Genomic DNA, 72,089 nt, shown 5'->3' with positions numbered 1-72,089 from the left:
ACAAACCATCATTACAACAACAAGTTCAGAACAAGAGAAAGTCAAGTTGAACTTCTCAAACTACAAAAGATATCGGATCACTCCGGAAAGAAAAACACTGTTCCGATTATCCAACACAAGGTTAAACAAATACGAGTATAGCCAAAGAGCCTATGAGGAAGATCGATCAAAGAGCAAAAAAAAAAAAGAACTAAGGATGAGACTTACGAAGAAGAAACATAAAAGAGTGATAGACAACACCGACTAAGTCACTCAACCACCAAAGGATTAAACAGAAAGACAAGCAAAATAAATGAACAGAGAAGTTTCGTTAAACAGACAGATGACAGCAGACGAAGAGAAAAGTCTCCAGAAAATAGACACAGGTCCAATCAGAGATCTTCGTATCAGCCTTCACAGCCAAACTTAACTCGAAATTCAGTGATTTTTACCCACAAGAGTAACTCAACACGAACATTAAAACTTGAAAGAAGAGACAGTTCTGGAGAAAAAATCATATTAAACAGAAAAGCCACAATGAAGCTCCTCCACAAAATCTCAAAAGGAGACCAAATCAGAAGTGCGGACATAAATATAGTAGAATTTGCTCATAAGGGATGGTCAGACAGCATCTTCCTACATATTACGTCCCAAACTGTAAAAAAACTTGTGCTTCTGATGACAGAAGAATTGTTGAAAAGAGGTTACCTCCTACGAGAAACAACATCAGAAGAAAGAGGACAAAAGAGTACAAAAACAAACAGACCAAAAAAAGACCATAGTCACAACAATAAAGAAAGCGAAAATAGGGATCGGACAAAGAGATCCTCAAACACAAAAAACACCCTGAGAGAAAAAAGAACACACGCCCTAGAATCAGAGAAATATAAGGAAAGCGAAATAAGGGATTGGACAATGAGATCCTCAAACACAAAAAATGCCCTGAGAGAAAAAAGAACACACACACCAGAATCGGAGAAATACAAATATACGAAAGAAGCGGACAGGTCAGCAAGTCGCAAATCTAAAGGCTCAAACTCAACACAAATCGTCAGAGAAAAAGAAAGACCAAAGCTAAGAGAAAACTCTCCTATTAAAAGACATCGGAACGCCGACGATGAGGACTCATAACAAAAAATAACAACCAGAATAATAAAGGGACCAGTCAAGACGCCAGCCGATAAAGGAAAAGAGAGACATACCGTGAAAGATAAAGCCTCGACTCATAAACAACCAGATCAAACGGAAAAAACTCAAATAGATGGGCATGGTTTCCCTCGGCGTTGACACGATATACTAGAAAATAGCAGTCAATTGGTTCCCCTTCGGGTGGCGAAAGGGAACAAGCAAAGGAGGACATCGCTCTCCAGAATAACGAGCAACCAATCACTATCAGATCATGGAACACCAGAGGCCATACCCACCTTACAGAACCTGGCGAGATAAACCTAGGCCGATTTGATTTATTAAGTTCACAAGAAACCTGGCTATTACTGCTGCCTAGTATGGACGGCTACGAGGTCCAACTGTCTCCAGCGCACAAAGGTGAAAAAGGTCACCCAACATCGGGCCTTCTAACAGCTGTACGCACAGGTGGATGTTTGCGAATAATCCACAACTTGGTATCAGCCACGCTATTTCAGGTGATTCTGTTGGAATGGGAAAAAGAAGGAAATTCACAGAGCAAAACAAGCAAAGAACTCATTCTCCTACTGAACATCTATTGGAATCCTGCTATAATCAGAACGAACGATTTCTTAAATGAGATAGAAAGAATACTAACGGTCGCGACAACAACGTATAATGTGGACCACATCCTAATATGCAGTGACCTGAACTCCACCTGCCCGGTGGTAGATGATGCGAAAAACATCCTCGGAACCAAAACAAATTCCTGTTCGAAATCAACAGCAAGAGGTCTCGCGTGGGCTGAGTTGATGGAATCTCGAGATCTGTATAATCTAAACTCCTTAGAAACAGCCAGACCCAGGATTCCAACCTGGAAGAGCGAAGGAAACACAAGTACAATTGATTATATCTTCGCATCTAAGGGTTTATATCTACTAATCAAGAGCTTCGAGATAGTGGAATCAACTAGGAGTGACCATAACCTACTTAAAGCGACATGGCATGCAAAAAAACACCAGCCAGTGACAATGCCGACTAAGGTGGAAACAAACATACAAGGAAATCGGCTGTAAATGACAAAGGATACCATTGTTTCGATCACAGCAAATTATAAACAGGAAAATAGATGCAAAAGTATGGATAACAACTTAGAAAATCTGGACTACTGCCCGCTACTCATTCCTTATCTATGCCCCAGGCACATAAGAAAAGTTGAAAAAATCCATCTTCATAAATACAATGAGGAACTTCGACTAAAGAAATCTAACTTACGAAAAGCGACAAGACAGGCCCAGAAAAATCCCACACAAAAAAACATAGACCTGGCAATCAAACAAAAAAAAATCTATAAATCATGGCTCCAATCAATCCGAAGGGAATTGTACCAAGAAGACGCAGAGACTATGCTTAAAGCAGTTTGTAAAAGAAACTCGAACGACTTCTGGACCATATTAAAGAACAACCTATCAGGCGCAGTAAAGACCATTACTAACAACGTTTCCGAAGACAAATGGCTAGAACACTTTACTAACCTATTTAAAGAACCAAAATCAACGAAAAAAAACATTAGATAAAGACGAGACATGTAAATGGATGGTATGCACTGAGCAGGCAATTCTAGAGAAGATCAACAAACTGAACAATTCCTGCGCGCCAGGTCCCGACTGGATCTCAAATCTCCACCTCAAAGAGGAATTGGAAACTTGGGCACCGTTAATAACGAAAATCTTTAGAAGATGCAGGACAACGAGGTCTATTCCAGCAACATGGAAAACAGCAAACATCGTCCCAATTTATAAGAAAGGTCTGAGGGACGACCCAAGAAATTACAGACCCATCGCATTACTGGATACCCTGGGAATCGGATCCATGGTGTTGGAGAAATTCCAAGAATGGCAGAAAGAGGCAAAGACAGCAAACCCATTACAATCAGGATTTGAAAAGAACTTAGGCACTGCGGTTAACATCATGATGATCAACATCTTGAAGGCCAGAGTCTTTCAAGGCCATCCAACAATTTTCATAGCCTCGATTGACCTGGTACAAGCGTTCGACCGTGTAAACAGGGGAAAGTTATGGAGAAAACTGGAAAAACAAAAATGCCCACCATCACTCCTTGAACCAATCAAAGCCCTGTATAGTGACACCTCAATCAGAGTACGCCTGAATGAAGTAGGCCTATTGTCAAAAACCATAAAAACAGCAAGAGGCGTCAAACAAGGCTGTCCCCTGGCTCCGGCTCTTTATAAGGCATATATGGCAGACATAGTAGACACAGAAAACGACACCTGTTCCTTTCCTCCCAAAATAGGAGAATCGAAAGTGACACGACTGCTCTACGCGGATGACATTCTGCTGCTGGATCAAACAGCCATTGGACTGCAGCGCCAATTGGACAGTCTCATAATTTATCTGAAGAAGAACGACCTAGATCTAAACACAACAAAAAACAAAATTATGATCTTGGAAAAAAATCGACAAAGCCAACTAAAAGATCACAATGGTTTGCAAATTCGGAAAAATTAGACGGTGAAAAGTTTTACATATTTGGGAGTGAAAATATCTCGCAGCCAAATAGAAATATCAATGCAAGAGCATCTCATCCTCAAGACAAAAACATTAGCAGCACAAGCATTACTTTTGGAACGCAAATTTGGCAAATTCACAATCCTCCCAATAATAACATTTTTCAAAGCTAGAGCCACTCCAGCAATAACCTACGGGGCAGAAGCAATGCCACACCTTCCGTCGACACTATGGACAAAATTGGAAGGCGATTTTTGGCGCAAAGTTCTACAACTACCAAACTCTACCCCTACAGCAGTTATCCGAAGAGAATTGAGTCTTCAATCATTAGAACCTGTGGTAGTGAGAAATGGTCTTCTATTCCTGGGGAAAATCCTAAGAACTCCGCGTCCCATTATCCTGGATATCATCTATAAAGAAATAACGAGCAAAAAAAACACAATGATGACGACGTGGTATAAAAATCTACTAGATCAATCAGAAAAAATCGGATGCTCAGAATGGGACATAGAACGCATCCCAGAGAAAATAAAGAAAAAACTAAAAATCTACGATTGGATCGAGACCCTAGAAAAAGCAGAGAAGCACACATCTCAGACTCATCACACCCTGAACACACAAAGGAATGATGAAACAAGAAATTACCTAAAACAATTCCCGGATAAACGCCTACGCACAACTTTCTTGAGAGCACGTTTGAACATTCTAAAAACGAAAGAAATTCTATTCCTCAGAAAGCAGACGCAAGACGAAAACTGTCGATACTGTGATACTTTGCAGACAGAAACAGTACGACATCTACTTCTCCATTGCCCAGGTACAAATAAACTCAGAACAACCTACTTGCACCCACATAGATTAAAACATCTTACCACAAATGAAGAAGAATGGTGGAATAGGTTGATGAGTGGAGAATCCACAACATTGACTGGGGCAACAGACAAGTTTCTTGAAAGCCTAGCGTTGGAAGACAAACCAGCTGGGAACAGACTTAAAAATGATGAGTTTAAAGAAGAATGCACAGAACGAGAAGAATTTTAACGACACAAAACAAACCAGAATTACAGCATAAATCTATCCAATCCACAGCCAAAATAATTATTTTGTAAAAATCGTAATACAATTAAACACAAAAAAAAAAAAAAAAAAAATAGTAGTTAGTAGCAGGAGAACAGGTAGCACGATCACGAGTTGACTTCCAGTGCTCAGAGATGTTCACAGGTAGCACGATGACGAGCTGACTTTTAGTGGTCACAGATGTTCTCAGGTAGCACGAACACGAGTTGACTTGCAGTGTTCACAGATGTTCTCACGATAAATATAAAGGGGTTTATAAAGAATTAGAAAAGTGGGTGTGTATGTGAATGAGTGATGTGTATATGACGTGGTTTTATGTGGATAGCAGGGACACAGCCTGATTCAGGGGAGCCAGTCCGGAGACACTGGGTCTGGGGAGGCCATGTGAACAATAGCCCATGCACGTAAAATACCTTTGAATTGTACATGGTGTTTGGCACCTTGGCCGTTCCCATCGTTGGCAGCGCACATCCACAGGTGCGAACTGCCGTTGATAATGGAGGGTGGATGGAAAACCATGAGGTGTGCAGACAAGGCCCAGAACACCTCTGAAGGGAGAGACACACGTATGTGGATTGCAGGGGCATGGCCTGCTTCAGGGGAACCTGGCCGTTCCCACCCTGAGAGCCCCCTTGGGAGGGCACGGACACAGGTGCGAACTGCCATTGATAGGGTATGGGGGTGGATGGCCAAGCGGCATGCAGGAAAGGGCCAAAACACATATGTGGATTGCAGGGGCATGGTCTACTTCAGGGGAGCCTGCCTGGAGACACTGGGTCTGGGGAGGCCATGTGAGCAATGGCCCCTGCGCGAAAGATACATTTGAAGTGTACATGGTGTTTGACACCTCAGCCGTTCCCACCCAGTCAACCGTGTCACGACAAGTGAGCGTGTCCTTGATTCACTGAAAAATTGAAACAACCATTCATAAAAGTTCAGTTGTATTTTATTGTGTTGCTGATGTTGATGGCACAAATGTACTACACATTGTATACTTTGGGTTGCAGCACAATGTGGGAAAATCCCCTCTACTGACCGCCGTCACTGGGGAATGTGTCTCTAATGGCACCAACAACACAGGCGGGTATTACTCGTCAAACGCGGTGTCCAAGCCTCACATGAGCAGAATCACTTACCTGGTTTTGCATTGAAAAAATCTTTGCTAATGGGCCCATTCAAACTGCCAATAAATTGGCTTATAAGGAACACATGTGGATTTTTAACTTAAAAACAATCCACAAAGGTTTGAACACTTTGGAATCATGGGTCTTAAATGCTAGTTAGTTCCTTAAAAAACAATATTTCAATATATTCCTTCGGCTTCCCAGCCTTGTGGTATTCGCATTTAGATATCCTTCCTATTTTTCCTAATTTGTCCATTCAGTATAGGAATAAGACTGTTTATTTGCAGACATTTGGTATACCATTAGTCCTGGTTTGGTGCCGGTTTCCAATTGAGCAATCTGTGCAGGCATCTGTCACTCTTATCTTTGTTACACATTTTACTGTTTTGGTAATACTGTCTGCTATGTGGCCTTGTGCGCGCCACCCATGTCATTTCTTTATTTCCACTTCTGGTCCATTTTGCGGTCACGTGAGCGCCACACTCGCAATTAGCAGTACGTGACTTTTGGCTATTTATAGCTCATTAAGCATGCCATCCTGTTGAAATATGCCGTTTTGTTGATTTAGATGTGACTACCTGGGTAACATATTTTGCAAATTAGTAGATGCCTCACTTTCCTTTTTCCACTTTTGAACTGTCTTGGGGTGACGTGAACGCCACATAGGTTATCTTTTCATCCTTGACCTTTAAATAGCTCCACGTGAACACTACACACGCATTTTGCAGCACGTGACTTTGGGCTATTTGTAGCTCATGAAGCACGCTATTTTGCTGGAGCCCATTTTCTGCTTCATACGCATGTGTGGCGTTCGTGGCTGCCGTTTCCGAAATGCGGAAGAGCCACAGTTTTCATTCTTCCAGTTGCAGCTCCACGTCTAGATAAGGTGAGTCTCTGGGATTCTAGGGACTTGTTCGATTTTAGTATGTGCTTGCATTGTGGGCATTTAACAAATTGGAATGGCGTTTGTAACCATCCAACTATGACGAGCCTGGACAGCGGCACTAGAGACGTTTAGCAGGAATTTGTTGTTAGAATCTTGGCAGGACCTTTTGGCTTTAGTCGTGTTGCCAATTTTAGGCTTTCTTTTGTCATGGGGCAATTGTGGTAATTTATATCAGCCTCTTTGTTTGTTTGACTTTCCTGGACTTTGGGTTCTGTGTAGAATATACACTTATAATGGCAATGACTCCTAGTATAGCCTCATGTGTAATGTTCTTATTTAGGTATTAATTGCTAATTGAGCCTTCGGGCCCCTTTGTTAATTTACTGCCTATTCACCTGACTACTCCTGCAGGTTGTGTTTATTCAGCCCACATTATACAGCAGCTGTCTTACAGTTTCTAAGCAAGTCGAGACTTTCCAAGGTGAGCACCTGGTCTTCTTTCTTCTTTCTTCTATTTTTTCTCATGGTGGGTCATTGAGGGCCCGCCAGCTAAATTTCTGCAATGGCCCATACAGATTTGGGAATCAATTGGGGCACAAGCTGAAGCGCTACAGGGCGGACATCAAACTCTGCCGTTCTGGCTAACATAGCAGTTCCAGGCACATGTTGAAGCGCTACAGGGCGCTAATCCGCCGCTCTGGCTAACACAGCAGTTCCTGCATACCAGGTTAGCACGGTTAAAAACGGTTTAGTCTTCTCTGGCAATCTTGCACTCTTGGAGTCTCACCTGGGTGAGGTCGGTCCACTAGCTCTCAGCACGGCTCTTCTTTGGGTCTCACTAACCCTGTGCTCTGTGATTCAACTCTGGGGTTTAGGGATGTCATGATTATATTAATTCTATTCTGGTATATCAGGCATCTTTGAATTAATTTTTTATTATTTTCTTCTCAAAGTTGAATTAAATTTAGTATGCAGTCAGTTTTTTCTGTTTAGTATTTTTTAACTGTTATATTACATAGTTATGCTTTTGTTTTTTTCAGTTTGGTTACATCTTCCTCCTGATGAAGATGTTGTATAAATTAACAGTCCACGTCGAAACCGGTTGAGAAAAAAACCCCAAAGGGATGTGATCTGTGTATTTCTTTGTCATGATCCACCTTTACAATAGATCTTGCCTTAATGATTTCTATTGTTCTTGTATAAATTCTAAAATAATTAATGTCTTTTGGGGAGAAATCATGAATTGAGCTCCCCACATGTTTATAATCCTTTTTCCTGTTTTTTGACAATTTGAATGAATGTCACAGATTGTTGAGGTGTGTTTGAATGTCGCACTATGAATGGATAGTGTGTGTGAGTTTTTATCAGCCTTTCTTAGGCAAAATAATGTTGCTGCTCTTCTGTGTTTGTTTAATTGTATAGTGTGTAATAATTTGTGATTGATTCACATTTTTCAATTTATGTATCAATTAAAAATTAATTTTGATATACTTTTGGAAACATTTTTTTCTCTGGACAATTGTTCTGGTCTTGCAAGCCTCCCATGAAGCCACCATGTAAATGCACGATAGGCCACCAGCCTGTACCACCTGTGGAAGAGAAAGATACAAACTGTATTTAAATGAACAAGATAAGTGTATCAAACCTTAGTTGAAAATGCAATCTTGTATCCTATGGCATTGGTCCAAGTACAAATGTTACTACACGGATCAATCAACTTGGGCTTTAAAGTGTAGACACATTACAAAAGTGAACAACTATGCATTCCATTACATTTGGGACACAGAGAAATATTGTTTCTTGGTTGTACGTGAAGGACACATATGATGACCAATATGATTTCCACAAATAGGGAGTGATATATAGAATTGCAAGACTACATTCATTTGGCAGTGATAGATCTAAGTTAAGACAATATAGGAGACAAACATGAAATGTTAGTGGCCTCAGTGACATCACATCTAGAATACACGTACTCATTACTTGGATTGTGAGGGCGAGCTGTTGCGTGAATTTCGTGCATGAGCACCATCATAACCCTCAACACGGACCATGTGAGGCAGGCTGCCCTGAAGTCATGCAGCTCGGTAACGCATTGCGGCCGTGTCTCATCTTCCGATATGTAGGACAAGCATCCAGAGTTTTCTCAGCAGCAGCAGTTCTCCTCCTCGGTAGGCATTACCTGGCACTGATTGCAGATACACGAGGTGGAGACGTTGTCCATGCGACTAGGCTCACACTCTTGATCTGGTGATTCGTCCTGCTAACTGTCTTCTGAAGCCCCATCATTTCTGCATCTTTCTCTTTCGAGTAATTTTGCCTCGGAATACTCTGGCTCGTACTGGTAGGGGTGTGTTGTTGCCATTATGCAACAAAATTAAAATAGTAATGATTGTACTAGTATCTGTTCGAACGGGCTACAAGCAATGAAAATAGCTGAACAGAGCAGAAACGAGTCACAAAAAAATACAGTGAAATGATTGGAAAAGCAAATCTGATGTTGTCAGATGAGAAGCGGTCTGTTTATACATATTGAGGAAAGAGGCGTCCTGCCATTTCCATGGAGACATGTCATTAGCTGGAGCACAGAGAACGTTGACATGAGATGTGCATTGGCGTTGTGAAATGGGCCGTACGCGTCTCGTGATGTCAGCTTCAGGGGTGGGGCCTATGATTTAGTGCCGCCAGGACAGTTCACCTTAGGACGATGCAGCAACGGATAAGATTAGCACAAGATGGCCGCGCCCTGCTGCCTGATTTTGCATGTGTAAAAGTGAGGAAAACTACGGTAAGGTGCATAGGAAATGTTTGTACGATCGATCAACGTATGCTTAAAAACACGTGCCCGAACGCTCCGGACAATATTTAATAATATAATATTATATTTTTGAGCGTACTATTCCTTTAATTTCTTTCCCTTATAGGTGGCATGTAAATACGTGGTTATATGTTACTGAACACAATTCGAAAAGCTTCTGTCTTTGGGTCATGGCTTTGCCATTTTCACTTCTGTATCGTGAGTCATTCTGCACTATGTTTCAGTATTTTGTCTTGATACCGCGGGATGGACTTGCACAAATGCTGAAGGGGTGTATCCCTCATTTTGACACATTACTTTGTAATCGTCAATATTTACTTGACCTCAAATCAGGATTTCGACACTTTCAATTTACATTTATCAATTCATAGTTTACATAATTAACAAAACTTTTTTATCAAATTCTCAAAACCATAGCAATACAAAAAATTGTTTCAACATCCTCTCTGGCTCACCAACATCAACAAAAGCATGCTCCACGCACTGTCCACACTGTGTTTGCTGTCCTTAACGGCCAAAACCGCAACTTCATTCATGTGCTCCTCGAGCTACGCCCAAATGGCACAACACTTTTCTTCAATTCAAACAACAGTGCAACAGAATGAAATCCACCACCCTTTAAGCACCTCAAGTCTTATTGAACAACCTCACATGTGAAGTCACCAATTGTCCAAAGAAAAAAAAAACTGAATACTTTGATACATGTCTCTGCTTTTGACAACATAAACACAATAACATAACATAAAGCACGTCCGTCTTCCTGCCTCGCAGGGTATCTAAAATAATCATGTGGTCCTTCTTCTATACCGCCACATATAGGAATACATCTCAATGACATAAATTAAGAAACCACCTGCCGCAATCTAAGTTTGTGTCTTCTGCTAATACCTAGACACAGGTAACCATACATAATCAACAATAAACCAAGCTAAACTGTCTAATTTACAGGTGTCCTTTTTTTGTGTTTTTTAATGTTTTTGATTGATAAACCAAGTTGACGTCTCAATTATAGGTAACCTTTTTATTGTGCTTTTTTGTATTTTTCATCCATAAACTAAGCTTACCGTTTTAGCTGACTGCTTGATTTGACCGCCTAAAGAACGGGAAACCTTCACATTAAACACAAAAATACAGAAACTCAACACTAAGAGGAACTTCCCCTTCCCCTATATTTGCCATATAGTTGAGTCGATACACTCCCTGATCCACTGAAGCCCCTCGGACACCGACTCTACTACAATCTGCCACTCTGCCGTCTGGTCTGTTCGGCATCCCACGGGGAGCCAGCAGGAATTTCTCCAAGGTGGCTCATGACAGCCTCTTCAATTATTCCCACGCGTGGATTTGGGGGTTGGTGTTCACGGTCGCTGCGCAGCCCTTCAGGCATGCAGCGGGACAAGGTGGGTTTAGTGTTGAAAGGTCTTAGCGACAATTCCTCTGCTACCACTTGACAAGGAGTGGCAGGGGCACCCTTAGCAACTACCCCGATTACCAGCAAGAGGGTACTTCGGTCCCAACAAAATCCCTGCCTCAAGAATGGAAGACTCAACCATGTGGCAAAGTTTACTCTCTTTAAACAAACAAAGTGAGAGGGATCACTCTAGAACAGCATAGAAGTCCACAGGTTCTTGTTCTTTAAATGTGTGTCACACCGCTTTAACCATGAGTATATATATACATTACACAGCCACGTTAGTGGCCTTGTAGTTATGGTTAAATTGCTGTTTCCATAGGAAGAGCACTTTTTGGGTGGCTTATAACTTCGCTCCCCCTGGACGAATCCTTACAAACTTTGCAAACAAAGTATATGGCCCACTCTGATTTTTTTTGCAAAGTTTGGTGAGGTTTGGTCCAGGGGGGAAAACTTATAAGGGGAGTCCCAAAACCTCTTTTTTTCCCCATAGACTGAATGGGGGAAAAACTTTGCGCATGCCTACAGCCCAAACCGCTGGACGTATTTTCACCAAATTTGTGGCAGGAGCAGGAGCTTGGTCCCGAAAGCGTGCTTTTGTAAACTTGGTGCCAATCCGTCAAGTAGTTGTCTTTAAAATGACCAAAAAGTATGTCTCAAAAAATTAGTGATATCTATGTCCGCTCTGTGGTCACAATTCCCTGTTCGATCCACGGACAAGATACTGATTGCTTAATCCGTAGCGTTATGTCCGCAGACATGTGACGCATTCACTGATTGGATGTTGAACAGCGTGAAGTGCATCAGATTGTTTTGTTGCGCCCGTCATCTTTCATTCGTGTTTTGGTGTACGCAGACATCGCCACTAACACATATAAAACAAGACAACATTGCTCTTGTTAAACTTATGAAATGCTGTCTCGGAAGGTGAGGGTTAATGTCTGTGTTACAATGTATTTAAAATAATATTGCAGTCAGACTGGCGTCCTGGAGTTTGAAATCTGAGGCAGCCACCTGCACTGTTTGATGGAAACAGCGGGTCTGCAAGTGTATGGGAGTACCAGTCTCATGAATGCATTGAGACATGTTGTTGCAAAGTCAGGATGTATTTTCATTCTGAGTGAAGGTCAGTTGCTTTGCTTTTTTGGTTGCGAGCTCAGTAGGCCCACGCATCCGACTGAACCGATAAGGGTCAATTATTTTCTGACCTTGAGCGAAAGGGAAAGTTCAGTAAGAATGCAGGGAGTGAAAGTTTGCAAAAAATACCATTTGATAAGGTTATGTATTCAAAACGTTTGTAAGGCACATGTAATATCATTTCAAGAAGATTCTTTGGTGCAAGTACGTTGCTGTCTGAGTTTCACAAAGACAATGGAGACAATGAATTTCATGTAAGTTTAGTTTTGACGACTCTACACCGGAAAGAGATTTAGGGGGTAATTCATAGAATTAAGCGCACAAGAGGCGCATGCGGCTGGCGCACAGTGTGCGCGGGCGAATCTCTGCACCAGCCGCGTGCACTAAAATCCATTTCCGCTTTCAGCGTATTCATGGATTTTATCTACCAAAACCAGCCAGGGCGCACAGTGGCGCAGCGACCCTGCAGCAGCGCCAGTTACACCCCCAAGAGCGCCCCTTGCGCAGGGAAAAGCCATTGAAATCCCCAATCCAGCGCAAAGGGCTGCGCTAACCCTGTACCAGCACGGCAAGCAGGGAACGTGTATTACTGGGGTGCGCAGGAAGTTTCACACATGAAAGGGCCTGTGGGAGTGGGGTACCTGTATTACTGGGGTTCGTGGGAAGTTTCACACATGAAAGGGCCTGTGTGAGTGGGGTACATGTATTACTGGGGTTTGCGGGAAGTTTCACACGCGAAAGGGCCTGTGCGAGTGGGGCACGTGTATTACTGGGGTGCGCGGGAAGTTTCACACATGATTGGCCCTGTGCGAGTGGGGTACGTATATTACTGGGGTTAGTGGGAAGTTTCACACGCGAAAGGGCCTGTGCGAGTGGGGTACGTGTATTACTGGGGTGCGCGGGAAGTTTCACACGCAAATGGCCCTGTGCGAGTGGGGTACGTGTATTACTGGGGTTCGCGGGAAGTTTCACACGTGAAACGGCCTGTGCGAGTGGGGTACGTGTATTACTGGGGTTCGCGGGAAGTTTCACACGCGAAAAGGCCTGTGCGAGTGGGGTACGTGTATTACTGGGGTTCGCGGGAAGTTTCACACGCGAAAGGGCCTGTGCTAGTGGTACATGTATTACTGGGGTTCACAGGAAGTTTCACACGCGAAAAGGCCTGTGCGAGTGGGGTACGTGTATTACTGGGGTGCGCGGGGAGTCCTACACGTGAATTGGCAGTGTGGGTCCTCCCAGGTGTTCCCTCTACACCCTCCACGACCCCTGCAGGCTGCCCACACCACAGTGGACTACCCTGCACCCCTGGTCATGTCCCGCAGGCAGCCCATCCACCATGGGCATGCCCCCCACCCAAGCCACATGTCAGCTTGCACTACTGATCACCAACTCATGTCCCCCAGCACCCCCACTCCCCAGCAGTGCGGGGCACCTGCCAGCAGGCCCCCACTCATGTCCCCGTGCACCCCCACCCCCCAGCAGTGCGGGGCACCTGCCAGCAGGCCCCCACTCATGTCCCACTCATGTCCCCCAGCACCCCCACCCCCCAGCAGTGCGGGGCACCTGCCAGCAGTCCCCCACTCATGTCCCCGTGCACCCCCATCTCCCAGCAGTGCGGGGTGCCTGCCAGCAGGCCCCCACTCATGTCCCACTCATATCCCCCAGCACCCCCTCCCCCCAGCAGTGCGGGGCACCTGCCAGCAGGCCCCCACTCATGTCCCCCAGGACCCCCACCCCCCAGCAGTGCAGGGCACCTGCCAGCAGGCCACCACTCATGTCCCACTCATGTCCCCCCGCCCCCACGTCATGACAATCCTCAATCATGGCCCTTATGGCCAGCCTCCCCAGCCCAAAGACCCAACCAAGTATTGCATCCACCCACATAGAAAAGGCAATTACATGATACTACCCCAAAGGCAAGTATGTTACTGAACACATGTCCGTCACACACACATAATGGGTGCAAGTGAATGTGAAAACCCATATCATGACTTGCATGAAACCAATGAGATAATACCACACATCGAAGTAGGAAGAAAAAAATGTATTAAACACAACATGAATGTAATTAAAAGAAAACACACAACAATGGGAATAATTAAAGAAATGCTGCATGTCCATAAAACAATAAAAAACAAGAAATCATAATCGAAAGAAATCCAAAAGAAATGGTGTCCAAAGTCACAGTCCAACAAAGCAAATCCAAGGGAAAAAAGAAAGTGAAATCCATTGCTCCATGGTGAAAATAAAAAAAATGAGAATAATCCAATGGTGAACTATGTACAAATCAACAATCCAGGGTTCATGAGCCCAACTGATGAAATGAAACCTACCAAAAATACTACCTAATAAAAAACTATATCCAAAAAGGTGGTGCATTGTCCAAGCGCAACCAAAATAAAAAATAAACGGAAAGGAAACCTAAAACTATCTAACTATATACAATGGCGGTGGGCAAGTCCTACGGCTCACTCTGTGGTGTCCTGGGCCAGGGCATCATCGAACTCCATGTCGATGTCCCGGAGGTGGGCCTCTGCCCTGGCCCTAAGGTCTCGCAGGGAGGCACTCATGGCCTGTTCCAACTCCCTGCGAGTCGCCTCGAGGCACTCTGCCCACCTCAAAGCCCGACGCATGGAGAACTCCGCGCTGACCATGGTGAGACGCGCCTCTTCCGCCCGCCGCCGCTCCGCATCTATGCGCTGGCCCAACCGCAGCCACACGGAAGACACATTCATTCCAGGGTCCTCCTGCCCTCTGGCCAATGCCTGCCCCCCTGGTGTGGATGGCCCGAGCCATCATTGCTCCCACCTAGAGCCTGCTCCTGCTGCTGCTGCTGTCCATGTGCCCTGTCCGATGATGCCTGCACATCCTCCATCAATTGGTCTCCAGTTGTGGTGTCCACCCCTGCTGGACCGCCGACTCCCGACTGTGGCAGAGATGGGATCTCCACTAAGCTGGCTGTGTTGGTCAGGCCAGGTCCACAGGGGACCCTGGTGGAATCTGGGCCGGAAGACGGCAGGGAGAACGACTGGCGCATAGTCTCCACAGAGGAGGAAAGGTCCGCCAGAGTGCGCGTCACATGTAGGAACCCACCAACCAGGGCCCCTCCCAACAGTGCCATGTCGCGACGCTGCTCTTCGTGATAGCGTGCGTTCTCTGCCCAGGAAGAACGCACGCCATCACGAATGTCACGCGTGCACAACGCGACACCAATCAGGATGGAGCCCATACGTTCATGGGACTCCTCGTCTGCAGATAGTGGAGAGGAAGATGACATGGCACTCTCCCCTACCTGCGGACGGGCCTGGGACGGGGCCTCCTGGCTGGTGCATGGTGGTGCAGTCACAGGGTCAAGGACATGGACATGCACAGGCCCCTCCGCGGTGACCTGTGCTGCCTCCTGACCCTGGCCCTGGACTGCACCACTTGCACCAATGGTACTACCCCCACCAGGCCCCATGTGCGGCTCAGTAGCAGGCTCCTCCTCCTCTGTGGAGACCACCAACCTGGATGTCTCCGTACCGTCTTCTGCCGTGGAAGCCCCTGTGGGGGCTCACCCGGCCCTTCCGCCACAGCCGTTGTGGCAGACGCAGCACCAGCCCCCTCGCTCCCGGATGATGGTAATTCTTGGGAGGGTGGCTGGGCCTTGCGTCGCCACCCAGTGGAGGCATCCCCACCGCTTGGCTCCACAGTGCCGTCTCCGCCCTCGTCTTCACTTGACGCTGTGCAGAGGGAGACATAGAACACAAGCATCAGGGTACAGTACAAAATACCCTAGACAGGAAGCAATAACACATGAGTGGCACTGTCAAATGTCACTTCCATCCTGTCCCTCCACAACACATGGGTGAATGCACACAACACACATGCATAAAGAGTCCCGGTGCCTGCAATCAACATCAACATCCATGTGGAAGGGCCCCTGTAAACCAAGATGTTGCCTTCAATGTCAAATGCATCCATGGCATTTCAAAGTCACACACACACTTCTCAGGCACACACACACACAGGTGCACCATACATGTACATGACATCAGCACCTATTCCTCACCCCCCTCCATGTCCAGGAACAGAGAAAGCCATGCTTTCATGTGTGCATTCCGCATTGAGCTCCCCATGTTGCATTAAAACACATGCACCAACCATGTGGTTCACACGTAACTGGTCTCACATGCATGACCATGATGTCCCTGCACACACACATCCATACATGGCCCATGTCAAACATACAGGCAAGCATCAGACTACCAGCACACTCCAACATGCCCTGTCTCACACAGCAATGCGTGGCCACTTACCGCTCACCTCCAGACGGGTCTGCCTCTGAAGGATCTGGGCATGGAGCGCTGGGCCTACGCGTTCCAGGACCATCATCTGGATGTTACTCATGCTTGCCCGGCCCCCCTCCACGAGGTACCAGACTTTATGAGGGTCCTGGACTGAAGTCCTCCCAGCGCTTCTTGACGTGCTTGATGTCGCGGGTTGCCACCCCCTCCGCATTGATGGCAACCACTACGTCATCCAAGATCCTCTCCTGTCCTTCCTTGTTGGTGCGTGATGTTCCGAAGAGGGCATCATAATGCCCAGGACATGCTCCACCAGGACACCAACTTCGGTGGCAGTGAAGCTGGTGGCCTTCTGCCTCTCTGGCTGGGGTTTGCCATGGTGTCAGATGGAGATGTGCCCGACATGGCAACCCCAGAGGCAGGAGTGGGTGGGCAACTGGGTCCTGGGGCTGGGCTGTGGAGCGATGGTATCCCAGTCGGGAGTCTTCTGTTCCAGCAGGGGTGGACACAGCAACTGGACCCCTGCAGATGGCTGATGTGCAGGCACCAAATATCAGGGCACGTGGGCAGCAGATGGTCAGGCAGCAGCAGATGGCAGGTGGGAGCGTGCTCGGGGCTCTGGGGGGCAGGAAAATGGCCTTCAGGGCAGGAGCATGGTCTCCCGTGTGTTTTCTTGTGGCCAGCTTGATACGGAGTGATTTGGCACGTGAAAAAATTGCACGTCAGCGTGTAATTCGAGGAAAGGGCCTTAGCGCGTAAGCACGTCAGCACACGTACGCAATTTCATTGGATCAAAGGCCCTTAGTGCGTAAGCATCTCTGTGACGTATCGCGCACGGGCGTTGCCCTGGCACGGGTTGAAGATCCCACGTGGCTTTCCATTGCTCTGTACGTGCTTTTCGTGGGGTGCAGCCGTGTGTTTTCCAGCCGTTGGGGTTCACACGCTATTACTTCACAGCGGGTGGGTGTTGGCTACGCGTTCTTCTACACACAAGGCAGACGGTGAGTGGTACCCCACTCGCACAGGGCCCTTTCGCGTGTAAAACTTCCCGCGCACCCCAGTAATATACGTACCCCACTCGCACAGGGCCCTTTCGCATGTAAAACTTCCTGCGCACCCCAGTAATACACACACCCCACTCGCACAGGGCCCTTTCGCATGTAAACCTTCCCGCACACCCCAGTAATACATGTACCCCACTCGCACAGGGCCTATTGCGTGTGAAACTACCCGCGCACCCCAGTAATACACGTACCCTACTCGCACAGGGCCCGTTCGCGTGTAAAACTTCCCACGCAGCCCAGTAATACATGTACCCCACTCACACAGGGCCCTTTAGCATGTAAAACTTCCTGCGCACCCCAGTAATACACGTACCCCACTCGCACAGGGCCTATCGCGTGTGAAACTTCCCGCACACCCCAGTAATACATGTACTCCACTCGCACAGGGCCCTTTCGCGTGTAAAACTTCACGCACACCCCAGTAATACACGTACCCCACTCGCACAGGGCCCTTTCACGTGTAAAACTTCCTGCGAACCCCAGTAATACACGTACCCCACTCAGCATATACATGCTTTTTATTTGTGCACACTTTTGTAATGCGCAGGGACGCTACCGCCTGCCTTCGTGTGGCGGACGTGTTTAGGCCTGTGCGTGTCTTTGCCCGTGCGCGGGTTTGCCCTATTTGATTCCATGAATACGTGTGGTTCGCGTGCGTGTGGGCGTTCCGTGTACTTCCCAGCAGTACTTCCCCAGTTACGCCTTCTTTTTCACGCGTTATTCCCCATTCCTCGTGTTACACCCCCTGTTCCGCCTACTTTTGTTGTGTGCGCTGCGCTATGTGCGCTTTCGCTGTGTGCTTAGCGCACGCTGTTTGGAGACGTGTGCTCCAGCGTGTGCCATGCACGGATTTGGCTCACAAACAGTGGGAAAGTAGGGCAGCGCCTTCCTTGAATCGCACGCATGCACGTGCGCTTCCTTGCATCTGCTTGCGCTGGGATTTTCGGCACACGTTTTTTCCATGAATCGGCCCCTTCATTTTTTCTTACCAGAACATTAATTTTGGCAATATAACTGAAGTAATATCTTTCTGTGTAGTTGTCATTTTTTTTTCTTATGGAGAGTGGAGATTCTCGGCGTTTGTAGGCTATCACTAGATTCACCCATGTTCAATGCTAATATTTCTTTAAAATGTCATTTATGACCACATCGATTTGTGTATCAGTTTCCACGTTCTTTTTATCCTTTTTGAAATCACGAGATTTAATTTTTTATTACCTGAACATTAATTTTGACAATGTAACTGAAGTACTATCTTTCTCTGTAGTTGTCATTTTTATTTCTTATGGAGAGTGCAGATTCTCGGCGTTTGTAGGCTATCACTAGATTCACCCATGTTCAACACTAATATTTCTTTAAAATGTCATGTGTGACCACATCGATTTGTGTATCAATTTCCACGTTCTTTTTGTCTTTTTTGAAATCACGAGATTTAATTTTTTATTACCTGAACATTCATTTTGGCAATGTAACTGAAGTACTATATTTCTGACTGGCGTCCCGGATTAGGACGAAAAATCCTGTTTTTTAGTAGCACGGGTTACTGCTTTGGAAATCTAGATTGTCAATGGCTTTCATCCCCTATTTTAGGGGCCGAAGGGGGTGTAATGATCCAGAGATCACGTTATGCACTCTTGCTTCGATTGGGCTGATAACTTGGCCTGCTGGCCTTTTATTCACCGATACCATTCCCTGGAACAGAGGATGAACGCTACAATATTCCCATTAGCATAACACAAACTGCAAATGGAAATGTTGGAAAATCTTATTGCGTCCATGTACTTTACTGAGAAATATAAAGTAGATGCAGTGTATGCGATTCTTTTTAATTAATATTGTTAAACTGTGAAAGGTGGTTCTTAAAGGAACATTTCATTTGTTTATGGATTGCTTTTTTTTGGAAGGACAGGTAAGAAGGAAAGTAGCGTACGGAAATGAGCAAAGAGGCAACAAACAGTAATATGGAGGGGTAGGCGGACGGGGAAAATGTTGTGCGTGTGTTATTTGTAAGGTAGGGGCAGTGTTTCTCATGCTCTTTCATTACAGCAGTGGTGCTGTTTCTTGGGGAGGAGGGATGGCCTTAGCTCATGTCGTTTTTAGATAAATAGTACTTTTGCTAAAAGTATGCACTGTGTACTACATTGTTAATGGATGAGTCTGAATAGGTGTTGGAGCTGTACAAGGGAAATGTTGAAGTTGCAAGTTCCTACATCAGTAGAAAATGTACTTCCACACTGTCCACGAGGCATAGATCTTATTGTTAAGTGTATACGGATTCTCGGACACGTCACCGTGCTGTGCACCAGCATATGGTCATGTGCCATTCTCCGGATGGTGTGCAATGAAGTCAGATGCTAGTTTACATTATGGTTACGTGCAACTACTAGAAACCTATGACATTCAGTAAAAGGGACGTTATGGTTAAGTTGCACTACTAAAAACCTATCAAATTCAGTACCTTTGTTAAAGGGACGTTATGGTTAAGTTGCGCTACTAAAAACCTATGAAATTCACTAAAAAAACTTTGTTAACGGGACGTTATGGTTCGAAGTAAAACCGAAACACCCTTGAAATTCGCCATTTATGGTAAGCTAAGCAACTATAACTCGCGCCACCACTGTGCATTGCTAAGATTAACACCCAGGACATCAAAGATGACATCACAAATGTCATTGATGACATCACTGATGACATCACATCACATTGGCTCCCCCTTTTTCCTTTACTGACATATCTAGGCCACATGGATTTCTTTAGTAACTGTCAGGAATTAAAAATTGAAAAGGTACTATATTTGTAGACTTATCCTTCAAGTATGTTCTTACAATAATTCCCTTAGGGTCCAAACAAATCATGTGATACATATGCATAGGGTAAGTAGCACCTGTGAAACAGAGCAATCATTTCTCTGCATAAAGGTAATCAGTTAGGTTATGAACTTTCTGCTACGGTTTCACTTCGAACCATAACGTCTCGTTAACAACGTTTTTTTTAGTGAATATATATATATACATATATATATTCAGTGAAAAAACTTTGTTAAAGGGATGTTATGGTTAAGTTGCGCTGATAAAAACCTATGAAATTCAGTGAAAAAACTTTGTCAAAGGGACATTATTGTTCCAAGTAAAACCGAAAAACCCTTGAAATTCACCAGTTATGGTAAGCTAAGCAACCATAACTTGCGCCACCATGCACTGCTAAGACTAACACCCAGGACATCAAAGATGACATCACAAATGTCATTGATGACATCACTGATGTCATCACATGTGTATGTACTTTTCATGAAATATGTGTTCAAGGGCACCCTCCACCAGGCCCCCACTCATGTCCCCCTATACTCCCACCCCCCAGCAGTCAGGGGCACCCTCCACCGGGCCCACACTCATGTCCCACACATGTCCCCCTGCACCCCCACCCCCCAGCAGTGCAGGGCACCCTCCACCAGGCCCCCACTCATGTCCCCCTGTGCCCCCACCCCCCAGCATCCAGGGGCACCATCCACCAGGTCCCCACTCATGTCTCCCAGCACCCCAACCCCCCAGCAGTCAGGGGCACCCTCCACCAGGCCCCCACTCATGTCTCCCAGCACCCCAACCCCCCAGCAGTCAGGGCACCCTCCACCAGGCCCTCACTCATGTCCCTGTGCACCCCCACCCCCCAGCAGTGCAGGGTACCTGCCAGCATGCCCCCACACATGTCCCCCCAACACCTCATGACGATCCACAACCATGGACCCCATGCCCCCTCAATACACCCCCCACGCCACCCCAGTCCGCACACACCACCAGGTATGACATCCACCCCACCAAGAAATCACCACCACATGATGCATCCCAAATGGCTAGTCTGCACATCAACATATATCCGTCAAACCCACACAATGAGAGGATGTGAATGATAAAACACACATTGTGACATGCATGAAACCAAAGAGAGAATACCGCACATTGAAGTACCAAATGATAATGTATTAAAAAGAAAAACAAGGGAATGAAATGGAACAGAAGAAAATTGAAATAAGAATTGAGATCCTGCATGTCCAATAAATGAAAAAGATGCATGAAATCCAAAACAAAAGCAATCCAAAAGCAAGTCTCCAAAGTGTTAGTCTGAGAAAATAAATCCAAGGTGCAAAAATAATAAAAAATCATCCATGGAGAAAAAAAAATTAATAATCCAAATCCATTGTCAAACTATTTACAAAGTGAACATCCAGGGTCCATGTGCCCAATCCTTAAAATGAAACCTATGAAATAAAACCCTACCTAATGAAGAACTATATATAAGAAGTTTGGGCATTGTCCAACCGCCCCAAAAAACAAAAATATAAGGGCAGCGGGCTAGTCCGACGGCTCACTTCTGGATGTTCTGGGCCAGGGCATCATCGAACTCCTGCTCAATGTCCCGCAGGCGGTCCTCTTCCATGGCCCCGAGGGTCCGGAGGGACGACGACATGTTCTCCTCCAACTCCATGCAGATTGCCTCGAGGCACTCGGCCCGCCTCAGGGCCCTCCGCATGGAGTTCTCCGCCCTGACCATCGTGAGCCATGCCTCTTCCGCCCGCTGCCGCTCTGCATCTATGGTGTGGCCCAACCGCTGCCACACGGAAGACACTTCCCGTCCTGGGCCCTCCTGCCCTCCGGCCGATGCCTGCCCCTCCGATGTCGAAGGCCCCGAGCCATCATGGCTCCCACCTCGTTGCTACTGCTGCTGTGCCCGTGCCCATGCTCCTGCTGCCTGCATATCCTCCTCCGGCTGGGGTGCAGTCATTGATGTGGCCACCCCGGCTGGATGTCCGACTCCCGACTGGCAGGGATTTGTCCTCCACCAGCCTGGCCGCACGGTCAGAGGCAGCTCCACAAGGCACCCAGGTGACAAATGGGTGGAAAGATGGCACGGAGGACGACTGGCGCATAGGGTGTTCAGTTGAGGAGGGGGTCGGAACAAGCTCCAGCAGACGGAGGAATCCGGCCTGGGTTACCCGTCCCAGTAGGCCAACGCGGTCAATGAGCCATTCGAGATGACATGCAGTCTCCTCACAAAAAGACTGCAGGTCACCTCGCATGGCCCGTTGACGCAATGCCACACCAGTCAGGACAGGCTCAACCCGTACCTGGATAGCCACGTCCGCAGGCAGAGGAAGGCCAGTTGTTGTAAGCTCATCCCCTGCCTGAAAACGGGTCTGGACGTAGGCATCCCTGTTGGTGCAAGATGATGCAGTGACAGGATCAGGGACAGGATTGCACACAGGCACCTCTGCGGCGGCCTGTGCTGCTTCCTGTCCCTGGTCCTGCACTGCACCATTAGCACCAGTGGAATCCCCACCTCCAGACATCGTCTCTGTCGCTTGTACGGCCTCCTCCTCCACCAAACCCCCCACCAACCTGGATGACTCCCTGCCATCTTCCCCCGTCGGGCCCTGTGGGGTCCCAGCTGCCCCTTCTGCTGCCAAGGAGTCCAAATCCGACCTCCGCCCCTTGGACCTCCCCACGGCAGCTGCGGCCTGGGACGTGGCACCGGACTCCTCACTCCCCGACGAGATGACAACCTGGGAGGGGAGCCGGGCCTTGCGTCTGCGGCTGGCGGTGCGATCCCTGCCGCTGTGCTCCACAGCACCTTCTCCGCCCTCTTCATCAGTTGACGCTGCAGACAGGGGGAAATAAAACACAGGCATCAGGGCACTGTACAATGGACTCATACACACATGACAGTGGTACATGAGTGGCATTGGCAAACCTCAGACATGGCATCACAATCACCAACACACATGTCATTTCAACACGCACACATGAGCTATACCACAGCCATATCCCAACAACCAGCACCATCCATACACATACAACAGCATGAGCAGGCAAAGGTGAGCCAGACATCACATGCAACACAGGGAGTGGACTACACATGCACACACACCACCACACTTGCATGCATGTGTACAACTCCGCCAACTGTCGCAGTGTTGCGATCTGCATCCATGTCACATCTGCCAATCAGTCTTCCACATCCCGGTGTCACATGCATCCATGTTGCATCACTGTTGCACCCTTGTCAAATACACACACATGCACATGTACACGGTGCAGATACATGCAGCTGAAACCAACATCCATGTGTGACATCACGACCATGCCTACTTACATACACATTCATTCAAACATGGGTGCACACACATCTGCATTTGGCATGCAAGCCTACACACACAAGCACCATCCATGTCTCACACATGAGAGCCCTCGCATGTGTTAGCCTCACGGCCCTGTACACACACCCCCATACTTGGCCCCATAAAACCACATGTGCAACCTGCACACTACTGGCACACCACCACACGCACAGCTTACAATCAGTATGCATGTACACTTACCGCTCGACTCCAGACGGGTCTGCCTCTCAAGGACCTGGACGTGGAGCGCTGGGGATATGCGTTCCAGGACCCTCATCTGATCTTCCGACAAGTGGCCCCGGCGCCCCTTAGCATCCGCTGCCTTCAAGAGGCGCCGGGCCTTGTTCAGGGTCCTGGACCTGAAGTCCTCCCAGCGCTTCTTGACATGATGGAATTATCGGACTGCCACCCCCTCCGCCTTGATGGCAGTCACGATGTCCGTCCAAATTCGAGTCCGTCCTTCCTTGTCGGCGCGCAAACTTCCGAAGAGGGCATCATACTGCCCCAGGACTAGCTCTACCAGGACACCAACTTCGGTGGCAGTGAAGCTGGTGCCCCTCTGCCTCCCTGGCTGGGGGTTGCCAGTGGTGCCAGATGGTGTAGTGCCTGACATGGCAACCCCAGAGGCAGGAGTGGGTGGGCAACTGGGTCCTGGGGCTGGGCTGTGGAGCGATGGAATCCCAGTCGGGAGTCTTCGGTTCCAGCGGGGGTGGTCACAGCAACTGCACCCCTGGCTGATGTGCAGGCAGCAAATGGCAGGGCACGTGGGCAGCAGGCAGTCAGGCAGCAGCAGATGGCAGGTGGGAGTGTGCTCGGGGCTCTCGGGGGCAGTGATTCAGCCTTCTGGGCAGGAGTGTGGTCTTCCGTGTGCTTACGCGTGGCCAGCTTGATACGGAGTGATTTGGCACGTGAAAATACAGCACGTCTGCGTGTAATTCGAGGAAAGGCCCTTAGCGCGTAAGCGCATCAGCACACGTACGCGAATTCATTGGCCCAAAGGCCCCCAGCGTGTAGGCACGTCTATGACATTAGGCGCACGGGCGTTTTCCATGGCGTGTGGAAAAAATAAGTACGTCCGAGTGTCAAAGAGTGTAATTGGTGGAAAGGGCCTCAGCGCGTATGCGCATCTGTGACGTGCGTACTCGGGCGTTACCCTGTACACGAGTGCATGTTACACGTCCAATGACTGCATGTTAGAGTGTCAGCTCGTGTAATTGGAGGATAGGGCCTTAGCGCGTACACGCCGAAGTGACGCTGGACGTGTGGGCATGTTTAAAAGGCATGTGTAGGACGCCATTTCCTTGTACGTGCTTTTCGCGGAGAGCGAGTGGGTGAAATCTGTACTTCTTGTCGGTTCACACGCGATTTACTTCACAGCGTTTCAAGTTCGTACTCCCTGTTACCTCTGACAGCTTTTTCTTTTTTTGTCTTTTTCTGGGCCTGGTTCCTCAAACAGCGTACACTTCTGTTGTCCTGTCTCCTCAGACAGCGTACAATTCTTCTTTTGGCGGGGGTGTTGCCTGCGCGCACACGCACGTCTTTTTCATGCTATTTTTCCAGGCAGACGGTGAGTCGCGCACGTATTTAACATCTGTGCTTGCCCCGTGTGTCGTGTACCCCTTCAGAGGTCATTCTAGGCTGCGTGTGACACGCATACGTTCATTTTTGTGTTTCTGGGTGCCACAGCGTAGTGCAGGTTTATTTTTCCACGCACGTGGTCTAGGAGGGGTTGCCTGCACGTTATCTCCCTTTTCTGGGGTGCCTGTGCATTGTATGACCCGTCATCTTTCCCCAGGGGTCACATACAGCCTTGCTAGAGCACTGGGGTACGAATTCCATCTAGTACCCTACCCCTTTGACCCCCAATTGCCCAGGACAATAGTTTACTGCAACTCCCATATGCACAACAACATCAGTGCCATCGTTGGGAGGCGAGCACGCGGTAAGGGTGGCAAAGGTGGCCGAGCCTCAAGAGGTGGGCATGGTGGATACGGTAGGGACGTGGCCGGGACTTGCAGGGTACCCCTAGCCCCCCATGTGTGAAGGACCAGTTAGGGACACCCATGCCCCCCCTGGTTGTGGGTAACGTGGCTGATACCATCCCTGCTCAGCCCTTGTTGGACCAGCCCATTGTGGCACCAGACCTGGCACAGGGTGACTCCCAGGCTGACTTCCAGGTCAGCAGGTCTAGGCCACGTGTGGCAGAGCACGTTGGTGTCACCAGGCCACGTGGATCAGGGGCAGCTATGTCATCTGCTGCCCCAAGTAGGCAGGATGTGGAGGCTGCAGGGGCAGCTGCGGCTCCATCCACACCAGCTCTCACTCACCCAGCCAGGACAGTGTCGTTCCCAGTCCATCCTGATGACGTTCGCCCTGACTACATCACACTTCAGCTAATGCCTGCACCAAGTCCCATGCTCAGTGTTCATTCCCACACTCCTAGTACACAGTCCACCGGGGCTCCTGCCCATAGTGTCCAGAGCGGCGTAGGACACTCAGGATCCCCACCATCTTCCAAGCGGAAGAGGAAGAGTGCCCTTCCATTACAGGCTGATGCCCCAGACACGGCTACACAGTCCGGCACCTCGAGGAAGCCTAGCTTCAGTGAGGCCGAACGTGATGCACTTGTGGAGTATGTGTCCGCACATGACCGGGAAATGTTGATTACTGCAGGGTGCAAGAAGACACCTGCTCAACGTCAGTCACACTGGCAGACGATCGCGGACATCATAAGTGCCCTTGGAATCGTGAGGTGCATAGCTAATGATTGCTATAAGCGCTAGAATGACCTGAAGTGCAGGGCAAAGAAAAAGCTGGCCTCAAGTCATGCCGCTACTCTAGTGACTGGAGGTGGGTCTCCAGCAGAGGACATTGAACTCACTCCACATGAGTATGTTGCTGGGACCTACGTCACGGAGGAACAGATCTAAGGCGTGGGAGACCTGCCAGATTACGAGGCATTGTTCAGTGAGTGCACATGCATGTGTGTGTCATCCATGTTCATGGGGTGTGTGTGAGGGCTTCTGATTGAGTGCCATGTGAGGGTGTGTGTGCCTGAGTGGTTTGGGTCACCCATGTGCTTCATCCAATACACAGGATTTGGGTGTTGCAGTATCCCTTCTTCCATCTTGGTGTCATCAATGTGTGCCATTTGCCTCCCCTTCATACGCAGTGACGGTGCATGCATGGGAGGGTTATAGTCATGTGGGACATGTGTCAATGAAGTACTGGTTCTGTTGCTTCTCAGCCCTAATTGTGTGCCATGGTGCTAATGCCTGTTCCCATTTCTTTTCTTTCATGTCTTTGCAGGGGATGACGCAATTGATACTGCTGGGGTTGTGGAGATGGTGCAGACCCAGGAGGGGTCTCAGGCCCGACCGGGCATCAGTGAGGGACGTGGTGTGGTGGTGGGTGAGAACCCACACTTGCTGCAGACCATTCTCTCAAGGGGTGACTCTGGGTGCCCCTCCCCGAGCTCTATTCAGGTGTCGATTCAGATGATGAGACCTATGTGCGGTCGCAGGTAAGTGTTTCTGTGAGGGATTCTGTTCTGTCCGACCCACCTGCACCAGGGGTAGAACCCTCAATGGGGATGTCAGTGTTGGTAGGTCCGCCTTTGGTGGTTACGGATGCAGGGTCACACTCCGCAACATCTGATCCTGTTCCTGTGCCAGCAGATCAGAGGGGGAATGCAGTCTTGCAGCCTCAGGCAGTGCCGGCACAGCAAGGCGCAGTTCGCCTTGCCCCAGACAGGTGTGGTGCCTGCCAACGCAGTGGCCGTACGCCACCTGGCAATACCGCATGGGAGCAATCCATATACGGTATGGCAAACCAACAGGCAGCATCAGCTGAGATGATGGCTCAGGCCATGGATAGGATGGCCACTTCCATTGTCCCCCAAGAAAGGCTGATGGAGCAACTACAGCAGGCAACAGACTCCATTTGCCAGTCACACAGGGAGGACATGTTGGCGTCCAACAGGGACAGACGGGAGGCACTTGAGACTCTGCGGGAAGCCATTTCTATAGAGTCCCAGGGCCACAGGGAAGCCCTGAGGGTGGAACTCTTGTTGAGCTTGAGGCTTCAACTGACACGAGGACAGAACAGCAGCTGGGGCGTCTCACATGTACACTCTCAGCTGAGATGCAGCCAACTCGGGAGGAGGTCCGGGCATCCCGTGAGTTGTTGCATGGGGACCTCCACACGATTATCCTCCAGAACCAGACCTTCCAGACCCGCATGCTTGCTGCCATGGAGGACCAGACTAGGGCTTTGCGTGGGCTGCCTCCCATAGTGCCACCGCCTCCTGATGCAGCTGCAGAGGGTGGGCAGAGCGACAGCAGGGATTCTCCCACAATAGTGTAGCCGTGCAGGCCATGAGCCCATGGAGGTGTTTTTTTTCTCGCAGAATCCACACAGGTGGGTTTTGGTGTGCACCCTGTCCTCAGACCTCCTGGGTGGCCATACCCCCATCCCCCTGGCCATTTTTGATTTTTGATTTTTGAATTTGTTTTCAGTGTGTTGCCTTGTGTGGCTCCCGTGGGCATCCGCTGTATTGTAGCTGGGCACATGCAGGCTTGTCCTGAATTTGGGTTAGATGCTTGGGTTTGTGAGACACACACCCCTCCTGCTTCCCGTTTCCATGGGCTTGCAAAGGGTGTGCCAAAGTGACATTGACTTACACAGTGACGTTGGACTCCCATGTGCTGTGTGGTCAGTCTGTAGTCAATAATGTGTATACATTCCTAGTGCATATTGTTGTTGTATTGTACACTGCATGGTGTATTGATATGTGCCTCTGCATCCATCTCATCCTCCTGATTTGCAGGTCCATTCCACATTTCTTCACAAGGCCGTCCATGTTATAAGCAGTGCACCTACACTTTTGCGTGGCGCCAACACTGTACAGTTGGAAGTGGTCGAAGTGCTGGCATTGTCAGGTAGTGAGACTACAAATTTTTTGAAATTCATGTTTATGGTAGGCTTGAGGTTGTGTAGCTGATTTGTATTATTGCTAAATATTTGCTCATGTGTGTTATTGGTCCTGCATTACTGTGAGCATTTCATGTGTGGCCAGTTTCCATTAGGGACACTGAACTTTGTGACACTTTTGTCATGTTGTGGGGATTACTTTGTTTGATCTCACATTGCATGACATGCCATGGTGTGTTGTGTGGCGGTGCCGGGGAGGGGTTCGGTGACATGGCACTGTTCTCATGTTGTATTTTGCAAGTGGGTATTCATTTTTGCTGCATAGAAGTGTGTATTTTGATGACTGCATTGGTGGTGTTTGTGTAGGTAGGGATGCACACATTGTAACACTTCCAGGTGAACAATCTCAGGCTGCTATGGTTCTGACAGTTGACTGTCCCTTCATTCCTCATCATTGTCTGATTGAGGCATCATTGATTGTCAGATGGTATGTGCCAGGGCTGGGTGCACTCCGCAGTGGTGTGATTTCTATGTGAAGTAATTAGCCACCAGCTGCGTACGGGCTGCCTCACCCTGTGCCCTTTTCCCTCCCATGCGCAGCGGGCGTGCATGTGGTTGGGGATGTGGGGGCACCACCATGTCCACAGCCAGGCCCTGGCATGTTGCAACATTGTGCAGGACACATGCTGCCACTATGATCCTGCATACTACTGGGGGAGCGTATAAAAGCTGCCTGCCAGAACGGTCAAGGGAGCGAAAGCATGACTTGAGCACTCTGAATGTGCGCTCCACTATGCCCCGGGTTGCAATATGGGCTATGTTGTATCTTACCTCGGGAGGCGTGATGGGGTTCCGAATTGGCGTCATCATGTGGGTGCTCAGAGGGTAGGCACTGTCCCCTGGGGAGGTGGTGATGGGTATCATTTGTTTGGGTAGTAACACTACTATGTATATGACATGCATGCATGTGCAGTGGCATTTATACCCACCAAGCAGCCATGCATCACCATGCCGCACAGCTTCCATGTCCCGGTTTAGGGTTGACATTCTGTAAATGAAGCTGTCATGGGTGGACCCTGGATAGTTGGCATATACTGAGGTGATGATTCCTTTGGCATCACATACTGCCTGGACGTTGATGGAATGCCAGTGGTTGCGGTTTCTATAGATGTGCTCAGATGCCCTGGGGGGACGTAGAGCCACATGGGTGCAATCAATGGCACTTAGCACTTTGGGGAATTGTGCCACCCTATAGAAATCCTGGGTGGCAGCCTGCCTTTCTGCAGGTGTTCTGGGCAGGTATATGTGCCTGCGGATTGATGGGCCTGCAGTGATGATGGCCAAGTCCTGGTGTAGGCACCGTGACTGCGTGGCCTGTGACACCCCCCCACTATGGCACTTGTCCGCTGAAATGATCCGGTAGCCAAGAAGTGCAGTACATTGAGGACCTTCTCCAGCGGGGTGAGTGCTTGGGAGCAGAGGGTGGGTGATGTGAGGTCATCCTCCCATTCACTGACCAGGTCGAGTATTATGTGAGGTGGAAACCTGTACCTCCCATACACCTGGTCATCAGGCATCCCAAAAAGGCTGGTTCTGGGTGTGAAGATTCTGGCCCTGACTATCCTCCTCCTCCTCCTGCGGTATCCCACGGCCACTGCTGCTAGGAACGGTATATTCATCCTGGCGTATGTTTGTTGTTTGCTCGCACTTTTATGCTGCGCGTGTCGACGTACGCCTGCTTCCTGCGAGTCGACATAGGCCGGCTTCATGCTGGCGTACGTGTTTCTGGATTGGACATTCTTTTTTGGCAGGTTGTAGGCGACCGTGTAAATCTTGCCGCCCACCACAGGAATACTCGTAGCCCGCTCTCCCAGGCCCAGTCACGTGTGAAACTTCACGCGCATCCCTGAAATACACGTACCGAGCCCAATCGCGTGTGAAACTTCCCGCGCACACCGAAATACACTTATCCTGCTGGAATCGCGTGTGAAACTTCCCACGCACCCCGAAATACACTTACCCTGCTGCAATCGTGTGTGGCACTTCCTGCGCACCCCTGAAATACACGTACCCAGCCCAATCGCGTGTGAAACTTCCTGCGCCCCCCGAAATGCACGTACCCTGCTGGAATCGCGTGTGGCACTTCCTGCGCACCCCTGAAATACACGTACCCAGCACAATTGCGTGTGAAACTTCCCACGCACCCCTGAAATACACGTACCCGGCACAATCACGTGTGAAACTTCCCGCACATCCCTGAAATACTCGTACCCAGCCCAATCGCGTGTGGAACTTCCCGTGCACCCCGAAATGCACGTACCCTGCTGAAATCGCATGTGGCACTTCCCGCGCACCCATGAAATACATGTACCCAGCACAATCGCATGTGAAACTTCCCACGCACCCCTGAAATACACCTACCCGAAACTTCCCACGCACCCCTGAAATACACCTACCCGGCACAATCACGTATGAAACTTCCCGCGCACCCCTGAAATACACGTACCCAGCCCAATCGCGTGTGGAACTTCCCGCGCTCCCCGAAATGCATGTACCCTTCTGAAATCGCGTGTGGCACTTCCCGCGCACCCCTGAAATACACGTACCCAGCACAATCACGTTTGAGACTTCTCGTGCACCCCTGAAATACACGTACCCGGCACAATCGCGTGTAAAACTTCCCGCACACCCCTGAAATACACGTACCCAGCACAATCGCGTGTGAAACTTCCCGCACGCCCCTGAAATACACATACCCAGCCCAATCGCGTGTGGAACTTCCCACGCACCCCGAAATGCAGGTACCCTGCTGAAATCGCGTGTGGCACTTCCCGCGCACCCCTGAAATAAACGTACCCAGCACAGTCTCGTGTGAAACTTCCCGTGCACCCCTGAAATACACATACCCAGCACAATCGCATGTGGAACTTCCCGTGCACCCCTGAAATACACGTTCCCCGCTTGGCGTTTGCTGTTGGCAGCCCTGTAAACTTGTCAGGGTTAGCGCAGCCCTTTGCGCTGAATTGGGACTTTTGACGGATTTTCCTTGCGCGAGGGCGTTCTTGGGGGCGTAACTGGCGCTGCTGCAGGGTCGCTGCGCCACTCTGCACCACGGCTGGTTTTGGAGGCCAAAATCCATGAATACGCTGTGCGATGAAATGGATTTTATCGCACGCGGCTGGCGCAGTCTATCGCACGGGAACACTATGCGCAAGCCGCGTGCGCCACTTTTGTGCGAAATTCCATGAATTACCCCCTTTATAATATAAACCATTTAATTATTATTATTTTGTTTACATTTAACATATATATATATATTTTTGTACAGAGCATACCAAAATAGAAAATACTTCAGAAAAACCTGTTATGGATAACACTTTTCACAGTATAGAAGAAAAAATGGATTTATTGTTCACATGTACTTGTCCCTCCTCACCATATCCCAGTCAATTATCCCCAAACCCTATCCATAACCCAAAACGTTTTGATGAGACTTCCATCCCTTCTTCACCTAATAACAATTATGTTGAAAACCCTAATTCTCCTGTTTTTGTTTCTGTTTCTGCCTCACCTTCTCTGTCATAAATTATTAATATATGTTAAATAAAGTTTAATTTTTATATTGTGTTGTAAATAGTTTCATTTTTTTTTTTTAAAACAATGTAGGTGTCCGCGGAGAGAGCAGGTGTTCTGAAATGTTCGTAAATAAACGAAAATGGAGGTGTCCTGAAGAACACTATACCTGTTCGTACTGTTCGCTAGTAAGATGAAACTATTCTAAGAACACACGCGGTGTCCTGAAATGTTCGTAATTGAATGAAAATGGAGGTGTCTTAAAGAACACTATACCTGTCCGTACTGTTCGGTAGCAAGTTAAAAATGTTCTAAGAACACAATTGGTGTCCTGAAATGTTCGTACATATACGAAATTGGACGTGTCCTGAAGAACACTATATCTGTCCGTAGAGTTTGCTATCAAGTTTAAACTGTTCTAAGAACACAATTGGTGTCCTGAAATGTTCGTACGTAAACGAAAATGGAGGTGTCCTGAAGAACACTATACCTGTTTGTAGTGTTCGCTAGCAAGTTCAAACTGTTCTAAGAACACACGCGGTGTCCTGAAATGTTCATAATTGAATGAAAATGGAGGTGTCTTAAAGAACACTATACCTGTCCGTACTGTTCGGTAGCAAGTTGAAAATGTTCTAAGAACACAATTGGTGTCCTGAAATGTTCGTACATAAACGAAATTGGACGTGTCCTGAAGAACACTATATCTGTCCTTACTGTTCGCTAGCAAGTTTAAACTGTTCTAAGAACACACGCAGTGTCCTGAAATGTTCGTTTCACGTGTGACGCAATTTTAATTAGTTCAGGACCCGAACAGTGTCTGTAGAACATCAACGCGCATGTGCTAGCCAATCTCGGTGCATTTGGTGTCCTGCGGACATGCGCTTCCTTCGCGGACTTGTTCACGAACGGATCATATGACCGCGCCCACGCTGATCGCGTGTTCTGAATGCGGACACTGTTCGTGTCCCCGAACAAATTAAAAGTACATTTTCAATGAATTCATAATATTTTTCAATAAAATCTCACCATGGCACAAGTCCCACATAGTAATCCTGAGATTCTACATACCTTTTGAAACTTTTTGAACTTTTTTTTAATATTCAATCTGTCCGCGGACAGCGCGCATGGCCGCGGACCGCACACAAGTACCCCTATAAAAGACCATGCCCTAGGGCTTATTCTCATTGTGTTTCTGGCTATTCTTCAGAACACAGCGATTTTTGCTGCCACCTGCAGATTACACCATCATCGAGATGGCATCCATGGCTGCTGAACTGCCACCTGGTGCTGCACCTGCTTCAGCACCACCCCCACACCCTCCACCACCACCTCCCCAAGGGCCTGAAGATGGGAACAGGCTTGAGGATGCAGAGGAGGAAGAAGAGGATGATGAGAATGAGGTAGAGGAAAACCCTACTACCCGCCCTAGGCGTGAGTCTTGGGTGTGGCGGTTATTTACCATTCATGGGCATGTTCCTAAGGCTTGTGCGAACCGTGTTACCTGCAATGAGTGCAAAATGATACTCAGTCGCGGGAAGCACGGTAAGTACAGCTTTGGGACCACTACTATGAAGCTACACCTGAGGTCATTTCACTCTGGGGCTATTCGCAGGGTTGTACCTTGCGAAGAACATAGCAGGTTGATTTCCTCTACTTCATCCTCTGTTTCCGATCCTGTCCCCACAAGGACCACCTCTGTGGGACAGCATCTTCCTCAAGCTGCCTCACAGGCCATACAGAATGCTGATGACCTTACCTTTCGAGGGTTACAGTTGTATGTATGTACTGTGACACAGTACTCTGCAGGGGGGAGCGACTTTGTAGTGCTTTTGAGACTATCGTCTCAGAGCACACGAAGATCTGCTCACTACCCAAATAAAACCCACTCTGCATCTTCCTCTCTCAGCTCGCCCTTTCTTATCCCTGTGGTTGGTGTGCCCCCCTTTACCTTCCTTTACCCTCCTCTCCTAGTGTGTTGTGTATAAAAAACAAAAACATATACAAAATATCAAAAATCCAAAAAAAATAAGGCTCTTTTCAGAGCTGCCTTTCACAGTTAAAAAATAGAAGTGAAAATAAATGAAGCAGGGCCCTTTGTATTTTTTAGAAGTCTGCAGACAATTCGCGAACATTTAAAAAATTGGGTTGCTACCCTATCACAAACATTGCAATTTTCTCTGGGAGGAAGTGGTGGCTCTGAAAAGAGCCTTTGGGAGGTGTTTGTAAGTCAAAAATTATAAATGCTTAATACCTACTTCAAAATAGATGTTGTAATTCCAAAAAAGGTCGCAATGCATTTTGTACATTTCTCAGAAAAATCTGATTGCCACCATAAGTAAGATGGACTCCATCTTTGCAAAAAATGTTTGCACTACGAAACAGAATATTTTCATTGTGAAAAGACATGCCAAAATCTTTTAGAAAGGCACAAACAGCTTTATTAACATTGCACCTTGCTTTTTCCATTTGTGGACCAAATGAAGAAGAACGAAGCCACATTTGTCTCTGCGCAATCCATGAAAATATCACTTGAGAATTATGAAAGATGTCCATAACCTTCCCAAGTCCTTCTTTCATAGCAAATTGCAAAAAAATTCCAGTCACATGTCCTAAACTGTTCCCTCCACAATGAATTACAATTATGTCTGGATGTTGCTCTGTCTCCAAAGTAGCACAGAGAGGTAGCAAGTCCAACCACTTCATTCCACGTACTCCATGCCAGTGTACTTCCACATGTGGGAATCCAAGATCTACATCTACTCCACAGCTTTCTGCATGCACCTTCAACCAATATATCCACGAATCTCCCAAAATCCATACAATCTTTTTCCTAAAATACACAGACATAGCTATCTGTTGTTCTCTCAGCAAAAACAGTATATGAGAAACTCTCTTCTGGCACAACACACCCACTAAACGTTCCTGACCAATCCCTTTTAGTACTCATTCCCATTTGCATGACTTTTGAACCCAGAAATCCCTGGATGTAACTCCCGATGTCTGCGAACTACCGCCATGTCCGCGGACATATCGTAACATGAACAGCCCTTCTACCATTTCCACTTCACTCTCTCTGCCATTCCCTCATTGGATGTAGCTAAGAAATCACATGACCATGCACCAATCACATTCAAGACCTCTACATCTAACTGCATCATCATAGATCAGCACTGCAAATGTACTGTGAATCTCTCTGAGTACAAGTGTCATATCATTGGCAAGCACCATCTACCAGAAATACTGTACAAGTCTCCAAGATTTCTACTTGCAGCTCCATGCATATCCTTATGCATGAACACAAACTTCAGGTATGCATATTTTCTGTACAGTAGATGAACACATTTTCAAACAGACTTTTAGCTTGTGTAATCTGTAAAATGAATTTACTGTATCTTTTTCAATTTCCTAAAATCAATTATCACTTATAAACCTTTATACTATTTACTTTCTTTATACACACACACTCAAATCATGTTAAACTAACATTTTTTAAATGAAATATATAGACTACATATATTCAAACAAAATTGCATGCAAGCACAATCTATGTTTAAATCTTTAAAAAAATACTTATACAATTTCATATTTTTTTGTTTTTATTTATTTATTTACTTAATTACTTTAATTTAGACATGACATTGAGGCACTATTACCTAGAACAGTTTAGTTACAGAAATAGTGGTATTCACTGGTATATTATAAATTTCACAAGGCATAGTAAAGATATTTTTTTTTGCTACAGTTAGTCATTCAATACAATTTGTTCTTTAAGAACATATAATATGTACTGAACTGATGCAATGTATCTTATGTAAATAAATTAGTTTAATGGTTTTACAGAAGGCACTGAGGATTTCAATGAAAAAATTCATTATCTAAATTAAAAACAGCTCTATATACAAACAAAGTTACTAATTTGAGGCTTTTACAATTGCAGTGAAGACCAGTCTCCTGAAAAGGAGCAGCCGAATTCGAAGAACAAAGAAGAACTAAGAAGTTACCTGTTAATTTAAGAAAAAATGTAAGTAGAATATCACCATAATATTTGTATTATTACTCAAACATACTATAAAGTTAATACAAGCTATTTCTGTGCCTAAAAATAGAGATTGTATAACATTTTGTCCAAAAATCTCCATGTCTTAAACAGCGATTTATAGCCAGAATGGCCCACAAATTCCTATTTTTGGACACCAAATTACCCAACTGAACCGCTACAATTTTCACATTATAGAACAAACAATTGTTTTAATTGTATACATTAGATTTACTATTTGTACTTTTCCACACCACTAGCTTACTTTTTTTGTCATCTGAACTCCTGTTTAGTAACACATGAATTCAAGAATACCTATCCCTACTAGTTGTAGTTCCCAATGCACAATCACACACCATTACATACATCTTTATCATCTTACTCAAACACTCATGCACACAGCACACATACATTGCAGAACACCCCAACCCATACCTTCTTTATTTTTTCAACAGACCCTAAAGAATGCCTACCAAAAGTCAAGTCCGTAGAAAGCAACGCAAAAGTAGAGCAAATGAAAATAAAAGTGTCCAACATAAGCATCCATCTCTAGCAGAATTTGTAAAAAAAAAGTTGAACCAAACAGCTAATACAGTCATTTAGTGAAACACAAGAAGTTTCAAGTACAAAAACTTTGCCTCTATCAAAATGTAAAACAAACCAAAAAACAATTAACAGAAAATCAGCTATCACTGCAGATAAAACTACTTCTTCAAATTTTAATATAGTGCAAAGTAAGCATACCAAGAAAAGTATTTTAGCCAAAATGTACCGTCACAATGTCTTCAAAATCTTATAAAAACAGGAGAGAAATCAGGTTCAATGCTTAAAACCTATCGTAGGAAATTACTCTTAGAAGCGTTGATGGACAGTGCAATTCTTCTCAAAAGAAAGTTATTTATTTTACTGTTAAACAAAATGAAACCACTAACAAAAATAATAACTAAATTACAAAAAAGACTTCTAAATAAGCGAAATGTCAACAGAAAGAACTTCTTAAGTAACTGCGGAGGTGAATGGAATCACACTACAAGCACAGAACCATATTTTAATGAAGAAGCGTACAAACAAAAGCAAACAAATACAATTGCCATACATAACAGTGGTCGAGGTTACGAAAATGTGAATAATACCACAATAGAACAAGAAGTGCTCCTTACAAAAATATGCCCTAAAAACTTAGAATTACCCCTCCATTCAACTGAATCAGAACGTCTAGTGTACAAATGGCCATGCACGTCAATGTGTAACATTCCCAAACAATGTTTCAAATCTTTACGCCAATTCCTCAATAAATATGTAAAAAGCAAAGACAAAATCAAAATTAAATTACTGCAAAATATGGATACCTGTCCAGTGCGCAAGTACACAGGACTACAAGGACATTCATTCGCCTGCATTACATGACCTACTTGTAAAACCACTTTCCATGATATCAAAAGGATATCAACACATCATTCAACCATAAGAAATCTAGTCTATAAACTGTACTATGCTAAAAGTCCTGCTTTAGCACTAGCAAAGTTAAATAATATCCTTCTACATGGTACAGCAAAAGACCTACTTGAAGAAATTCACTATATCCAGAAAAAATATTTTGGAAGTGAAAGCCATTTACAGAATGAAATAGCTTTAAACTAATTAAGCAACAATTCTACACATGGCAACCTTTTGCTAAACACATACAAAAAAGAAATACTAAAATTTTAAAGTACATCAGCTGAAGTACCAAACCATGTATGTGTATGTTGCCGTAGAACTTTTTATAAAAGTAACACAAAAACTGTAGACCTATCATACAAAATAGAAGAGAATGAAGATTCTAAATGGTTTGAATTAGCTCTTTACCTTGTAGCAGAAAACAAATATGAAATAACTGAGCCCTTCATACTTTGCAGTTATTGCACTACAAAACTTGACAACAACCAAACTCCTTCACGTGCTATCACAAATAATTTGGAATTGTACCCAGTACCAAAACCCCTACAACAACTTAATTTATATGAGAGCATCATAATTCAAACAGTACACCCATTTCAAGCAATAATACGCCTTCAACCAAAAACAGCAAAATTACCCCCTCTGAAATGGTAAAAGGCATTCGTGGAAAAGTAGTTTATTTACCATTAGATCTAATAGAAAATGTGCATACTCTAGGAGTGCAATGTCCAATGCAGCAATCTTTAATTATCTTAGTAAATGGAGTACCTACAAAAGACAAAAAACTATGGCAACAGCTGGTAGATTTATATAAAGTTAGACAAGCCTTCCAATATCTTAAAGAGAATAATGTATATTACAAAGAAATTAATATTGAAGAAAACTTGAAAGATACAACTGAAATAATTCAAGAAACACAAGAAGCTGGTCAATTTGAGATACTAGATCCTGCTACAATATCAAATACTTTAGACCATTATACAATTCATCCTTTGCACTGTAATGACACCGTAGAAGATGTACTTGAAACGTACCGAATGCGTCAAACAAAAAGATCGCCAGTCAGCATATGGGAAAAAAGTATAGAAGCACATGCTTTTCCTCTACTCTTTCCTACTGGCAAAGGAGGAAGATATGATGATAGACCTATTCAAATATCAGCTTCAGAATACTGCTCATTACGGATGTATTCTGAAGATCGCAGATTTAGAGAAAATGTGGAATACATATTCCACCAACTCTTTGAAAGTGAACTAGCAACTTTATGTTACGGAGTTGCACATATATTAAAATCAGAATCACACTTTCAAAATATGACAGCTACACAATTATTAGAAAAAGTGCAACAAAAGGATGAGGTTTTACAATCAAATATGACAAATCTATTAGCAAATATGCGTGGTACTAAAGAGTACTGGTTTCGACGTCATGGAGATGTACGTTGTATGATCAGAAACCTTGGCCCACCCACTTGGTTTGTCACATTAAGTTGTGCAGAATATGCATGGGAAGATTTACATGATTTCCTACGCATATCAAATAAAAACAAAACAAACATAGATATACTAACACCTGGAGAACTTTGTTCTTTGGATCCTGTTATTGTTTCAAGATATTTTCACCATCGCTTCATTGCTATGCTACATTCTATTTGTAATAAAACTGTTCCTCCCCTTGGAGAAGTGCAACACTTCTTTTGAAGAAAAGAATATCAAGCCAGAGGAGCACCACATATCCACATGCTTTTATGGATTAAAGATGCTCCTAAATTTGGTCAAGACAGTGATGCCACTGTTTTACAGTTTATTGAAAAATATGTCACTTGTGAAATTCCATCAGAAGCCACAAATAGTGATCTTCATGCACAAATTTTACAATTTCAAAGACACAAATGTGGAAAATATTGTCGTCGCAAATACAAAAACAAAGGGAAATACTACACCAAATGCCGATTTGGTTTCCCTAGACCAGTTGCAAATACAGGTCAAGTGAGCAACCTCATGTCTTCAGTTAGACATAGTCTTAAAGGTAAGTCACCTAAACATACATATTACAAAGAAAAGAAGAAGAAAAATATATCAATGATTATAATGCAATCATTGCCCACTTATGGAATGCAAACATAGATGTGCAGTACATTGCAGACAATTCTACTGCAGTTGCATGATATGTCACAGCATACTTAACTAAAGCAGAAAAGACAGAGCTCCAAGACTTCTGGAATGACCTGTCATCAGATAAAACAGTGTCTCAGAAATTATACAGCTTGGCCATAAAAATGCTCACCCATAGAGTATGTGGATCATATGAAGCAGCTGATCGTTTAACTGGTACTGCATTGTATGGTAAATCTGAAAATATAGTATGGCTAAGTCTTGGTGCAGCTAAATCTAGAAAAAGAGTTCTAAAATCATGGGAAGATATAGAAACAATAGCCAAACATGATCCCACCAGCCAAGACATTAAAAAAAAACAATTTATTGGACACATACTATCCAAACAGAAGTAATACTTTGGAAAACATGTGTCTATACCACATAGCCCAAAACTACACATACAAAAATAATTTGAAACCTGATGAAAAAAAGGTAAATATAGAGTGACAAACTGTGAAGGCAGCTCAGTTAAACTCACTAAACCAAATTTAATTAATCATATCAAATTGTCATTAAAGACTCCTCAACATAAAGAAGTATATTACATGTCCCTGCTACAACTCTTCAAATCATGGAGAAAAGAAGAACAAATACTAGATAGCTATGACTCATATGAGGATGCTTTCAAAGCAAATGAAAGCACTATAACTGATGCAAACTTTACACAGTACAAAACAATGTTGCACAATGAACAGCAACACAAAGAAGAACTCCAAGCCCAACTAGATAAGGACACTTCTGACAGTAGTCAACCTTCTGTAACAGGAAGCCAAGAACCACTGGGAGAACCACTAATAATACATGAGTCAGAATTAGCTATGATAGAAGTAGAAAACACCATGTGTCAGTATGAAGATAAAGAAGACTTAACTATACTACAATCAAAACTAAACAATGAGCAAAGTAGCATTTTTCAAGAAGTAACAAAACAAATTGCACATGGTGTAAAACATGAAAATAAAGAATGTTCCTGCCATAATCATAAACCTATACTACTGTACGTCAGTGGTGAAGCTGCTTCTGGCAAAACATTCCTAATCAAAATCATTAGTAAGTTCCTTCAACAATTGACAAACAACAAACTGTCAGCTGTTGTCACTGTCCCCACAGGTTTAGCTGCCTACAACATAGGTGGTGTTACATTACACTGATTACTACTATTACGAGTAGAACACCAGAACAAATTAGACTATTACAAGCTTTCTGCAGAAGCTGCAATATAATTAGGCAAAGTATTGAAACAAATGAAAATGCTACTTATAGATGAAGTGAGCATGGTCTCCAACCTGATGTTAGCTTTGATTCACCTTATATTACAAGAAGTACTCAAAACAGACTATGAAGAGCTCTTTGCAGGAAAACACATTATTGTTTTTGGAGATCTGCTTCAATTAACACCAGTAAAAGGTGAGTCTATTTTTAAAACATTAGGACACAAACTCTGCCGTAAAACTGTTGGCAGCACTGGAAATGTCAACCTTTGGCAACATTTCCAATACAGAGAATTAACAGAAAACATGCGGCAATCTGCAGATCTCATTTATGCCAACATTTTAAAAAGTATCAGAGTCGGTATACTTTTTAAAGAAGCAGAAGCAATATTGAAAACCCAGCACATTAATGCACTTTATGGCGATAATGCATGTGCTACAGATGTTATGGAACAATTAGCCCACACAAATGTCAATTGTATGGCCTTAATAACAACTCTTGCAAGCTGTTTCAAATTCAATGAAATCATTCTAAGTAAAGAAATTCAACCAATCATGGAAATTAGCGCCACAGACAAACTAGATGTACAAGGTATGACACTACCCATGCGTGACCAAGCCACAACAAGACTAAATAGTTTAGAAAAATCAATCTCAAACACAGCAGGCTTAGAAAAGATATTAAAATTATCCTTAAATTGCAGAGTAATGCTTAAACGTAACCTTGACGTGGACCAAGGACTAGTTAATGGAGCACTGGGTACAGTTGTTGGCTTTCAAATATACCCACACAACAACAAAATTCAGTTTGTCAATATACTCTTTGACAAACCTTCAGAAGTAAAAAGGATAGGACGCTCAACAGCTAGATTCCTTCTCTTCAAAGATATGTATGTACGCAGAGAACAATTTTCTCTAACTCTTGCATACGCAGTCACGATTCATAAATCACAAGGTCTTACCCTAGACAAAGCAATGATAGATATTGGTGACGCAGTCTTTAAAGAAGGCATGAGCTATGTAGCACTATCACGCTTACGTACACTTGACGGTCTATTTCTAATCAACTTTGATGCAAGTAAAATAAACGCTGATATTCCTTGCATTTTAGAATACAATAGACTTCGCTCACTATACACCCCCCCTCCTAAACACATATTCTGTTCCACAAAAAGTAAAACGTTATAAAAGAAAAATAAATCAAACAGAAATGCAACAGGATGTCACGGCAAATCCTCCAAAGAGAGTCAAAGAAACTAATACTTCATCAAGTACCACAAGCAAAAAAGAATCAATTAGGGAAAGTAAACCAGGTACTTCTTTAAAGAAGGAAGACAAACTCCAAAAAAAGCAGTTAGAATCAGAACTACCTGGACCATTTAAATTCTCAAATATAGTTGGTGTAAGTTGCTACGCAAATGTAGCAATGAATATTCTATTTCAATTACCACCAATTGTTGACAACATTTACTTACACAGTACAGACCCATTGTTTTTGCAAATGGTAGTACTTCACAGAAATGCAGCAAACAATCCTGACAACACGTATATAGTTTATGGAATAAGACAACAATTGGACTACTGTGCTGGAATGGTGAAATTGACTATAAACTCACAGGAAGATCCACAAGAATTTCTAATGTACTTACTACAAGTACTGGAAAACCAAAACATACCTATAAATGAAATCTTTTAGATTTCATACATGTGGAAACATACATGTACTCTCTGCAACAATGTGACACAAGAAGAAATCCCCAATGAACGCTTCATATATATATCAATACCAAATTGTGAATCCATTCCATTTCAGCGACTTGTACAAAATGCAAACCATGGTAGATTATGCTCTACCTGCAATTCAGGTAATCGCTCCACGTTAGTAATACAAACACATAGTAAATACATAATACTAATGCTTCTATGTTACAATGCAGATGGTACCAAAAACAACTGCAAGCTGACTGGATTCACACATGGTCAAATATCACTTGCTAAGAAAACCTTCACAACAATAGGTATAATCTAGCACGCAGGAGCCACAACCAATTCAGGGCACTACACTCCATATATAAAAAAGAAATGTGGATGGTTTGAATGTAATGATAGTACCATTACTCTAAAGCAGAGATTACCAGGAAATCTTACAAACGCTTATTTGATGTTCTTAAAACCAAAATTTGATAACTAAACTGTATTTAAACCCTAAGTAAACTTGTGTTAAAAAATATAAACTGTTAGAATACTCCAAAAGCTATCTAACTGCTCAAAGATTCTACAACAACTAATCAGATAAATTAATACCACTAAATTAGACCAAAAAATACACAGTTAGAATACACCAATTGGTATCTAACTGTCCCAAAATTTAACAATATCCAAATAGATAAATCAATACCACTAAAATATATCAGAAAAATAGACAGTTAGAATACGCCAATTGGTATCTAACTGCTCCAAAATTTTATAATATCCAAACAAATAATATGTTACTGCTCCAAAAAAATGCAACAAGCCAAGGTATAAAGCATTAGCCAGAAACAACAAGTGAACACTGAAAACAAACAAACAAATAAACTGTAGCGTAACAGAAAAAGTTTTTTTTAATCCAACATGGATTTTTTTTCTCCCACTGACCCAATGATTTAAGCAACAAATACAGAATCTGAGCAAATTGCTGTAAGAATTTCAATAACTTAGCTGTGAGAATTTCAATAACGAACCTGATAGTGCAGCAATCACTGAGGCACTTGGGGAGTCCCCTGAGGGCCCTGACACCTCCTCTCTCCTAGAAAGGGAAAAAGGGGTTGTGTGAGGGATCCCAGGGAAACCCTCCTGGGGGAGAAAACCCTGCCGGAACGAAGATGTAGCAGGATGGATCTAGCCGGCCTCGGTATGTCACTTTTCAACGCGGGAAGGATTCTTATTCGCAGGACCCTGACTGCTTCTGTACTCTAAATAAACAAACGGGATATGAGCGGAAGGATAGACATTCGGAAAAATCAGACAGAAGTAGAAAAGGGCAATACCCAGCGTGTTGGGAGGAAGTGACTAACGAAGAGTCTTGAAGAGTCTCGGATGTCGGGAGTGGGAGGCTGGATAAGGACACAGGTCTGTAGGTAGGTAGAGAGAGAAGGTAAGCAAGAGGCAAGGATGTAGGTAACATGCACCCTAGCTGCGAACTTATGGAGCGTCTGGGGAGAGAAGCGACGCGCTGAGCTGTGGTTCCGCTGCACCATAACTGGGATTCCTGGAACAGCGTGGTGATGTCAGAGGACGTCTGACTGAACACGGAAGCACTGCACCGCTACCTGTAGTAACAGGAGCCATGCTGGGAGAGGGAAATAAAGACATAGTCCGCAACCTCCAGCACCACCAAAGGGAACCGCGGCGCCAGCGAGACATGACAGTATGTCCCCCTCTAAGGGCCCCCCCACCCTGTATGTCAGGGTGAAACCTGTGAAAGCAGCGGACAAGCAAAGGTGCATGGACAGCAGAGGCTGTTCCCACGAACGGTCCGCTACAGTGTACCCCTTCCAGTGGATCAAATATTGAAGTCGACCATGATGATAACAAGAATCACAAACACCGGAGACTTCGAATTCGGGACCATCATCAGTTGACACAGGTGGAGGACAGACCTTAGAACGGCCGAATCGATCTGGAACATGGAGCTTGAGTTGGGATACATGGAATACTGGGTGGATTCGGGACCAAGATGGTGGAAGCTGTAATTCAAAGGCTAGAGGACCCTTCGATCCCAATACTGTGAAAGGTCCAAAGAATTTATGAGACAATTTAGATGGAATCAAGTGTCTGGGAAGGAATCTTGCCGAGAGCCAAACCAAATCCGTCAGAGAAATCTCGGGAGGTGGTGATCGATGCAAATCCGCAAAGCGTTTCGAACTTTCCTGAGCTTCCAGCAAAGCAGTCCTGGCCAGAAGATGTCCCTGTTGGATGTCGCCCATAAGGGCGTCGGCATCTGGAAATGCTTAGGCTTTGAGAAGGGAGGAAGGAGAACAGGAGGGATTGTACCCATAGGTACAATGCAATGGACTTGTCCTAATAGATGCATGAGGAGCGTTGTTGTAGGCAAACTCTGCCAAGGGTAACAGTACCATCCAGTTATCCTGTGCAGCAGACGCAAAGCAACGTAGGTATGTTTCCAGAGTCTGATTCAAGCGTTCGGTCTGCCCGTTAGTTTGAGGGTGATAACCCGAACTTAAGGCTCTTTTAATTCCCAATGCGGAACAGACCTGCTTACAATATCGGGAAATGTACTGCGAACCTCGATCGGACACTATACTGTCCGGTAGACCGTGCTGAGAAAAAATAGAATTGATGAAGTGTCTGGCCATATGTGGGGCTGTCGGTATTGAGGGTAAAGTCAGAAAGTGGGCCAATTTGGTAAAATAGTCGACTGTTACCATAATGGTGCTATAACCTTTTGAAGCAGGCAAGTCGACAATGAAATCCGTGGAAATCAGTTGCCAGGGACGGGTAGGTATCTGTACCAGAGCCAACTCGCTAATGGTTTGCTGCAAGGGGTTTTGGCTTGGAGGCAGACCACGCACGATGAAACATAGTCTTTCACATCCTTTCTCAGAGTTTCCCACCAAAAATGCCTTAATACAAGCTCCTCAGTGCTGGCTATACCGCGATGTCCGGCCATGACGGAATCATGACACATATGCATCACTTCGGTACGGAGTTGGAGAGTAGGGACATAGACTCGATGGTCCTGATAAAAGCATCCGTCTTCAAAGGAGAGACCCCATTTTTCCGTTTGAAGACTGATAGAGTCCTTGACGAGGCAAGTTTGGGATGCAATTGAGTGAAGGAAGTCTTGGACTACAGTGATAACAGTAGGAAACAGTATTTCGGTCTGAAAACCAAGTTTGCAAGTTGGATCTCTGCGTGATAATGCATCGGCTTGTAGATTGGTTTTACCAGGGATGATTGTGAATATTATGTTGCAGAGGAAAAGAAATGTGCCCATCTAGCTTGCCGACTGTTACGTGTTTCTGCGTATTGGAGGCTTTTAAGATTTTGATGATCCGTGCGTACTTTGATAGGGTGTTGGGAACCCAAAAGGAGATGTCTCCATTCCTGAAATGCTCGCTTTATGGCCAACAGTTCCTTTTCTAAAACTGTGTAGTTGATTTCAGAGGGAGAGAAGGTTTTAGAAAGATAAGGCAAAGGATGTTCTGGTCCATGTGCCTGAGCCTGTTTCAACACGGCTCCCAAGGCGAAGTGAGAGGCGTCTGTTTCAACAATAAAGGGTAGGCTCTGGTCTGGAGTTCGCAAGAGCAGACCCGACGTAAAAAGGGCTTTCAAAGTATCGAAGGCTGACTGGGCTTCTGTTGTCCATTCGAAAGTCTTCCCCTTTTTGAGAAACCTTGTTAGTGGCAGAACAATGGAAGAAAACCCCGCTATAAACTTCCTGTAAAAGTTTGAGAAACCCAGAAAGCTTTGGCGTTCTTTGATGGTACGGGGAGGAGACCATTCCAGAATCGCTGTTACTTTGCATGGATCCATTGAAATCCCAGAGGAGGACAGGACGAACCCCAGATAAATTACTGTTGTCTGATGAAATTTGCACTTCTCTGGTTTACAGAATATGTGGTAGTTCCGTAATCGGTGTAAGACCTGACTCACATGTTGGTGATGTTCTTTATGGTCCTTGGAATACACCAGGATGTCGTCAAGATAGACTACTGTAGTATGGAGAAAGAGATCAGAAAAAATGTGGTCGATAAATCTCTGAAAAACAGCCGGAGCATTTGATAAACCAAAGTGCCTAACCCGGTACTCAAAATGCCCAAAGGGGGTCGAAAGGCTGTTTTCCACTCATCCCCCTCCTTAATCCTGATGAGGTGATAAGCTCCTCTGAGATCCAGTTTTGTGTAGATTGTTGCCCCCTTTACTTCCTCCAAGATATCAGGGATGAGTGGCATCGGATAACGATCGGGAATGGTGATCTTGTTAAGACCCCGATAATCGATACAGGGCCTTAATTCGTCTATGTCCTTCTTTGCTATAAAAAACAAAGATGCCCCTGCCGGAGAGACTGATTCCGTTATCAGTCCGTTCCTAAGATTGGTATCAAGATACTGTTTTAAGACCGATTTTTCCTTCTCCGAAAGGATGTACATTTTGCCGAAGGATATGGGCTGTGAAGATTCAAGACGAATTGAACAATCGTCTCTTCGATGAGGCGGAAGCTCCGAGAACTGAGGGGAAGAAAAAATGTCCTGGAACTCTTCATATTCGGGCGGAAGAAGGCTGATCTGGTCCACAATCTTCTGGGATCTGTCAGGGGGCAAAGGAGGAGTAACGAATCCTATAGAGCTGTCTGCAAGACAGTGTTGAACACAATGATCTGACCCCAAGAAGATGGAACCGGCTGACCAGTTTATGAAGGGGTTGTGTAGCCTTAACCAGGGCAACCCCAAAATGACGGGATAGTGGGCGGCCTTAATAATGTCAAATATGATCTCTTCTCTGTGGGAACCGATGGACATTTTTAAAGCGAACGTTTGTTCCCGAATGGGTCCTGAAACCAGAGGCGTACCATCCACCCCTTCCACGGGTATTGCGATGGCTTTGGGAGAGCGAGGTAAATTCTGTGATTTAGCCCATAAATCATCTATGAACAATCCTGCTGCACCGCAATCTACCAAGGCGGGTACCGTTACTACGGTTCTGTCTGGTAAGGAAAGAGAGACCCGTAAAACTACCATGTCTAATGATGGAGGAATCAGGGTTGGAGAGTGGGAATTAGCACCTGTTGCCCCGACCGTTGTTCCCTTTGTGGCTGGGGTCTGGCATTTCCCGAACGGGATTGCCGTCTAAGAGGAGCGATTGGGCATTCCTGTACGGTATGAGAGCATGAGCCGCAGTACATACATAGCCCTTGACTTTTCCTCCGAGCACGTTCCTCTGGAGTAAGAGGTCCCCGTGTGATTCCCACTTGCATGGGTTCATCTGGAGTTGTAGTTTTGGGGACGGATACAATGTCTGGCCCAAAGCGGTGACTTCTCCCTTTTTTCCTTTCACCTTGCCGTTCCTGTAGCCGATAGTCCAACTGCATGGTTAGGTAGATCAATTCCGAATGTGTATTGGGCCTAGAAACCCATGCGAGTTCATCTTTTAAATCATCATGAAGCCCCTTCTGAATAATGTTATCAGAGCGTCATCAGCCCATGAGGTGCCAGAGGCCATTTGTTTGAACCGCGTGATGAATTCTAGAATACCTAAAGTTCCTTGCTTGAAATCTAACAGTTTCTCTTGAAAGGAGACATGGTACTCCTTTCTTGAGAACATAGCCTTCAGGCTGGCTGTGAAAGCAGGCACCGAATCAAGAATGGCATTATTAGAAGTGACGATAGGCGTGGCCCAGGCTAGTGCGGGCCTGTTAGATGGGAAATCATGTATCCCACTATGTCTCTATCTGAGGGGAAAAAAGATGTTTTAAATGCGAATTGCACTGTGCAGGCGTCAAGGAATTCCCTTAGAGATTGAGGATTCCCATTGTATTTCCCACCTGGTAATGGGCCCAGAGGGATCTCAGAACTTATGGGAGGCTTCACTGATATTTGCTGTTTCAGGTAAGCGTTTTCGTGTTTCAAGGCTTGTACCACATGGGACAAACCTTGTACAGCGGTCGTTAATTGCTGCACCTGGTCTAACGCTGCTTGCAGCGTTGTCATAATGAGATTTATTTTGGGACGTCGCTTGCTGTACGAATTTCAATAACTTAGCTGTGAGAATTTCAATAACTAACCTGATGGTACAGCAATCAACGAGGCACTTGGGGAGTCCCCTGAGGGCCCTGACACCTCCCCTCTCCTCGAAAGGGAAAAAGGGGTTGTGTGAGGGATCCCAGGGAAACCCTCCTGGGGGAGAAAACCCTGCCGGAACGAAGATGTAGCAGGTTGGATCCAGTCGTCCTCGGTATGTCGCTTTTCAACGCGGGAAGGATTCTTATTTGGGGGATCCTGACTGCTTCTGTACTCTAATTAAACAAACGGGATATGAGCTGAAGGATAGACATTCCGAAAAATCAGACAGAAGTAGAAAAGAGCAATACCCAGCGTGTTGGGAGGAAGTGACTAACGAAGAGTCTTGAAGAGTCTCGGATGTCGGGAGTGGGAGGCTGGATAAGGACACAAGTCTGTAGGTAGGTAGAGAGAGAAGGTAAGCAAGAGGCAAGGATGTAGGTAACATGCACCCTAGCTGCGAACTTACGGAGCGTCTGGGGAGAGAAGCGACACGCTGAGCTGTGGTTCTGCTGCACCATATCTGGGATCCCTGGAACAGCGTGGTGACGTCAGAGGACGTCTGACTGAACACGGAAGCACTGCACCGCCACCCGTAGTAACAGGAGCCATGCTGGGAGAGGGAAATAAAGACATAGTCCGCAACCTCCAGCGCCGCCAAAGGGAACCGCGGCGCCAGCGAGACATGACAATTGCACAGTACTCTGATTTGTAATCTACTAAATATGAGGGTCCAAAAAAAAAAAGCATGTTGATTATACAATGTAATAAGTAATTACAAAATAATAATACTAACATGCTATTTTCTTTTATCACAGAAATTAACAAGAAATACATGCACTCCGGTTACTAGACCAAACAGTAAGTATACAATAATAAGGAGAACCATAGCAGCATATCACATCCATAATATCTAATAGCTTTGTTCCTTATACATTTGTTTTTCACCCAAAGTTATAAGCAAATATGAATGTGATATGCTGCAGTGGTTGTTGCCAGGGCATAGAGTCTTGGGTGCATGGCCAAATGACCATGCACCCAAGACTCTATGCCCTGGCAACAACCACCGCAGCATATCACATCCATAGAGTCAAACATTTCAACTATGGTCTATGGAAACTTTTAATGTCCGCGGACATTATGAGTGTTCTTAGAACACTTTCAACTTGCCAGCGAACAATACGGACAGCGTTTTCAAGACACCACCTACGAACATTTCAGAACAGCGCGATAGTTCTTAGAACACTTTCAGCTTGACAACAAACAATACGGACAGTGTCCTCAGAACACCCCCATTTTGTTTATTTGCGAACATTTCAGGACACCATGAGTGTTCTAAGAACACATTCAACTTGCCATCGAACAATATGAACAGCATCTTCAGGACACCCCCTACGAACATTTCAGAACAACGCGAGAGTTCTTAGAACACATTCAACTTGACAAAGAGCAATACGGACAGCGTCCTCAGGACACCCCCATTTTGTTTATTTGAGAACATTTCAGGACACCGCGGTGTTCTTAGAACACATTCAACTTGCCAGCGAACAATACGGACTACGCCTTCAGGACACCCCCTACGAACATTCCAGGATACCGCGAGTGTTCTTAGAAACGTCTTCAGAACACCACCATTTTGTTTATTTGCGAACATTTCAGGACACCGCGAGTGTTCTTAGAACACATTCAACTTGACAGAGAACAATACGGACAGCGTCCTCAGGACACCCCCATTTTGTTTATTTGCGAACATTTCAGGACACCGCAAGTGTTCTTAGAACACATTCAACTTGCCAGCCACAACCCCCCATCCATATCTGCGAACATTTCAGGACTCAGCAAGTGTTCGACAACGTCTTCAGAACACCCCCATTTTGTGTATTTGCGAACATTTCAGGACACCGCGAATGTTCTTAGAACACATTCAACTTGACAACGAACAATACGGACAGCGTCCTCAGGACACCCCCATTTTGTTTATTTGTAAACATTTCAGGACACCGCGAGTGTTCTTAGAACAGTTTCAGTTTGCTTGCGAACAAAACGGACGCATATTGAGTCCTCAGAACACCCCCCATTCAGTTTATTTAGAACATTTCAGAACACCCGTGATGTCCGCAGACAAATCGAACACAAAAAGAACATCTAACATATAAAAAAACACAACTTTCATCCTATCTCATACACTCCCACCCTCCCCAAACACTCCTGCACACCAACACACTCTACTAAATACAAATTTTGAACAAAGTTTCACCGCGCTGTCCGCGGACGTCCGCGAATCCAAGATGGCGGGCGCTACCGAAAATCTGACGCGCTTCACGCCCCACGCCGTCCAATCAGCGAACACGTTGCATGTCCGCAGACATCACGCAAGCCGATTGGCCAATCAGGACACTGTCCGTGGAGCGAACAGGGAAGTGTGTCTGCGGACCGAACACAGATATCACTAATTATTTTTACCTACTTTTTGGTCATTTTAAAAAAAACTACTGGACGGATTTTTACCAAATTTGCGAAAGCACGCTTTTGGGACCAAGCCGCTGCTCCTGGTCCAAATTTGGTGAAAATCCGTCCAGCGGTTTGGGCTGTAGACGCGAGCAAACATGTTTTCCCATTCAGTCTATGGGAAAAAACAAGTTTTGGGACCCCCCCTATAACTTTGCCCCCCCTGGACGAATCCTCACCAAACTTTGCAAAACAATTCAGAGTGATCCAAATACTTTTTTTGCAAAGATTGGTGAGGATTCGTCCAGGGAGAGCGAAGTTATAAGCCACCCAAAAAGTGCTCTTCCTATGGAAACACCAACTTAACCATGACATATATGTGTATATATATATATATATAGTACATGGGGGTTGGTTTGGTTATTGGGTAGCCATATCCCGTGGCTCCTCCTAGGACAACCAATCATGTGATACAGATGCATAGGGTAAGTAGCACCTTTGAAACAGAGCAATCATTTCTCTGCATAAAGGTAATCAGTTAGGTTATGAACACTTTCTGTTATTACTGCTGCTTTTTTCCTTACTTCAATTTCAATTTCGGTTTTACTTCGAACCATAACATCCCGTTAACAACGATTTTTTAGTATATATATATATATATATATATATATATATATATAGTACATGGGGGTTAGTTTGGCAATTGGTTAGCCATATCTCGTGGCTACTCCTAGGACCACCTCTTAATTTAACAAATACAAAGTTGCAAGTTAACAGGGAAATTATTGGCCACTGCTAAATTGTTAGCCCTAACGTGAAAGGTAGATGCGGATTGGCAAGAACATGTCTTCTCAGCCTTGAGACCTTGGACATCTACCAGGCTGAGTAGAATCACTCGAGGCAATGGGAACAATGACAAAGGTGCTGTATGTTCTCATTATGTTAAAATCCAAAATCAGACACAATGCACTCCTTATTGTATGTATTTACACTACATTGAAAAAAAGGTAAAGCCATATATTAAATATCCTATTTCATAGGTTTTAAGGTGCAGGGGAGAAAAATCAATCCTGGCACATGTACTGAACAACAAAAATAGGCAGAAAAAGTTCTCAAGGATTGGGAACTCCTGTCCCTGCACCTAGGCCAAAAACACTCAAATTAGTGTTTTGCACAGATGTAAAACTTTTTAAAAAAAATGCCAAGTATGTTTCAAATACTACTTGGTGTTATGGGTGGAGCGCATAAACACATGTTTGAGAACATAATAAGTTCACATCAAAGCATTCTTTTCTTTCAAAGAATTATATACATTTTTAATAATGTTTTTTATTAATTGACACAACGTTTTCTGAGAATAAATCCATTCATCAGGGGTCTTGATCAGTTGATATTTCTATAAACAATCAGAGAAAGATATTTTTCAGTAAGGGGGTTTCATCAATGTGCAAGGTCAACCACAAATATGTAAATTAAATGTATAGTTTGATAAACCAAATGTATCTTATGATCTCCAAGGTCCTAAAAACACCCGTTTTCAAGGGGATAGATTTTGGAAAGCTGTGTAATGTCAACTCATGGTATGACGTCCCTAATGACAGGAATCAGAAAATGTTCAAGTCTAACATATAACATGTCTTAGCTAATAGTAAAAATACCCAAGGTGCAAAAAAGAACCTTAGGTGCAGGACAAAAAGACAGAGCCCACAGCCAAGCTTAAGAGATACGAGGACATTCCAACCCACAGATGACAAAGGGACCAGCTGCAAGGAAACTGAATAAATCCTCAAAATTCAGAGCTGCAGAGCTCAATTTTGTGGTCTCCAAACACGTGGTACAGCCAAGTGAAACAATTAACAGTGATCAGTGGTGGGAAAGAGAAGCCGATCCCAGGCAGCCAGACGCAGGCTGTATGCAACAAGTGTTGCGACGAGTGTGACATTGTCTCATAGGCAAAGGTGGTACACTCAAGTTACAATTTGGACACATAGTCATTTGCAACACCTTGAAAAGGTGGACAGTGAGCTGAGAACCATTTTGGGCCCCAGACCTGAAGATGTCAGCTCTAGCCAATCACAGTTTAGCACTCTAGGGGTGTGTAGCAATGGGCAAGAGCCAATGGTTAGTCTGCTACTCTGCAACATTGTATGAATTAGATTAATTGGGGATGGGACAGGCCAGCCACCTGACATGTGAGAGCCAGTAAAATAACACATATAGGTACCCATATAGGTTATTATACTCCTGACGGTAAATCCCACACAGCAATAGGTTTTTGGAGAGTGCCCCAAGTAATGACAAGTAGTGACCATATTTTACATTAAAAATGGCCCGTGAGCCAGGACAAGCTGAAGACATACTGGAATTCAACTCAGTCCTTGTACCGATCCCTGTTGGTTTTGTCAGTAATAAACCATAGTTTGAACTTGCTGTTGACTAAGTCCTCCGTGTATACTGGGGGATGGAGTTGGACCCTCCAAGTCTGCTGACTTCCAGCATCGCTCTGGCATACCTCAGAGTTCTCCCTAACATTATGCATCTATGTCATAGTGTCAGTGATGTCAGTGCTGACGTCAGCAGCTTTTTGAGGTGAAAGTCAGGCGACTTGCTCGATTGATGACAACTCTATCTCCTCTATGTTATCAATTGGGTATGGTTTGAATGGCTGTCTGAGCAAGTAACGTTTCTCACATCTGCGATACATCGATGATGGTGATCAAGGGCACAGGAGCGATGCACACCTCTAATTATTCTGCCTTCAGGCTGCAAGACGAGTGGGGATCACAAGGGCCACACTTGGTCCTCCGTCTTCAGTGTCTTATTGGTCCGTGAGCCATTACTTGGGTATCCAGATTTGAAAAGAATGGGGAGATTGAGGGTACAACATGTCATGCCAGGGACTCCTGATAGAGATCAAATGGGGTTAGTTATCAGGGCTCTGGTGACTCTTCTTGAATTAAAGCTTAGTGAAACAAGTACACTTTAAGCACTATTGTGAACCAAAGGTGGTCCCAGTATGTCCTGAATTTAATCTGTGAATTGGTTCTTAAATGTAAGTTGGCTAACCCCTAAAGGAAGTTTAATATTAGTAGTAAACAATTTATTTAGCATAGACATGGTCATACAGCAATTGAACAGGAACATTTCATCAGGAATTGTATGCAGGAAATCCAGGTTTAATAATTCTAAGACCACCTTTATTAATGTTGATGACCCCCTTGGGACATAGGTGTTCTGCTAAATTATAGGAATTCATTGACAACATCATGATTGAGTGGGAGTTGGTCATACAAATAAACCCATTATCATTATGTGCAAAATTCCCATCTACACTAGGGCATGATAAGGGTAACTTATTTTGGATGATAATTGGAGTCTGTTCCGTCCTGAGAGGAAACAGCTTAATTAAATTTAAAGGGGCATGGATGACTTACAATTCTCAAATAATTGCATTTTAGAATAATGTTGAATGGTTTCATGGTCATATTCCATGCCAGATTTTTATCACACCTGTGTCGGGGGGCGTACATGGCTGGAAACAGCCTTCCACCCGAGTCTAGGCAGGACTGAGCTAAGAGAGGGCTTGGGAGAGGGCTGTGGGCCATTACTGGCCATGTTCACCCCCCAACGAAGGGGGTGATTGCTATTTGCACCACAGGGCTCCATCAGGGTTGCGAACAGTTTTTTTCAGGGTCCGCTCATATTGTGCAAGCCCAATCTCCCATGAAAAGAAAAAACAAGGTGTCTCCTGGCACAATAAATAGAAAAGGGACTTATTCCTTTTCCTATTTCCAAGGAGAGCGTAGAGGAATGGAGGGTACGCTGGACTTGGAGCACAAAGCTACGGTCCAGCAGGTAGGTGGGGCGACGGTGGGAGAATGGTGTGGGATATCTTGGATGAGTGAAGGGTTGGTGAGGAAATGGGGAGACAACAAGTAGGGCCTCCCTTTTTCCTTGCCACAGTCAAGATGGAGACATCCAAGGAAGGGCCTTAGGTGGATGCAGAAAAGCAGGCAGTATACTGCGTATTCTCGCTCGCCTTTCCAGCCACCTGATGGTTGAGCACCCTTCCGTTGGTGCAAATATGCTTGTGCCTTGGAATGGGATTTTGTTAAAGCAATACATAAGTTAGTAAGTGACCCTTTCCCATTACGGTTAATCTGGCATGAAACAGTCAGGCCACTATCCTACCACCTAGAAGCATGCCATGTTAACATAAATCATGGTGGTATTCGGATTATCTGTACTGAGAAAGATCTTCAACAAGGAACATCGAAAAGCAATGAAAATGTGTTTGCTAGAATATTCACTATCGACATACTGAGAACGTGTATTTATTTTAGCATGGTGAACACATTGGGCCTAATTACGAGAACGGCCACCGTTCCGGGCTCCATTACCGGGTTCCTGCAATGGGGACTTACCGGGTTACTCCGAGATAGGAGGACGCAGTAAATCCTCCATGCAGAATCCCTTCCCCATTGCCATTTGAGCCCCCATATGCCTCCAACAGAATGATCTCACGCAAACTGCAGAGCAATAATCAGCAGCACACCTACGCAGCAGTAACAGCAAAACTTAGCAAGAAACTAGTGAGTACACTACATTTATTTTATATATTTATAAACCTTCAGTATTAGGTACAGTAAAAATTATATTTATTTATTTTTTTACACAGAAATGTCTAGAACTTTGAAATGCCTAGAAGAAAATTGTCCTCATGATGAAATGAGTGAAAACAGTGATATTAATGGTAGACACTACACTTCTCTATATAAACCAATTACAACCCATTACTTTATATGTACTTACCAATTTTTTTTTAAAACACACCATACAAAAATTCAAAATAATACTAAACAGAGACCTTAGAAAATCATCTGCAGCGAATGGAGCAAAAAATGGATCTATTCAAGGAACAGTGCGCTCCGAAATATTAGTGTCCCGAGGGTTTGGCATGTGTTTCTAAGCATACGTTGATCGATCATACAAACATTTCCTATGCACCTTACCATAGTTTTCCTCTTTTTTACACAATTGAAATCAGGCAGCAGGGCGCGGCCATCTTGCGATAATCTTATCTGTTGCTGCATCGATCAAGGTACACTGCCCTGGCTGCACTAATTCATATGGCCCGCCCCTGAGGCGTACATCACCAAACCTAGTGATGGTCTCTGCCTATCTCCAGAACGTTACTGGGCAGCGTAGCCAAATGCACCCAGTCATCACCTACGTGATAACGTTAGTTGATGCAGAACCCGGAATATCAACACACATCATCTCACAGCACAGCACGTCCCAATTTTGAATTTAAAACCATACTTTTAAAGGAAATAGCAAAACTGTACATTTTTTAAATTACTTTTATTTCACAATAAACGCTCCGAGAACATCCGGCGATTGCCATAATCAAGTAAATGGGTAATTTCTTTCTTCATTCTCGATCCACACATTTTTATCATGAGTCACGCAGTGTTCCTTTTGAGTATAAAAAGTACATTGGACGCACTGCGAATTGCAATGCTGTGGCGTCAGCTTGGCGCTAGGCCACCGTAAATTATGTCAGGTTGCTCCTTATCACTGCTGCCATGTAAGGGCATATCGGCCCATGGCGATCGTCCCAAAAAAGAGTCATTGTTATCCAGCCAATCACATGTATCTGCAGCTGCAGGTTGAAAAACCCATCAGTTGGTATCTGGAATCGATGACAAACGTAGAAAGGTACGATGTACCTGTTTTAAAACGATAACAGAAATGTGTCTCAGAAGCCGATCTTTAGTACAGTTTATCATTTTTTCCATTCATTCGGCCCGTGTTAAAACGAATGATTAACACGTACGTGAAACAATGGGAACACAGAGAAAACAACGTGAAAAGTAGTTGTCAATTTACTTCAAAGATTACTGCTATGCAGTAGTTCACCTCGAAATGGGATGCTGATGCTACAATCAGGGAGCAATCTAAAGGCACGAGGAACACATAGATGGAATTTTAATTAAATATTAGCGTTGAATTACGCGTTTGTGGAAACTGGGCATCCCACTAGTGGGGTATACGCATCTCGATGCTGCACTGCCAAGGAGCCCGGGACAAAGCCAAGTACACACACAGGTTGTATTTGCGTGTCATTCCAATATGGCACAAACAATGTAAGCCAGCAATAACGGTCGGCGAATGATAAGTTGACACGTTTCTCTATAAAATCATTGAAAGTAAAACTTACATAATATTTGGCATTTCCATTTTCTCTGCGTAACACAGACACTCCGCTCAGGTCAATGAATTTTCATAAAATTAAATTACATGTTCCTTTGTCCAGTTTTGCAATGGTGAACCTTATCATATTTGGCAGTGTTACATCCCTCCCTGCAAGCATTCCTTTTGGAATCCTCCCTTTGTTTCAAGGTCAAACAACAATTGAACCTTATACTGTGTACGATGCGTAGGTTTTCTGAGCTCAGAAACAAAATTTCAACAGCGCTGACCTTCACTCAGAATGGCATCCAATAGCCCTTCAGACCACAGAGGCATTAGAAATATTTTTTTAAAAGATATGAATTGTTTGCTACCATTTACCAATGCGGGCCACATTTCTAGGGATTTACTTTGTTCCTCTGGAGAACTTCGCACTTTCCCAGCGACTCCCACAGCCAGACCAAACCACCTGTCAGGTCAGCCCATTTCCTCTTCACACGGCAAAGCACGTTAAACATTTTTCGTAAACAGCAAATCTCGAGCCCTGACAAAATGTGCTCATAGAAGAATGTCCGAGGAAGCCCTGCTGCAACCCCATCCGGCCAGGCCGTGGTCCCCTGACCCCATAACCGCAGTTATGTGTTAGAGGCCTATAATTTGCACACGTGTGTGGGGGTCTTGCCACCTTACAAATACAGACACATAGTAAATACGTAATAGTAATACTTTTACGTTATACTGCAGATGGTACCAAAAACAACTGCAAGCTAAGTGGATTCACAGATGGTAAAGTATCACTTGGTAAGGAAACCTTCACAACAATAGATATAATCTACCATGCAGGAGCCATAACCAATGCAGGTCACTACACTGTATACATAAAAAGCAATTGTGGATGGGTCAAATATAATTATACTAACATTACTCTGAAACAGAGATCACCAGAAAATCTTGTAAACGCTTATTTAATATTCTTAAAACCAAAATTTACTAACTAATCTGTGTATTTACTTAAACAAAACTTGACCTTCAAATGTATGACCAGTTAATAAATACCAACAGGTACCTAACTGCCCCAAGTTCTGCAACATCCAAACAAATAAATGAATATCATTAAAATGAAACAAGAAATAAACAGTTACAATACGCCAACAGGTATCTAACTGCAACAATACTACCACCACTTCCAAATAAAAAAACATACACATATTCAATTCCTCCTACTGAACTCAATGAAAGAAATTGAAGGTTTTTTTAATCCAGCATGGATATCTTTCCCACACACCCAATGATTTAATGAACAAACACAGGAACTGAGCAAATCGCACAGTACACTGGTTTGAACTATAGTACTTCTAAAGTGCTAACTATGAGGGTCAACAAAATACAGAAATATCTACTATGCAATGGAATACTCATTATAAACTACCTACGCTAACATGTGTTTTTTCTTTTATCACAGTGATTGAAAAAAATGTCTTCTCGAACTACCCATGTCATGAAAAAACTGCAAAAAACAAGGGAGTTCCTGGGAGTTTCTCTGTCAGACATTAGTCCTGGGAACGAGCGCCTTACCCAGATTCTTTAGCTCACTATCTTTCACAGAGGAGAAATATCCCAATCATATTAGTCTTTGTCCTGCCCAAGGGCAGTCCAGCACCGAAATGCTAGGAAATTCTCCTCTAAACAAGAGTACCAACAGCAACCCCACACACTTGTTTTGGTCTGGTTGGACCTCATTAGTAGCGTGGAGCTGTGCCTCTCTCAGAATAGTGAGCAAGGGGTCCATGTCTGGATTCCCCTAGTAACTTAGGGTGAGACCCAAAGTTACTTAAATATGCAAAAAACAAGGGGTGTCCTGTGATTGTTTTTGGTATCCTTCTTCAGAAGAGAATTCCCTAGCATGCTATGTCTGGGATATTTCTTCTCTGTGGAAGATATGAGTAAGTTTCTCATAACCAGGTCTAATGTCTAGCAGAGAGACTCCCAGGACCCTCTTGGTAATTTGCATGAAAAACCTGCATACAACTACAAAAATTCAAACAGTAAGTATATAATGATTGGACTCACAAACACCACAGCATAACAGGCCCATTCAAGCAAACACCTCACCATACACAACAATCCAAAATGTTTGCTTCCATGCAGTGGCGTAACACAAGATCTGGGTGCCCCCATGCGAGCCATGCTGAGGGCCCCTCCCCCCCAACTCCGCAACAAATGACAAGTCGCGCCTCACTCTGGGCCGGCCTAGATTACCACGCTTGCGTAATATGCACAAATGTGTTGCTGAAGGGGTATGCCACACACTGCAATAGGAGAAAGATATAAATATGTGTTTTAATGCAATATACAGCACACTTTCTGAGAAAAAATTGGCTAATAAGCCACAGTGTTTGCTATTGTTGTGTAGGGTAACACCAATCCAATACATGCAAGTCACCAACAGTAAACATGAACATGAATGCTTTGCTCTTAAAAATGCCATGCCACAATGAAAACATGTCCAACTGGCTGCACAATGTAGGCCAGTGTAGACACATAAAAACATTACAGTAAAGCATGCCAGGCTGTATTAAGATATACCTAGACTGGTTGCACCAAAATACCAGTCGAAGCAATGAGACTCATCAAGAAGAGAGCACACATTCAAGCCTGCATCCTGCGGCCTCTAACAACAAAGCCAAACTCTTTAAAATCTGCAAGGAACTGGCCAATCCTGTTGCGGTTTCTACCTCTCCTGTTCCCTCAACAGGCCCTCTGTACGGCTTTGGCCTCTCGCCTCTCCGCTAAAACTCAGGAAATCCTGTCCACTATCTCCTCTTCCTCTCCCTCTCTTGGCCCCCTTTGACCATTTCTCCTTCTCCTCCTCCTTTCTCCTCTTTCTCTCTAACACCTGACAAGGTTTCTAGACAAGTCCCATCTATGGAAGTGTCGTCTAAACAGGTGCGCGCCTGCTCCTCCAGAACCATCAAGGACCACATTGACACCCTTGATCCAGCCTTGGCCGATTTCTGTAATCATTCTTTTGCCACTAGAACTTTCCCCTCTCCCAAACTCTTGGAAAAGTTGGCCAACTTCCAGCTTACTCTCCACACTTATTCTGTTGGTTGCCTCCATGACCATCAGTCTGGCTTAAGAGCTGCCAGAGGCATGGAAACCCGTCTCCTGAACACCTGTGAAGATCTGATCTCTATCCTTGATTCCAGCATTCCTTCTGTGCTCATCCTCCTGGAAATTTCCTCTGCTTTCAACACGGTGAACTATGCCATCCTGATCAATTGACTCTGTGAGAACCTGGGCATCATGGATCAGGCCCTGGAGTGGCTGACCTCCTTCATCTTGGACCGCCCCTCCCAGGTCCAACTTGGTCCCTTTCACTCTGCCACTGCTCTATACATGTGGCGTTCTCCAGGGCTCCTGAACGCCTGTGAAGATCTGATCTCTAACCTTGATTCCAGCATTCCTTCTGTCCTCATCCTCCTGGAACTTTCCTCTGATTTCGACACGGTGAACTATGCCATCCTGATCAATTGACTCTGTGAGAACCTGGGCATCATGGATCAGGCCCTGGAGTGGCTGACCTCCTTCATCTTGGACCGCCCCTCCCAGGTCCAACTTCGTCCCTTTCACTCCGCCACCGCTCTATACATGTGGCGTTCTCCAGGGCTCTATCCTTTCACCTTAGTTTTTCAACCTCTTCTTGGCCCCTTTGGGCCACCTGCTCTCTACCTTCTCCTCTTACTTACATTGTTATGTGGATGACATCCAGCTTTCCTTCAGGCTCCCATCAACCTACTCTCCTCTCTCGCTGATTCCTGGTGTCATCTGCAACTCCACTCTCTCTTTCTCTCCTCACATCTCAGACGTCGCCAAGAAGTCCCACTACCAGCTGCACCTTCTCAAAGGGACTCTTCCCTTTCTCACTTTCCCTCAGAATCTCACTGTGTCCAGAGCTCTGGTTCTCTCTAGGCTGGACTACAGCAACAGCCACTTTCTCAATCCGCCTTCCTCTACTCGCCGCCCTCTCCAACTAATCCAGAACAGGATTGCAAGACTTGTCCTTGGCCTCAAGTCCAGGGACCGTATCTCTCCAGCCATGAAATCTCTCCACTGGCTCTCGGTGGCTGCGAGGATCAAGTTCAAGACCCTTTGCATTATCCACAAGGCTTTCTGGGGCTGGGATCAGCACTACATCCAACGATGTCTTCCAAAATACCTTCCTTCTCGAGCCCTAAGGGTTAGATGCTTCTTCAGGCAGAGAGTGGGGGGGTATATCCTTCTCACCTGCAGGTGCCTCCCTCTGGAATGGCCTCCCTGCCCCTCACAAACTTGAGCCGGACCACCTGAAGTTCCGGAAACAGCTCAAAACTTTCCTCCTCTCCTCTGCTTTCTCTCTCTCCCTCCCTACTGACCTAACTGACCTACCTGTCTGCTGTACCAACTGGTTGCTTGGCTACCCTGAGTCTCACTGAGTCCAGGCTCTTTCTTGGTCAGTCACCCTTGCACTGCCTTCGGGCCTACTACGCAGTTAGGGGCTGTAACTGTAACCCTACAGTCCCTTGTTCTCCTTGCACTAGCCAGAGCCGCGTTGCCCTGGCTGCATTACTCAGAGCATTGCTGGCCTGTTTTCCCCTCCCCTCTCCCTTGCATTTCCCCCTCCCTTCCCCTTGCATTTCTCGTTTTCGCACTTGCATGATCTGAATGACACAAGGCTTAGTAAGAACATTTGTCTTCTCCTCCCTCTGTTTTCCTTCCCTTCTCTTGTTCTGCCTAAAAACACTTGTGCACAGGTGCGTTATATATGACTTATCATATCATGTCATATAATTTTATCACAGATGCCCTAAAAAATATACAGTGTCGCAGTAAGAAATGGCTAGACTGGCAGAACCCAAATGCCAGTCTAGCCAGGTAATTACACTTAGCAAGACTGCTTTATCAGAAATGCCCAGTTAATAAAAGTCATACCAAACTGAGGAATGACTAGACGGGCAGCACCAAAATGCCTCTCTAGCCACTAATACCACATATCATGTCTGCTTAGCATGGACATGGACGACCATTATGATTTATTGCACAACCCCACCCCCCCCCCCACACATCCCTTCTCCCTCCCATTCCCTACCCCAACCTCCAAAATCAGCTCATTGGCCTAGAATTACCTCCACGTCCCTCTTCCTTGTCGCAGTGCTTACGTATGAGGCTCCTTGACTCACTGGTAAGTACTGGGATGGGGAAGAGTGGGACTAGGAGTAATGAATATTGCAGGTAGCTAGGTCAGGCATGTACCTCTGCCTCACCCCAGTACTGGTGTATCAGGCATAGTGCCTCATACACAAGTACTGCCTCATACACAAGTACTGGGATGAGGAAGAATAGGGCTAGGTGTAATGAAGATTATCAATAAGTAATCAAGGCATTAAACACAAGTAGTGGTGCAACACCATTGAGCTGACTGGGCTTCAGCACTCCCCTCCCACTGAAATTGTGGGCTATGTTGACTTGACCTGGCTGACCTACAGAGCAGTTGCCGGGCAAAAAAGAACACAGATGTTAAACAGCACCTGGGTTTCGCTGTTAACAAGGGCCCGGTCCAACAATTACTAATGTACAGCATTTCACTGTTAGTACCTGCATTCAAAATGTTTTAAGCAATTGAAATCGTGATGTGGGTTTAGTACTTGCATGGCAGGGGAGTGATTGGAAGGGTAGAGAGGGAACAGGAGACCAGTCATTCTCAGAGCAGTCCATAAGTGGGGGCTTTCAGACTTAAAGGAGAGAGTGAACTGTGTGTAACATTGAAGCTGAACTAGAATAGTCTCATTAAAATGCATAAAGAAGTTATATGCCTCCACACAAATAGGTTTGCTCCTCCCCACCACATGTGAAGATAGCGCCTCTCCCAAAATTTGAAGGGTTAGCCTCTCTGAAATGAAGGTTTTGTTGCGCCCCTTAACACAAGCACACACACCATTCACCATGTATACACATGGATACCCAGCCATCCATATATTTAAGAGTGCACTCTTTCACCATACAGGCACACCCATGCACCTACCCATACATTTAAGTGTGCACCCTTTCACCATACATGCACACACGCATACCCAGAAACCTATACATTTGTGTGCACTCTTTCACTATACACTCACACACGCACACGTCATGGGGTTGAGGGGAGCCATAATACTTCAAAAATAAATAGTTTCTTTTTGAAGTCACTTTCCGTTAAGCACTGAACAATAACGGAAATAACTTCTTTATGAAAGTAGAGTGACTTCAAAAATAAAGTATTTATTTTTGAAGTCATAGGGCTTCCCCCACCCCATGACATGGAGGCCTCCAGCCTAGGGTCTTCATGTCATGGGGTGGGGGTAGCCCCCGGAGTTCAAAAAGAAAGTTTCTAATTTTGTATTCACTTTTCCTTCATAAAGAAATGATTTCTGTTACAGAAATCATTTCTTTATAAATGTAGAGTGAATTCAAAAAGAAAATGTTAAAAAAAAGAAATGTTGAACATTTTTTTTTGTTTTTTTTTATTTTTTACTCCAAGTGGGGGCCCCTCCCAGAACATGTGGTCGCGGGGCCCCCCGTGCCGCAGGGGCTGCGGGGGCCCCTTTTACGCCAGTGCTTCCATGGATATCGTATGCTGCAGAGCTTCTTGCCAAACACTACAATCTTGACTGCATGGCCTGGCCAAAACTCTAAATACAGCCTCACCAAAAGAAACCCTAAGTATTTAATAATTAAACTCACCACCACCACAACATAACACAGCCATCCAAACGAACACCTCACCAATAAATACAACCCAAAATGCCTAGAGTCTTCAATACCAACATTCTGAACACAATTCAACAACCAAAGACACATCATGTCACTGTCCTATAAACACTATTACACTACTACCAATCAGTAAACACATTTTTTAAAACATATCCCCTACGCAGCCCACATACCACAGTCAAAATCTTCTATGGGTGTGTTATGCTGCAGTGGTTGTAGCCAGGGCCTAGAGTCGTGGGTGCATGGCCAAAGGCCTACTGCACTTCGACCATGCACCCAAGACTCTAGGTCCTGGCCACAACCACCGCAGCATAACACACCCATAGAAACAAACACCTACCAAATAACCACAACCCAAAAACATAAAACATCCACCTCAAAACCTACCCACTTCAAATAACATTCTAAAAAATATTTACAACCAACCTACAAACTCTTCAATACATACCCTCTTCACCCAATGCTCTTCTAACGACCCAAATCCAACATCATACTAAACAAAAATAGCCAGTAGTGCGCCCAGTGTTTATTATGTCAGTGGACACCGTGAACACATCGCAACCTTCTCCCACCTAAACAAATACAGCATTTGACCCATCTCTTACTCCCCCACCCTCTCCAAGCACTCATACACACCAACACATTCCCCAAAATTGGATTTATGCTCACTTCCAGCGCATGTCCGTGCATCCAATATGGCGGGCGCATCGAAACAATTTGACGCACCTCATGCCTCATCCTAGCCAATCAGACAACACGTTGCATGTCCTGGGACATGACACAAACCAATCATCCAATTGGTGTCCTGTCTGCAGAGCGAACAGGGAAGTGTGTCTGCGGAGCGGACATAGATATCACAAATTTTTTTGTTTTGCCTTATGTTTTGTATGTTTTAAAAAAAACTACTGGACGGATTTACACCAAATTATCAAAAGCACGCTTTTGGGACCAAGCCGCAGCTCCTGCCAAAAATTTGGTGAAAATCTGTCCAGCGGTTTGGGCTATAGGCGTGACAGAAATGTTTTCCCATTATGTCCATGGGAAAAAAAGAAATGTTGGGACCCCCCTTATAACTTTGCCCACCCCCCTTGACCAAACCTGACCAAACTTTGCAAAAAAATTCAGAGTGGGCCATTTGCAAAGCTTGGTGAAGATTCGTCCAGGGGGAGCGAAGTTATAACCTGCCCAAAAAGTGCTCTTCCTATGGGTTTAGCAGCTTAACCATAACTACCGTGGGCCGTGTAATATATATGTGTGTGTCTGTGAAAGTGTGTTTGTATGTTCGGGGTGGGCTCCAGTCCCATAACAGTTTGTGGGCTAAAATGTTGGCTCAAGTTCAGAATACCAGTCTGGGGTGTACTGGCGATAGTGAACTTTGGGAAGCCCCACCCATTCGCCCTGCCCAGGGCAGGATCCAGCCCTGTACTATCAGTATAGGTGGTTTCGGGAGATTGTCGATTTTGCAATTGTTGGCTCCAGACCAACAGCAGTTGGTGGCCTTACTATTTTGGTCATGGTCAGCATACATGTCTGGGGTGTACTGGCGATAGTGAAATCTGACCAAACCCACCCCATTCGCCCTGCTAAGGGTGGGGTCTGGCCCTGTGCTATCAGTATAGGCTATTTCAGGAGATTGCCAATTTTGCGACTATTCCAAAAATAGGAAGTTAGGACACAAGGTCGGCATACCAGTCGGGTGTGTACAGGCCACAGGGAAATTTTACTAACCCCACCCATTCGCCCTGCATAGGGGTGGAGCGGGGTCCGGCCCTGTGCTATCAGTACAGGCGATTACAGGAGATTGCTGATTTTGAGATTTTTGAAAATTAGGAAGTTATGACACAACCAATGTTCCTTCTAATTATTTTTGGCTTTGTGCACCAAAGAATGTTTGTGTGTGGGCAATTTTATAGTCCTGTGCATCACTGAGTGATGTGGTGGTGGTGACGGTCGGCGCCGGCATTCCGGGCCACCATAGCAAGTGTTTAGTGATCCATTGTGCAAGCGAGGAATGCAAATTTGTGGCACAACAAGATCTACTCCAATGGATACTAGTGATCACCAACTCATGTCCCCCAGCACCCCACCCATCTGTGACGTTACGCGCGTGGGCGTCTCCCTCGTAATGTGGGCATAGTGGTTCAGCGCGCGTGAAAAAACTGCACGTCCGCGTGTGAATGCGTGTAATCTGAGGAAAGGGCCTATGCGCGTCTGTGACGTTACGCGCACGGGCGCTTCCATCGTGGCCATAGTGAATCAGCACGTGAATACACCACACATACGCGAATTCATTGGACCAAATGCCCTTTAGCGCATAAGCGCGTCTGTGACGTGACGCGCAAGGGCGTTTCCCTCAATATGGGTGCATGTTCATCGTACACGTGCAAAAACTGCACTTCTGAGTGTCAGCTCATGTAATTGGAGGAAAGGGCCTTAGCGCGTACACGGGTAAGTGACGTTGTACGTGTGGGCTGGTTTAAAAGGTACGTGTAGGACACCATTTACTTGTACGTGCTTTTCGTGGAGAGTGAGTGGGTGAATTTTGTACTTCTTGTCGGTTCACACGCGATTACTTCACAGCGTTTCAAGTTCGTACTCCCTGTTACCTCTGACAGCATTCCATTTTTTGGTTGACCCTGTTTCCTCAAACAGCGTTCACTTCTTCTTTTGTCCTGTTTCCTCAGACAGCGTACAATTCTTCTTTTTTTCACGTTCTTTTTCCAGGCATAAGGTGAGTCGCGCACGTATTTACCAACTGTGCCTGCCCCGTGTGTCGCATACCCCTTCAGAGGTCATTGTAGGCTGCGTGTATTATGCGTACGCTTATTTTTGTGTTTCTGGGTGCCACAGCGCAGTGCGGGTTCATTTTTCCACGCACGTGGTTTACGAGGGGTTGCGTGCACGTTCATTTTTGATTTTGGGGTGCCTGTGCATTGCGTGACCCGTCATCTTCCCCCAGGGGTCACAGACTGCCTTGCTAGAGCAGTAGGGTACGAATTCCATCTAGTACCCTACCATTTCACCCCCAATTGCCCAGGACAATAGTTTACTGCTACTCCCATATGCACAACAACATCAGTCCCATGGTTGGGAGGCGACCAAGCGGTAAGGGAGGCAAAGGTGGCCAACCTTCAAAAGGTGAGTGTGGTGGGCACGGTAGGGGACGTGGCCAGGATTTGCAGGGTGCCCCTAGACCCCCATGTGTGGAGGACCAATCAGGTACACCCATGCCCCACCCCCCATGGTTGTGGGAAACGTAGCTGACACCATCCCAGCTCAGCCCTTGTTAGACCGGCCCATTGTGGCACCTGAACCGGCACAGGAAGACTCCCAGGCTGACTTCCAGGTCAGCAAGTCTAAGCCACGTGTGGCGGTGCAAGATGTTGTCACCAGGCCACGTGGATCTGGGGCAGCAATGTCATCTGCTGCCCCGAGTAGGCAGGGTGGGGAGGCTGCAGGGACAGCTGCAGCTCTATTCACCCCAGCTCTGAGTCTCCCAGCTGGGACAGTGTCGGTGCAGGTCCATCAGACCGATGTTGCCCCTGCCATCATCACCCTGCAGCCAATGCCTGCACCAAGACCTATGGCCATTGTGCCTTCGCACACTCCTAGTACACAGTTCACCGGCGCTTCTGCCACTACTGACCAGAGCGGCGTAAGCCACTCAGGATCCGCACCACCTTTGAAAAAGAAGAAGGGTGCTCTGGCACTACAGGCTGAGACCCCAGACACGGCTACACACACCGGAACGTCGAGGAAGCCTAGCTTTAATGACGCCGAACTTGATGCACTTGTGGCCTATGTGTCGGAACATAGCCGCGAAATGGTGGTGACTGCAGGGTGCAAGACCACACCTAGTCAACGTAGGGCACACTGGCAGACCATTGCGGACCACATTAGTGCCCTTGGATTTGTAAGGCGCACAGCTGATGATGGCTACAAGCGGTGGAATTACCTGAAACGCAGAGAAAAGAACAAGCTGGCCTCAAATCATGCCTCTACTCTGGTGACTGGCGGTGAGTCTCCACCAGAGGACAACCAACTCACTGAACATGAGTCTGTAGCTGGAACCTTAGTCACAGAGGAACAGATCCAAGGCGTGGGAGACCTACCTGATTACGACGCATTGTCCGGTGAGTGCCCATGCATGTGTGTGTAATCCATGTGTATGTTGTTTGGGTGACGGGTTCTGATTGAGTGCCAGGTGAGGGTGTGTACTTCAGAGTGGTATGTGTCACCCATGTGCTTCCTCCAATACATTCATGTGCCTTGGATTTGGGTATGACAGTATCCCTTCTGCCCCCAGTAGTCAATTAGCACCACATTACTGCAGTTGCCCTTGACCTGTCATCTTGCAACAACATTGTTCAGATTTTTTCAGTGTTCATTCTGGCTGATTGTTTCAATTCTTCAATTTTTGCTACGCATTTTTCAGCACTAATGCCACATATGTGACATGCTTCTGTCATTGATTTCACCCCACATTGGCCCACATTTGTTGCCTTGTTATGTGAATGATTAGACCATTCAGACTGATTGAGTATTGGCCTGGCCTACTCACATACATTTTTGGGGCCTGTTTGAATGTGGAACATGATAGTTGTTTGCTGTCCTGTTAAAGTGACCAACCATTGATGTGTACATCTGCCTTCAATCACTGTATTATTGTACACTGGATGTGTTTCAGTGTGTGGCACATGCATCTTTTGCCACACTATTTAGCATTTTTCATCTCACCATGTCCATCTCACATGGATGGGTGACAGTACTCATTCACTGACATATTGCTGTAGTTGTGTAATGTACCATGGCTATGCTACATGCCATCTGTGTGCTGGCATGTGTCATGTATGTGTATTGGACATGCCACTCACAGGCTAATGTGTGATGCCAGTTCTGCCCACCATGCAGCAAGTGTGCTGCTTTTCCATCTTGGTGTCCTCAGTGTCTGCTTTTTGCCTCCCCTTACAACTGCCTCATTACGACCCTGGCGGAAAGGGGTTTGCGGCAGCGTTAGCTGCGCCAACCCCTTTCCGCCAATTACGAGTTCCCTTTCCGCCATGGCGGTTTTTACACCTGCTTTTAGCAGGTGTAAAAAACCATGGCGGTAAGGGAACTTGGTGTTAATTACGCCACCGTAATTTACGGTGGCGTAATTAACGCCTTCCCCACTCCCATTATGCCCTATGGGGCAAAAATGGGAATGGGGAAGGGTAAATGGGGATTGGGGATTTACCGCCCCGCCAAGGTCGGAATGGGGCGGTAAATCCCCTTACCGCCATGGCGTAAACGTAGTTTGCGCCATGGCGGTAAAGTCACGGCCCTGGCGGTAACTTACCGCCAGGGTCGTAATGAGGTTGACAGTGCATGTATGCCAGGGTTATAGTCATGTGGGACATGTGTAAATCATGTACAGGATCTCTGTCTTGTCAGGCCTATGTGTGCGCTATGGTGCTCATGCCTGTTTGAATTTGTTGTATTTCATGTTTTTGCAGGTGATGACGCACTTGATGCTGTTGAGGTTGAGGAGATGGTGCAGACCCAGGAGGGATCTCAGCCACGACCGAGCACCAGTGGAGGATGTGGTGTGGTGGTGGGTGAAAACCCAATCTTACTGCAGACAATTCTGTTCAGGCGTGTCTCTGGGTGCACCTCCCCAGACCTCTATTCAGGTGCTGAATCGGATGATGAGACTTATGTGCTGTCGCAGGTGAGTGCTTCTGGCAGGGATTCTGTTCTGTCCAACCCACCTGCACCAGGGGTAGAACCCTCTATGGGGATGTCAGTGTTGGTAGGTCCGCCTTTGGTGTTTACAGATGCAGGGTCACACTCCACAACTTCTGATCCTGTTCCTGGGCCAGCAGATCAGAGGGGGAATGCAGTCATGCAGCCTCAGGCAGTGCCAGCACAGCAAGGTGCAGATCGCCTTGCCCCAAACAGGTGTGGTGCCCGCCGACGCGGTGGCTGTGCGCCACCAGGCAATACTGCATGGGAAAACTCCATGTACGGTATGGCAACCCAACAGGCAGCATCAGTTGAAATGATGGCTCAGGCAATGGAGAGGGTGACCACTTCCATTATCCCCCCTGAAAGGCAGATGGAGCAACAACAGCAGGCAACAGAATCCATTTGCTAATCACACAGGGAAGACATGCTGGCGTCCAACAGGGACCGACGGGCGGCACTGGAGACTCTGCGCAAAGCCATATCAATAGAGTCACAGGGCCACAGGGAAGCCCTGAGGGTAGAACTCCATAACATCAGGGAGACTCTGCTTGAACTTGAGGCTTCCTGAAATTTTAGGGTAGAAACAGCAGCTGGAGCAGCTCACACGTTCGCGCTCAGTTGAGCAGCAGGCAACCCGTGAGGAGATCCGGGCATCACGCGACGCCATGTGTGCAGAAATGCAGGCAACCCATGAGGTGCTGCATGGGGATCTCCGCACTATCATCCTCCAGAATCAGACCTTCCAGACCCGCATGCTTGCTGCCATGGAGGACCATACCAGGGCTTTGCGTGGGCTGCCTCCCATTGCACCACCACCTCCTGATGCAGCAGCAGAGGGTGAAGAGACCGACAGCAGTTCTCCCACAATGGCATAGCCGTGCAGGCCATGAGCCCCTGGAGGTATTTTTTTTTCCCAACATCCACGCAGGTGGGTGTTGGTGTGCACCCTGTCCTTGAACCTCCTGGGTGGCCTCCCCCCCACTTGCCCCCACATGGCCATTTTTGATTTTTTTTTTCTTTTTTTTTTTTACAGTGTGTTGCCTTCTGTGGCTCCTGTGGGCATCCACTGTGTATTCCGGCTGGGCACATGCAGGCTTGTCCTGAGTTTGGGTTAGATGCTTGGGTTCGTGACACACACCCCTCCTGCTTCCTGTTTCCATGGGCTTGCAAAGGGTGTGACCAAGTGACAGTGACTTACACGGTGACATTGGGCTCCCATGAGCTGTGTGGGCAGCCTGTAGTCAATACTGTGTGGACATCCCTAGTGGGTATTGTTGTTGTATTTAACACTGCATGGTGTATTGATATGTGTTTGTGCATCCATGTCTTCCTCAAAATTTGCAGGTACCTTCTTCATGTCTTCAGAAGGCCGGCTCCTTTGCAGATGGAGTTCATGTTATATGCAGTACACTGACACATTTGCGTGGCAGCAACACTCTGCAGTTGGAAGGGGTCGATGTGCTGGTTTATTCAGGCTGTAAGACTACCACTACTTTGACTTTGTACTGTCATGTTTTTGCTGTGTTTCATGCTGTGTTGATGTATTGTGTTGGTGGTAAGTATTTGGTCATGCGTGCTGTTTGTTATTGATCACTGGGAACATATTGTCTGTGGGCTTTTTCCATTTGGGACAGTGCACTTTGTGACACTTTTGTCAGTTCTTGTGCATTGCTTTGTTTGCTTTCACATTGCATGACATGCCATGGTGTGTTGGGTGGCGGAGATGGGGAAGGGTTGGGTGACATGGCGCTATTTTCATGTTGTATTTTGCTAGGGGGTAGTCATTCATGCAGCATGAATGTATGTATTTTAATGACACAGCATTGATTGTCTTTGGGTAGGTAGGGATGCACACAATGTAACACTTCCAGGTGACCAATCTCAGGCTGGTATGGTTGTGACAGTTGACTGTCCCTTATGTCATCATCATTGATTGTCAGCTGGTATGTGCCAGCGCTGTGTGCATTCCACAGGGGTGTGATTTTAGGTGAAGTAATTAGCCACCAGCTGCGTACGGGCTGCCTCACCACGTGCCCTTTCCCCTCCCATAAGCAGCAGCCGTGCATGTGGTTGGGGATGTGGGGGCACCACCATGTCCACCCGCAGGCCCCGGCGTGTTGCAACGTTGTGCAGGACACATGCTGCCACTATGATCCTGCACACCACTGGGGGAGCATATAGCAGCTGCCCACCAGA

This window comes from Ambystoma mexicanum, chromosome 5p, assembly GCF_040938575.1.
Source record: "Ambystoma mexicanum isolate Mex_15411 chromosome 5p, UKY_AmexF1_1, whole genome shotgun sequence".
In the NCBI taxonomy this organism is placed as follows: domain Eukaryota; kingdom Metazoa; phylum Chordata; class Amphibia; order Caudata; family Ambystomatidae; genus Ambystoma; species Ambystoma mexicanum.
Note: the sequence above shows the minus strand (reverse complement) of the source record.